The sequence below is a fragment of the Mesoplodon bidens genome (assembly GCF_964165515.1).
Source record: "Mesoplodon bidens genome assembly, chromosome: 2".
Lineage (NCBI taxonomy): Eukaryota > Metazoa > Chordata > Mammalia > Artiodactyla > Ziphiidae > Mesoplodon > Mesoplodon bidens.
In genome coordinates, this window is record NC_138177.1 from 94,624,914 (window position 1) to 94,697,002 (window position 72,089).

Here is a 72,089-nt window from a genome sequence, read left to right on the forward strand (position 1 = left end):
CTTCTTCAGGGATAGTTTCTCTCCATTTAGTTATTTCTCTTTGAACCACCCATGTTTTCCTGTTCCTTTGTATGTCTTGTAAATTTTTTTCATTGAAAACTAGACATTTGAATTTAACATTATGGTAAATGAAATCCATATTCTTCCCCTTCCACATGGTTTGCCTTTTTTATTGTTTTTGGTTTTTTGATTATTGTATGCTGTATCTGTGCTAAGGACCAGCCTGAGGTGTAAAACCCAAGGTCTTCTCAGACTTTAGAGCCTTTCCCTTGGATTAGTGGGCAATTTCTAATTTTCCCCATATGTGCAGTTGTTTTTGAATATCCTTGTCTTTAAGCATGTCTGGCTCCCCAAAGGGGAAAAGGAAAAATAAAGAGGGAGGGGAAAAGGAGGTGCCTGCCTTATTATTCCCCTGTAAGTCATTTCAATGGGGCAGCAGATAGAAGGAATAGCTTACAAAAATGGGAGGAGGTACAACAACCATGGCTGCCAACCTCTGTACCTCTGTGATCAAAAGCAGCGATTAACAATTAGAGCATAGATTCACCAGTATTTAGAGTTCAGGGTCCTTTTGCCCACCCTGACTCCTACCAGCTGCATGCAAGGTGTTCCAGGATACATACATGGCTGCCTGCCACATGGTTGGGGTTGGGGGATTGGTAGCTGCTACTATGAGCTGAAATTAACCTAAATTAACTACAATTTATTGTCCAAGGCTTCCCCTGGAAGTTGCAAGCTTTTAATAGACTCTAGAGTTCCAAAATATTGATATCAGGCAGATTCTGCTGGTGCAGCTGTCTAGGTGGGGAGATGGAATCCTGGTACTTCCTACTCCACCATCTTCCCAGAAACCTCTTAGGTATAGATTTTCATGTGAACATAGTTTTTTTTTTTTTTGTTCTTCTTGGATAAATACTTAGAAGTGTTTTGCATGTGGGATCCTCCCGGACCGGGGCACGAACCCATGTCCCCTGCATTGGCAGGTGGACTCTCAACCACTGTGCCACCAGGGAAGCCCGTTCCACATTCTTGACTGCTCTTAGTACTATCAGAATTTATCTTAAGCCTTTCTAATAGGTGCGTGGTCCCATCTTATTATGGTTGTATTTTGCATTTGTCTAATGGCTAATGATGTTTAGCATCATTTCATGTGCTTGCCATCTGCAAATCTTTGGTGAAGTGTCTTCAAAATAATTGTTCATTTTTGGTTTTGTTTTGTTCTTACTGAGCTTTTAAAGTTCTTTATATATTCTGGATACACTCCTTTGTCAAATATATGTTTCCCAAAGACTTTTCCTAGTCTGTGGCTGCCTTTTCATTCTTCATAGTGTCTTCTAAACAAACAAGATTTTTATTGGACAAAGTCCTATTTCGTTTTTTAATGGATCAAACTTTTGGTGTTGTATATAAGAGCTTGTTGTGTAAGCAAAGTCACACAGATGATTTTGCTAGTTTTATGTTTTACATTTTACATTTTGGTCTATGATTTTGAATTTTTGTGTGAAAGAAATGTATCAAGGTTCATCTTTTTTTGGGGTGGGGGTCACATACAGGTGTCCAATTATTCTAGCATCTTATATTTAAATGACTACCTTTCTCCACTGAATTGTCTTCTCATTTTTGTCTAAAATTAATTTACTATACATGTGGGTCTATTTCTGGGCTTTTCTGTTCCAGTGATCTATGTGTCTATCCTTCTGCCATATACTATGTTACTTATTCTAGGTTTATAATGTCTTAGAAGTATGTAATCTAAGTCATACAACTGTGTTTCAAAATTGTGCTGGCTATTCTAGTTGTTGCTTTTCCAAAGAAATTTGAAAGTCAGCTTAGCAATATCAACACAAATATCCTGCTAGAAATTTCAATCTGAAATTAATCTATGTATCTGAGAAGAGGTGACAAAATAATCGTGAGTCTTATGAAACATGTACACAGTGTATCTCTCCGTTTATTTAGGTCTTCTTTATTTTTTTAATCAAAATTTGGTGGAGGGTCTTCAGCATACAGGTCTAGTACACATTTTGGTAGATTTATACCTAATTATTTCATTCTGAACTATTGCAAACCGTAATTGTAGAAAAAAATTTAAATGTCTAACTGCTCATTGCTAGTGTACAGAAGTATAACTGATTTCTACATATTTACTTTTAATCTTACAATCTTGTTTAACTGGACTGTAGGAGCTTTTTGTTTCTTTGGGATTTTCTACATAAACAATCATATCGTCTCTGTATAGGAATAGTTTAATTTCCAATCTGCATAGCTCTTCTCTCATTTTAAGCACTGGCTGTCAGTGAGATTTTGAATAGGAGTAGTGAGGGTGCCCTTCCTTGCCTTGTTTCCCCTTTCCTTAGGGAAAAAAACATTTAGCCTTTAACCATAGAGTATCAGGATAGCTGGAGGCTGTGCACTTTTCAGCTTAAGGAAGCTCTTTTCCTAGTTTACTGAGTTTTTATTAAGAATGGATATTTAATTTTGTCAGATGCTTTTCTTTCACTTATTAAGATGACCATATGCTTTTTCTTCTTTAGTCTATTGATAGGATAAATTACATTTACTGATTTCCAAAGGTTCAATAGCCTGCATTTTCTAAGATAAACTTCTCTTGGTCATGATTTAAATCCTTTTTACGTATATCTTGATTCAACTTGCTCATATTTTGTTGAGGACTTGTGCATCTATATGAGAAATAGGAATATGTAGTTTTCTTGTAATTTTTTTTTTTTTTTACCACCAGGGTAATGCAGGCCTCTTAATATGAACTTGGAAGTGTTCTGTTGTATAGTATTGTTGGTTTTTTCATTCAATGTTTGGCAGAATTCACCAGTGAAGCTATTCAGCCCTCCAGGGAGATTTTTAACTACAAAGTAAATTTATTAGATACAGAATTGTTCAGGTTACCTACTTAAAAAGCTTTGGTAGTTTAACACTTTCATTGGCCCATTTCATCAAAGTTGTCAAATTTATGGAAATAAATTTGCTAAAAAATATTCCAATATCATCTTCTTACAATTTGAGGGGGAGGGGTTGTTTTCCTTGGCAGTAAGGCTAGAAATTTTTCCACTTTATTAATCTTCTCAGGAACTAGCTCTGTTTCCAATGATATTTTCAACTGTTTTCTGTCTATAAGTTCATTGATTTATGATTATTTTTATTATTTCCTTGTTCTGCATGCTATGTGCTTAATTTACATTTTTCTAGTTCCTTAGGGTAGAAGGTTAAACCTATTCTTTTCTAATATGTCTAATATAGCCAAATTCTCTTTAAACCCTCCTCTTAGCTGTATTCCCCCCAATTCTGTTGTATTTTCATTTACATTAAAATATTTCCTAATTTCTCTTATAAACAAGTCTGCTTTGATCCATATATAATTTAGAAATATTATTTAATATCTAGGAACTTGAACATTTTTTCAGATATTTATTTTACCAACATATCAGAGAATGTACATTGTATGATTTAAAGTTCTGAACTTATTAATGTTTAATGTTTTGTGATACTGAATCATTTGTCTTCTAAATTATTCACTGTTGTTTAGGTTCTTGGGGTTGGGTAGGAAGAAAAATCTTACTCTTTTTAAACAAGAGGATGGATACACACAGCTCAGAAAGACACATAACATCATATTGTGGTATGACAATTTCATAAAGGATGATTAGGGAAAAAAAAGTCTAAAAATCCTCCTGGATGGGGGGAGGGCAAAAAATGGCTAAGAAACACTAGATTAGAGGTGTTCGACTATTTTATTTTTCATTTAAGATGTGATATATTTGTCATACAGAAAAGTGTAAAAAAATATAACAGACCCCATATCCCAAGCCCCAGATTTAACAGATGTTAACATTTAGACAAAATAGTCTTCAGATCTTTTTTAAAGAAAAATCCAATATACACAGAACTACCCGAACTTCAATCTCTTTCCCTTCCACCTTTTTCTTCCATAGCAAGATAGTCAATGTCTTCATAAATAATATATAATGTTTTGTATATCTTATTAAGCTCTGAAAAGGTTTAAACAATAAAGAAATTAATCAGTTGCTCAGATTTTCTTCTGGAATTCTTAGATTTCAAAGATCCTGGTATATAAGTAGTATAGAAGTGGTATATTGATGCTACACCATAATTAAAAAAAATAAAATTTCCTGTGTAGTCAAATACCTTTTACTCATTTCTGATATGTATAAATATACACATGTATTTTTAAAAGAATATAATCCCTTTAAATCTTTGTATATTAAATCATAGATACCTCATTTGATCTCCGTTTTTCCCCATGGCATTAAAGCTTATGCTTAGTATGTAAAGGATCTCTCTTTCCTGGTACTTTTTCCATATTCGGTGAGTCTTTGTTGTTTATTTTAGATTCCCTATACTGGTCTTTGTGTGACTGCTGTATCTCTACTACAGTTTGCTTTCAGGAAATGCCAGAGTAGAATATATAGTAGTTTAAGTTCTTGGGGTGGGAATTCTATTTCTGAGAATCATCAGTTCTATCTTTTATGTGCCTAACACATGTAGTTAGCTCTCATCTCTACTGAATAGTCCTACTGAAGTCTCTATTTTTCATTTTACATGCATTAGTAAAGGAAATTAAATGTAACAAAGTATCTAACTAATTTTATTAAACTTCTCCATTACTCACAAAGGCAAGTGTTCTCTTCTTATAGGGTGGTAAAGATCAAATTACTATACCTAAGCACTCAGTACTATGCTTTTAGAATTTTAGGTACTTAATAGGTATTGATTCCTTTCCCTTACTTCCTTTCAAAGACTTAATCTCTCTTGACATTGATTTTTGAAGGAGTCTCATTTGAACAGCAAATACCTTCCAAATCATCTAAAACAGCAACTTGTATGCTACTACTTTTTATTTGGTGATTTACCTAATCAGGATTATGCTGATTCTGTTCAAGACTAGGGTGAAGTTACTCTGAGAGCATATGCCTCCTTCAATTTTACACTCTAGGAGTCTCCCTCCTTATACACTAGTCCCTGCCCTTGTAAAAGGCATAAATGGAAAACAACCACACGGCAATAAGAGTTTTATATACTGTATATTGTAGTAAAACATTTGCTTTTGCCTGCCTAATACCTAAGTTTCTCTTTTGATTTCACAGTGCTATGCTTTCCCTTTAGAGAACAAGTCCATTCCCAACTCTCTTTTCATGTGGTTTATATGAAACTTCACTTCTCACCTCAGAGGTGACATATTTGACCCACACTTGGCCAGTGTGCCAAATCCCTCTAGCAAAAAGAAAAAGGTACTTACTGTTTAAAGTAACTGAAAAATTCAATGACAGACTAGCTATTAGGGCTTTTGCTGTGGGATCAAATTATAAGTAGTTCTCCATTTCCATGATGACTTTTTAAAAAACTCATAGGTTAGGGGCAGTTTCTGTACAAGTCCTAGAAATCTTTCTAATTTTACTTACTTGAGGCACATGCTCAATTTATGAAGTAGTCATGGAGTTGGAATGTGTGTTATCCATAAAAAGGTTAATTCCTAGACATCAAAGATCCTAAACTTATCAAAATAGTCTCATGCTCCCTAAGTGTGGCAAGGAAGAATCTGGGCATCTCAGTGATAATCATGGTGGAAAGATGACTGAAGTTTTATCTAAGACCTTGGAATTTTTACATCACCTTCGGGACCAGGTGAGTTGAGAACCACCAAAACCACCACCATGACAGCTAATGTTTATTGAAAACTTGATTATATATATAAAATATAAATACCAGGTTTTATATATATATATATTATTATGTGAAATATAAATGCCAGATTATATATATATATATATATATATGTTTGTTTTAAGTATTTTATACTCATCTGATCATCTTTACAACAACTCTGAGGTAGGTATTTTTACTATCCCCATGGAAACTGAAAAAAAGGTACAGAACTTGCCCAACGCCATAAAGCAATTAAGCTATACACACAAGATTTGAATTTAGAACCAAACCTGTAAAACCACTTTAATATACTATTTCTCAGTAAACTAGTTAGGCTGAAATTCCTGTCACCACAGGAAAGATAGGGACTCCAGAGTTTTATTTAGGTTGATTTTTAAAAATATTCTTTTTTGGCATACCTGACAGATCTAAATGTTCTAAGGAATAATTTTTTTAGCTTTTGATTCACTACTCCTGTCGTAATTTTTGATAATTTCAAAATCCACTTAGATGATCCTTTCAATACCTGAGTTTCTCAATTTCTTCAATTCATCTCTTTCCATGATCCCGCTTTCATTCAACTACCATGTTCACGTTCTAGAATGTGAACTTAGTCACTAATTACTGTACTCTAATACTGTCTATTTCAGTCCCTTTCTCTTGTTTCAACCTCCCAAATTTCCTACCTCTAGAAATTAACTACAACACATCTTCAACCACACTGCAACCTCAATGGATCATACCATTTCTCCACTGTGCCTCAAACTCCATTTTATTAATTTGCTCGTTACCGGATTACTTTCCATGTCCCTCCTTTATCATCATTCTCTTGAATATATCAACACCTTTCCCTTTCTCCTTTTTTGTTGTATTCACCTGGGAAAATTCCAACTTTAATCATTTGACTCTGTGTCTGCTCAATGATAGGACCAAGGCTAAACTTGAGAAAAACACAAAACCATGTTGACTGATCTCACTTAAATTAATAACCATGGACTTCAAGTATGCATTTTAAGTAACATCTAGCAATTCTTCTAAGAGTCGTCTATTCATTCTCTCACTTTCCTAAACATCTATTTTACATCTTCTTTTCTTTCCTCAAACCAACACATTTTTCCCCAACACTTCTTCCCTCTACTTCATGACCTTGCTTCCTATTTCACTGACAAAATGTAACAAAACTTTTATATGCTCCCACTATATGTACTAAACTGCAAATATCTAGACCTATATAATCTGTCCTTCCTTCCACTGCTATTAATGAGCTGTTTACACACCTGTCTTTAAAACTAACCCTTCTATTTGTACACCGTATCTATGGCTCCAGCAATATTCCTCTCCTTCCTCCACATCATGTTCTCTACTAGCTTAGTCCTATTAACACATAAATCTGCTATATCTTCAATCTTTATAAAATAAAAACAAAAACCTTGATACCATACCCCCCTATATTAACAGTCCATTTCTCTACTTCCCTAGAGAGCAAGACTTAATAGAGTTGTCTTCAGAACTCATCTTTCTTGCATCATTAACAGACCTGACATGTTTAATCATTCCTTCCTAGTTGAGATTTTTTTCTTCATTTGGCTCTACCTATTCCTAGTCATCCTTTTTTGATGTTTTCTTACCACTTGACATCTAAACACTAACATGTTCCAGGGTTCACATTCTAATTCTTCTTCCTATCTTTAAGTTTCTCATTTACCTTATTTCACAAAGCTACGAGTAAAAGGGAAGAAGCTGTGATTCACAACATCATTCCAACAAAGACATGACTCTGAGATAAAACTGTTATTACATACTCACAGGAGAGTATCAATCAGAGCAAATTAAATAAAACATATCAAAGTTTCATACTTAACAGAGAGCTGAAATTAATTTCACTAAGGGAAGAGAATAACTTTATATGAGAAACATTTACACCACTGAGTGACATTCTGATAGATTGGGGGACACAAAACTGGAAAACTAAGTTAGGGCAAGGATACAAATTCCCTAAACTGCGAAAAATCCCCCACTACTAAAAAAACACAAAAACAAAAACAAAATCGACAACAAAAAAAATCATCAAAACTCATAGCCAATCAAAACCACTCCTAGAGTAATTACAAGAAATAAGATTACTATAAAAAAAATGTTAAGTGCATCACTATCCAGGTAAGAATGACAAAAGGGCAATATTTGTAATCATAAAAGAAAATTTATATTTAATATAAAACTACTTAATAAAAAATTTATGTAATTATCAAATTATACTTTCCTTGATGTATAAAACATAAAGAAAAATTAAGATCATTATTTTATTGGAAAGAAAATAATTTATTATATATGAGGAAGATGATTAAAATACATGTGATATATCTCTAATAAATTGATTTCAATGCATATAGTTTTAATTTTTAAATACACTTTAAAAGCTGTTACGCACAGTTCCATAGTCCAGGTGGTCAATTTCGTCTCCACAAAGTTGGAAAGCACTTGAGAGATATGAAAAATTCAAATGGAACCTAAAATACCATAGAAATTCATTAAAAGTAATCACGATTATAAAACAGTTCACTAGTTTTAAAATACCTAAAAGCTAAAACATTTATACTTAGAAAATTAGTGAATCATGTCAGTACAACAAAATTTTAATTGTCTAAATAAACAGCTTACACAGAAACTGGTTTATAACATTAAAAAATAAAACATTTTAACTGTGCCAATAGAAAAAAGTAACAGCAATTTCAGTATCTCTAACTTTTTGTACTCAGAGTGACAATGATTAACAGAATTTTTCATTGGTTTCATAGTACTATTTATAGCAGGATTTGCAAGAAAGAAATGTAAAGGCTCCAATGCTTTATTTTCCTACTTATAAAAGTTTAGATGGTTAGGTTGGTGTCTCGGATCCACCTTGCCATTTTAATATAACAAGTAGAATCCAAACTGGTCAGTCTTTAGAACTACTAAGGGACCTTTTTAAATTAGATTCTTGGTCCTGATTCCAGAGATTCTGATTTATTAGCTCTAAGGCAGAGTCCAGGAATCTTTATGTGTAAAAATCCTTCCTCAATAGTTCTCAACTTTGGTTGCACATTAGAACCAATACTTTGGGAAATCTGAAAATCCTAATATGTATGCTGCAATCCAGACCATTGAATCAAAACTCTGGGGGAGAAACCCAGGCATCAGTATATTTTTTAGTTTATTATTATTGTTTTCTTTAGTCAGTTTTTTTTTTTTTTTAAAGTTCCACAAGTCATTCCAATATGCAGCCAAAACTGAGAACCACTGTTCAGGTGGTTCTGTTTATCAACTAGTCTGGACACCACTGCTCTTACATACCTACCAGAATTTTTCTTTCCACTTACTGAGCTACCCTGAGTCAACATTATGTATTCTCCTCTCTGTTACTCTTTTCTTATTCCTTTTGTTTTACTTTGCTTAGAAAAAGAAAGAGGAAAAAAGATACTTCTACTTGCTATCTCAATAATAAAACCTCAGATGTAAGGTCTGCTACTCTTATTTGGAATTTACATTGAAATCCAGTTATTTAAATTTTCAACAAATGTACTTTTTAATAGGAAAAAAAAACCAATCAAATTTTACAACACATTATATATACAGAACACCTAAACCAGATACATCATGAAAAAGAAAACATATATGCTACTGAATTAGGATTAGAAAATACATAAATAGAAGAAACAAGAATAAAATTTGTGTTAAAGCAAATGTATACATTGTCCAAGTAAAAAGCTGACCTGATTCACTAATTTTCCCTGGAAAAATTACATAACCTAAAGGACAGCACAGAAAATTTAGCAACAAATCTAAAAATCCCATAAAAGATTTGTTCAATCAACACAGATAATTTTTAAAGTACTTCATTTCAATACATTGTAAAAAAATTATTGCTTAAACTGGATCAATGGGTTGGGGAGAGACAAAACACTTGCAGGAAAATCAAAAAAACACTGCCCCAAAAAGGATACAACAAGAAAGGATACACTTTGTATGACAGTATTACAGCAGTATTTACGCAGGAATGCTTCTAAAGAAGAACAGCAGAATGCAATTTAATTTTTTTCTTATTTGTCATACTAGATTTACAAATAAAATGATTTTTTTAAACATACACTGAAAATGGTTTATTTTTATCTGTTCTTCTAAGGTATTTGTAAGACTTCTGACTATACTAGTATAGACACTTTACAACAAAATTCAAATATTCAAGGTGCCTCCCAAAAGGAACAAACATTAGGCAAAATTTTCTTTATATAATTTTTTCAGCTTAACCATCAGTAATTCTGGCTCACTTACTTCACATTCTTCCAGTATACTAAGGCAGAAAGATTTAAAATAATAAAAAACAAAAGGAATATATTTCTACTCATCTTTCTTAAATCAATGTGACATAAAATGCTTAATTCTACAATTTTTAATCATTAAATTACTTAAGTATGAATTAAAATTACTTATTTGAAAGATGAAATACTTCATTCCAAAAAAATATGTACATATTTCTGTGAGGTGTACAATTAGTAATTAGCAATGCAAATTCTCAGCTCCCACCAAGGGTAACCAACTTGTCCTGGCGTGGCAGACACTTTCCCAGTGTTAGCATTAAAAAGTCCAGTATCCTGGAAAACCCCTTAATCACAGGAAAACTAGGGATGATTGACTACCCAAGGCCCAACCCCCTTGCAGACCGACTGAATCAGAAACTCTGGGTGGGGGTGAGGGGAAACCCAGTAATCTGTGTTTTATCAGGCCCTCTAGGTGATTATAATACATGTTAAAATTTAAGAACTACCGCTTTACTCTATGAAGAAAAAGTAAATAAAGACTAATAAAGATACACTGCCCTTATAAAATTCATTCTCCAAATTTAATTTTTACAAATAGGTTTTATTCCATAGTTTTAATTGTGAAGTTTAATGGAAATTAACTGCATAGACAGAAAGAGTCAGAGGGAGGATCCTTTAAAAATGTTAGAAGGTACACGAATTACTATTCTCTCAGGCTTTTATCCTTCCTTAATTTTATCTCAAGAAAGTCTTGTCCTTTTATTATGTTATCTCCACACTTACCTTTACTAATTTTTAACACTTTCTTTTTCCTTCTTTAGAATCTTGTTTTGGTCTGGCAGATCGAGCAAACTGCTAATATTTAAAAATTAAGGTTTTGTTCACAAACATGAAAGTAATCTTTTCTAATGAATTGTCAAGAACTTCCTAATGTAGGGTAGGAGTAGAGTTTTTAATTTATCTCTATATTTGTCTCCCTACTCAGTCATTCATCAAATATTTGTTGACTGCCTCCTAGCTGTCCATGATCTGAGGAAGAAATAAAAAATTTATCTTTTCTTTTAGTCATTTTTTACACCTAGACCTTTGCTCCTTCATTTATCCCACTGATTTCTAGTTTGAAACTGCATTAACTACTGAAAGCAGGATGGTAAATCAATGATATATACTTTGTTATTGAAATTCTCAAACATAAATATGAATTATAATACAATAAAATATAAGATAATAAAACTACAACGAATCATATCTTTCTTTAACGATTCCAAATGTACTTATGGATACTATAGTATCTTAGGCTTAGCATGAGTATGTATATTTTAAGCTGTATTAAGTAAAATGTTTACACTTGGCTGGATTTTAATAACCTCATGATGCTTATTTTCCAATAAAAATTTAAATAACATTGTCATTTGACTCAACTAAATATATTTATAACAGTATTCTCAAGCTAGAATACCAGCTGTTGAGATGAAGGATAATATAAAAATTGGTTTTAATTATACCCTTACTCCTAAAAACTATTGATCCATAAGTGTTGGAACAGACAGATTTGAAGGATACAACCACCATAGGTTTTCCAAAAAGAATGTATCCATTAGCTTCCTTTAATGCTTTTGCTGCTGCTTTTTCATTTGGAAGTCCAATGAAAGCTTGTCCTTTCATGCGACCTTCTTTCATCAAGCGTATATCAAACCTAGAAGTCACGGAAGAAAAAATGATTTTGACTCAAAGAATTGTCAAAGAATTCTGATGAAGTCAATGGGAATGCGTTGAACAATTTAAAAATTTGCTGTTTCAGAATAAAAACGACTATACTATCTGATTAGCACATTACTCAAGCTTTCTAAAATTATATTTTATATTCTGTTCTAAAATTGATTCTCTAAGTAGGTAATACTTACAGAATTATTTTGATGATGTGCTTATCTTTTTTTAGCTGTTATAAATATATGTGATTTAAAAATCATATATTACTAGCAACTATAAAAGCAAACTTCATAAGTTTTTCTTTCATATCTCTATTTTTAAACAGTTTTATTCAGCCAATTTAATACTGATATTTACTCAAGTAAAAAAAAAAAAAAAACTATACGACCAAGAATAAAAGGGCTGACAGGAACTACAGAAAAAGTAACATGGAATTTCAGAGTAGGAAGGGACTTCACTGATCATCCAGTCAAAAACCACCATTTTACAGATGATGTGTACAGAGACGGAGTGACTTCTTCAAGGTCGCACCGATCGCTAAAGTTAAAGCCAAAAACACAAAACAGAATTTGTATTCCAAGTGTAGTCTTCTATTATTCCCTAGTGTATTCATTTTTCAACATTTTGGGGGAGGAAACTATACTCAAAACTACTTAAAAAAACAGACTAATTTATAACTAAAGTACTGCCTACCATTTAGTCTATGAGACTAGCAAAAGCATATAAAAATATTTAAAGTATCAAAAAATGCAGCTAAATTGTTTTCTAACAAATTCACATGACTAGTCCCACAGGAGACAATTATTAATTTATCATTTTGATGTGTACAGCTTGCTCAATATAGAATTTTCTTTTCCCTTCAAATTCTAATGGCAGGCAATACTGGAAATAGAAAGAATGTATATACATTATATATATATATATGTGTGCGCGTATATATATATACACACAGACACACAATACATATACTTATATATACCTATGTGACACATACATATGTTTATATATATACACACACACATATTATCTATTTTTAAATTTTTTCCCCTTATAATCATGATTCAAAGGCGGCAACAAGGAAAAGGGCCAGTATTTTGCATGGCCAGCAACATAAACTTTTGTTATCCTGATAAGATATATCTGTCACTAATGAATATAAAATGGACATGGTTTTTAAGACATGGTGATCACTGTGCATGCCTATATAAAAAGGTACATAGCCCAGATAAGACTTTAAAAATATTAGTTTCACATGAAGATTAAAGCAAAATTAACTAGAGTCATTTATCTAATTTACCTCCATTCAGAAGTCTCTCTCCTTACCTTTTCTAATTTTCTTTACTTCTAATTTATATGGCCAAGATCTTACATGCTTTAGAGTTAACCAATTATAAAATTTTAAAGAATGAAATTCTAACTCCAAACATTAGCTTTGATATCATTTACAAATCATATCGTTCTCTTCTGCACTCATAAAACTGGAAGCCTTCCGAATTGAACGAACAGAAGTTACTGCCATGGTAAGAATCTAAAAAACTCTGCCTGACTGCTATATATTCCTGGATGAGTCATTAAAACTCTGTCTGACTGCTATATATTTCTGGATGAGTCATTAAAACTCTGCCTGACTGCTATATATTCCTGGATGAGTCATTAAAATGCTAGTTTTCAAAATGTAATCTTTGGAGCAGCAGCTTAGTCATCATCCATACACATTTTAGAAACACAAATTCATGAGCCCTATCTCAACCTAGAATATCAGACTGTCTAGGGATAGACCAAGGAAATGGTTTTAATAAGCTCTTACACAGGTTGAAGTTTGAGAACCACTGCTTTAGAGCTAGGGATTGAGGCCTGTTTCTATAAATAATGCTTTACTGGAACTCAGCCATTACTGTTCATTTATGTATTGTTTACAGCTGCTTTAATGCCACAAAGACAAAACTGAGTAGTTGCAACAGACACCATACTATTTTAGTATAATATTAAATTTTTACTATCTGTCAATTTAAAAAGAACTTTGCTGACTCTTGCTCTAGATGTCTAAAAGATAAGAGCAATTTCTTCATATAATTTTAATCTCTAAAGGGGAAATGATGTTTAAAAAAGGGCTAATTTCTAACAGATTAAAAACAAAACACAATTTGAGAATATACATGACACTTACATTATGCGTTGTGTTTCCGACGAAAAGTCAACGTATCTTCCAAAAATAAATTTAAGGTCCTAGAATTTCAACAAGGAAAAGACTAATAAGGAAAGCCAGGGGAAAAACATGTAAAATAATAAAACCAATTTATAAATTTCAACTTACCTTTTCTTGAACTTGTTTAGCTAAATTCTTTACATAAATTCTACAGTTTGGTTCACCAGGTTCATAACTTCTAAAAACTGAAAGTGTTTCCATTTCTTATACAAAAACAAAACAAGGATACAAAATTAAGACAGTTTCATCAATTTTTCGAAGAAAAACTATAATGGCATTCAAATATATCTGTTAAATAGACAAAATAAGCATTAAGAAAATGTTAAAACCATACAAATTAATGGCAATGTTACTAATGGGATAAAAATACCCATTAAAAATCTAAAGTGGTGATATGAAAAAAAGTTTAAAACTTTCAGGCATCTAGAATAACTAAAATTTATCCAATAAAATATTTCTGTTAAAACTCTGTAAAGCTTAACTTTAAGATGAGTTACTTTATTACAAAAACTAAAGCAAATAAAGATGCTACCAAATATTTGTGTAATTATTTTGCTTAAAGTCAATCTCCCAAACTACCAGCACCAATATATTCAAATGTAAAAATAAAGTACTCAAATGTAATAATCAAGTATTTCAGGCAAACTGTGGCTTCTGACTCTCTATATGGCTACTCCTATTTAGTGACAATAACCATCTTTACTGACAACTAGATGTTCTAGGCAAAAATATGTCAGTTGGAAGTCTGTTTCCCATTATTATGGGAAAAATTATAATGTGTTACATGTCAATCTAAAACCCCTAAGTATTTTCCTAAAATATACTAAAACAAGAAAAATCCGTTAAGAAGTAAAAAACTATCACATTACGATATAAAATTCATAAACACAGGCTTTTAATCACCAAATAGTTAAAACTATTTTTTTTTAGACAAATAATTGCTCTGCATACATCTCAGATACAGTACTGTGATGGTCTATCAACTGTATCCAGAATACAGAATTCCAGACTGTGGGCCACACTGATTTAACATGTCATATAAGTTTCAGGAATGAAAACATTCTTCCAAATAAATATAGACTGGAAACATTATACTGAGAGATGCTTTTCCTCCCTATAAAGTATGAGTACTAAATACCAAAAGTGGTGATTAAAAACATTAACTGGAGAGATGTTTTGAAGCATGTGCTTTGAATAAAGTAAACAACATGAAGAGATTTGTTTTGCTTCTGAAGGGCCAAAGAAATGTAAAATGGAATAAATGCTGGTTTATTTCATGAAAATTACCTTCTCTAGAAATTCTGCCCTTTTCCAACTCCCTTCTAGCAATACATTCTGATGGCATTTCATCAGAGTCTTCTTTAATCTCCTCTGCGATGCTCAAATTTGGTTTTGGGAAGATTTTTCCAAATCCTATATTGGATTCATCAACTTCAGAAGCAGGTAAGTCTAAGAGTTAACATTGACATCAGCCATTAAAAATCCCTCCCTTCAAAACAGTTTTTCTTCTCCATTTTTAATTTTTAAGATATATTCTAGCACTAAAACTCTTTGGTGTTTTTCTCAATACTCTGAAACAAGGATAAGCAAACTTTTTCTATAAAGGCTCAAACAGTAAATACTTTAGGCTTTGCAGGCCATATGGTTTCTATCATGACTACTCAACTCTGCCATTAGAACATGAAAATCATAAAATAAGACACTTCCATTTGAGGGTACTAAAAACACATCCATTATGCTTCTCACCAAAAAAAAAAAAGAGCCAATCCTAATCAAAGTCAGGAAAAAGAAGTATTTGCGCACTTAATTACTTATTCAAATAGGAAAATTAAAAACACATCCATTATGCTTCTCACCAAAAAAAAAAAAGAGCCAATCCTAATCAAAGTCAGGAAAAAGAAGTATTTGCGCACTTAATTACTTATTCAAATAGGAAAATTAAAAACGATTATAAATTTTAAATTTACAACATAGCAACATAATGGATTGCATTCAGAAAACATGAATCTTACCTTCAGCAAAAATTAAACTGACTTGGGGGAGAGGGTTGGGAAGGACAGGATTAAACATTCAGTAGAAAAATTCTAGTTATACTACCTAAAAAAACAAACAAAACCCTAAAAAAGCTGTGAAAATGATGCAAATAACATGTCATATTTAGGATTATAAAAGTCTCCTCATAACATAGAAAATCCGTCGTACCAACAGACCTCCTGTAGCCTGAAGGCATCAGTAAGAAAAAAACTTTTAAAACTGTTTTTACTGTTAATTCAGCATTACTCTATGTTGATGCAGAATGGGACGATTGTCCCCCCCTCACAAAGGTCTAAATCCTTGAGTAAATTAAACTTAAAAAAATAAAAACTTGTGTCAAGGGGTGACTAGCCATGAGATAAGAAAGAAAACCATACAAAAATACAAATATAAATACTGAAACAAACAAAAAAGGAGCTATCTGAAAAGGCAATGCATTCTCACTAACCATCAGAGAGACAGGAATTAAAACCAGTTACAGTTTATCACTCAGTATATTTGCAATACTTACTAGAACTCTATCCTATATTCACACAAGTGCTCAAAGATATATGTACAAAAATGTACATTCCAGAATTTTCTGTAATAATAAAGAAAATGGAAACAACCTCAACTTCTATCAATAGAGTATAATTAAATAAAGATTGTTATAACTATACTATGGAGTGCTATGCAGCCATAAAAATGTAACCCATGATGGCTATTTAAAAAAAGAAGTAAGGGGGCTTCCCTGGTGGCGCAGTGGTTGAGAGTCCGCCTGCCGATGCAGGGGACACAGGTTCGTGCCCCAGTCCGGGAAGATACCACATGTCGCGGAGCGGCTAGGCCCGTGAGCCATGGCCGCTGAGCCTGTGAGTCTGGGGTCTGTGCTGCGCAAAGGGAGAGGCCACAAGAGTGAGAGGCTCGCGTACCACAAAAAAAATAAAAAAATTAAAAAAATAAAAATAATAAAAAAAAAAAATTTAAAAAGTAAGGGAAAATAAAATGTTTATACACAAGTATAGGATAAGATCTGGAAGGATATTTTCATACCAAATTATTAACAATGGTTATCTCTAAGTATTGGGATAGGGAAGTGGGGTTTGAGGTGTTAACTTTTTAAAACTTTATATGCTCCTGTTTTGATTATATTTTCTATAAGCTGGTATTATTTCTGAAATTTAAAAATTAAAGAACAAAGAAATGCCACTGTAGTATAACATCAAATTAATGTTTAAAATAAGCAGAAAAAAATCTGTAATTCAATACATTATCTTCAAACTTAACAAATAGCATCTTGTAAACAATCTTCCATGTCTTTTGGATTAAGAAAAATTTTTTTACATGAAATCTACAACCCCAAAAATAATCACACTGCTTGTTTTCCTAACCAATAATACAACTGTACTAATAAAACCAGAGCATCACATATAACAAGCAATGAAAAAACAGATCAATACAAGAAACTGTTTTATCATATTTTTAGTGTAAACATCAGCAAAAACGAGACTAAACCTCACCCTAGAGTTCATTACTAGCAAAAGGTAACTGTGACAATCTTACCACTAAGCTCCAATTTTAGTTATATAAAAAAGTTTAAAATGGATAGTATTCTAAGACGCTAACAAAGACCTAATTGCATATTTTAAATATATTCACAAATACTAAAAAAAAACATATAAAATTTAATTCTAATACAAAAAAACTGAGAAGAATTTTTACATAGCATGTTAAAGAACTAGAATACGCTTACCACAATTTTGTTCTTCACAATTTTGTTCTTTTTCTAAATCTTTCTTAAATGCAGCTGACATGTCGGTAGATATATGGAATTCAATTTTTTTATTACCTACAGGTTGTGGTTGGTCAAATACATCCGAAGGTAACAACACTGGATGTAAACTGCTGTTTACAAACAATCACAGCATTACTTTGTAATTGCAAATAAAATTTTGAGTAAAACATTATTTCATATTTACTTTAGATTTAAAAAGCTAACACTGATAAAACACACTATAGGCATTGAACAAAGTAACTTACATTTAACTTCAATAAATCCTAACAAATGTTCTCATATAGGTATTATTAAATTCCTAGTTTAGACAGATAAGGAGTTTGCGGCTAAAGGGTGTTAAGAAATTGCATAAAGTCACTCAGTAAATGACAGAGATAGGACTTTAGGACTATTGATTCTAAACTTCAGGATATTTACCAATAAGCAAAAAAGTTCATTCTGTGTTTAATGTAAGCATTTTATGCACTGTATTCTATATACTATATATAACAAACCTATGCAGGTCAATGCAGTAGCCAGAAGCCACATGTGGCTAATAAGCATTTGAAATGTTGCTGTACTTATGCTCTAAGTATAAAATATACACCAGAGTTTAACAACATTGTGTGAAAAAAGAAATATAAAATGTTTTAATAACTTTTTATATTAATTATATGTTAAAATAACATTTCAGATATAATCCGTTGGATAAAATATATTATTAGAATTAATTTTATCTTTTAATGTGGCTATTGGTAAATTTAATTGGTTCACATTACAGCTGACCCTTGAACAACTTAGGGGTTAAGGGCCCCAACCCTGCAGCAGTTGAAAAGCTGTATATAACTTCATCAGCCTTCCATATCCATGGTTCCTCTGTATCTATGGATCCATATCTAGGGATTCAACCAACCTCAAATCATGTAGTACTGTAGTATTTATTGAGAAAAAGTCTGCATATAAGTGGACCCACACAGTTCAAACCTGTGCTGCTGAAGGGTCAACTGTATTAGTTTTTAATTGTTTGGTGCTGCTACAGATCAAAAGCATGGGACTGTGGTGTCAAAACATACATACATGGGAAATATGCATCATATTATGTATACTTAACATAAAATAATAATTTAAAAAAAACCCAAAGACCCATTCCTTTAAAAATGTAAAAAGATCATTTTAACAAACTTCTTCCTCAATTTATAGTTACTTACAAGTTCAAGAGAAATTTACCTTGTAGAAAAGCTGAATAAAATTAAAATTGCAATTAATGGCAATTTTCATCTGATTAAGATATTAAAATACATTGAATTCCATGGCAAAAAGGCAAGTACAATTTCTGTCATAATTTCAAAGAAAATTTGTTAAGCAAAATGTCAGATAATCAGTGAAAAAGGAAAAAAAGGACAATATATTTCAAACGAAATACACATAATAAGTACTATTTCATTGGCCATTTCTCTACTCTGAAAGTTTAAGACATAGTCGGAAGTTAATTTATACCTAATAAAATTCTTTCGTACCCATAGCCCTGACCATCACCCAACATCTACATAATTTTCCTGGAAAGTTTATTACAAGGTGACAAAGTCTGAAAGAAATTCTTGTTTTTAATATCAATGGCATTACAATGGCTCCCTCAATGTATTCAAACACCATAACTTAACATTTAAGGCAGTTATCTCCACATCCTTCTAGCTTTCCCTTTCATCATTTCTATTCTTACGCACCAAATTTTCCTACCTCTGGAAACTCACTCTTTCATTCACACTGAATATCTCTTCCCTGCCTAAGTTTTGCCTCTCATCCTTCAAGCCCAGCTCAAATGTCTCCTATCTCTTAAAGTCTTTCCAGATTTCTTGACTGGCTGTGACCTCTCCTTCCTCACAACCCTTCATTCTTAGTTACATCTTCTTCTTATGCCATTTATTATAATTGCTAATGTAACAGTCATCTGTGCATACGGCTTACTTACCCATAAGACTATTAACTCACTGTTTGAAAAGATAGCATTGAGCTTTGGAAGAATGTTCCAAACCACATAATATTTATCAGAGAACTTATCACATATTTGATAAATATTTAAAGGTGGGACCTGTGTGCTAAGCCATGTACATGTACAGTACTACATGTGAACTTTTACCAGGTAGGGTACTTTGAAGTAAAAAAATGTTTGATATCAGGTAGTGGAGTTAGGAGAAATTAACAAAATTTCATATAAACACACTGGTGATGGATGCCATTATCAGAACTGTGAATGCAGGAGGAGAAAGAGATAATGAAAGGAAAGTAAATGAATTTTGTTTTGGATAATATCTTAAAAGTGCCTACAAGACACTGAGTATGCAAATAGGAAGCTGGAAATGAAGACTTTAGATCTCAGGAGGTTAAATCTAGAAATGGAGATTTGGAATCTATTAGCTGCAACAAGTGAACCATTGAAAAATTAATGATATTAACAAGGAGCATAAATATATGAACAGAAAATGACAATGGACAGGAGTATATGGAATCCAGGATTTTAAAAAAAAGCAAGTGAGTGAGTAAGAGAAAGTCACAAAAGAAAAAAGTAGGAAGGAAAAGAGGAAGAGAGGAAATAAGATGAGAAATAAAAAAAGAGAATGTAAAATCAAGGGTGGACAATTTTGAAACCTGGGGTAGTCAATAGTATCAAATGCTGGTCAACTTTGAGAATTAAGGATACTTGTGAATTTGGCAAATAAGCAGTCACTGGTAAACCAGTGGACTGACGAAATAAAAGTCAGAGTGAGGTATGATTTGAGTTAAGCAATCAGACAAAGTACATACAAAACCCTTATCTTATAATCCAAAACAAAATTACCTGTGTGAAGCAGATGATGGCATATTCAACAGATCCTTTATTTTTCTCTTTTTTCTCACATGGTGCTGCTTTACTGTTTTTGGTCTTTTGGGCTGAAGATTTGCTAGTTCCATTAGTTTGCTCATTCTACATTGGAGGAAAGAAAAGTAGAAAAGATTTCTTTTTGTAGAAGCATAGCTATTTATAACTGCTTTTGTTAAACAAATTTGTATTGAGCTTATAAATTATAAAATGATTTGTATGGCATAACTATAATTTCTAAGCCATCAAATAAGATATAATCAATCTGACAAAAGCTCAAGTTACAAATCTCCTTGCTCAACTTTCATCTTAGTTTGAAGGAATTTGGAATTTACTTAATTGCAATTTTTAAAGATATGTTTTACTAAAAAAATTATTAGTTGCCCAAATGACTGAACTTTGATGCCAAAAAGTTAAACAAAATACACTAAATATAATCTCTGTAACTTTATTGCTCTTTTCTTGACTAATATTCAAAAGACCTTGCGAACATAGTAAAATTATTTTGATTCATATTTTAATTATTAAAAAGAACCTGCACTTAAGTACTTTTACTTAAAATATTTTGTGCATAATTGTTGGAAAGCATCATTATATAAACAAGATACTTGAGAACAGAGTTTTCAAATACTATACTCTGAAGTAGCTTAATCAATCAAGGGGTGACAATTGATACCTTATACATAGCTTATCTCCATTATGATTATGAATAATATCTAGAATAGATCTTGTCTAGGCTTTCTTGGATCTTCCACAGGATCAGATATAGTGCTTCCACAGAGCAAGTTCAAAAATCACTAGTCACAGCTCTACTTCTCCAGAGTTAAGTTTGTGAAATTTGAAAGCAAAACAAGCACAGTAAAATGTAGTGAAGAAGAATTTGGTTAAAATAAGTTTTAAACCTTTTTTCCTTAAGCGAGGAAAAATGAAAACATGTTATAAATTTTTAAAGCCTCTTAACAATCATGGTTTACCAAAAAATTTATGAATAAATCCAGTTATACAAAATATATGTCTATATTCATAGATTGCTCACCCAAAGTATACTAAGACTCTACACAGTGCAAGGCATATGTTAAGTAAGTAATCAATAGACATTTGCTGACAAATACATAGTGGCATATTTTATAATATTTCCAGAAGATAACAGAGAAGCATGAAACCAGAGGTTAGTTCATGCAAAGGCTTTGTTCTCATGACTCAAGATGAATTAGCAGGATTCCTCACTACATCCCTAAATGGAAACCTAAATAAACAAAAACAAAAATGGTTCTAGCTAGCCTATTAAAGCATTTATCATTACTATTATTATTTTTATAAAGAAAATAAAATTTACAGGTTAAGTAATTAGCCCATTGCAATGTTCTACATTCTTTATTTAGCAACAAGTTAGTCTATTAAGAACTGCCAGCCTTCCTTATTGTCTCTATTCAAGACAGATACTCTATTCACTCCTTCCTCAGAAAGACAAAATATATGGAGCCACTACTCAAGTGGACGTTGCCTCAGTAACAGTCAAATTGCTGCTGATTACTTATATATGTTGCTTAGATTCTCTGCTTGGATTTTGACTCCTGTCAACCACTCCTTCTGTATCTGGTTGCTTCTGTGCATATCTGCCTAAGATTTCCATCATTGGCCTACACAGGTCTTTTAGGCTAGGGGTTGACAAATTACAGCCGAAGGACCAAATCTAGTCAGTGTCTGTTATTTTTAAATAAAAAGTTTTGTTGGAAGATAGCAACATCCACTTATTTAGGTATCATCTATGGCTGCTTTCCACTTCAACAGAACTCTTTGGCCCTATACAGAAAATGTTTAGTAATTCCTGTCTTAGGCTATGCTGTGGATTATATACCTGAACATTATTAACAATTTATTGCTTTTTGCCAGAATCTTTAAACAAAATATATGTAGATCATCAAGAACAACCGATAAAAGAATAATTCATTTGCAGTAATTTTTGTGAATGTTTTTGTATAAAATCCTATAGAACTGCTCTAGAAATTATTCTGAGGTGAATAAAGTCCAGGGGAATAAGCTGACAAAAACAGAAATACAACTTAATTTTGTTCTGTAAAGTCTCCACAAACACTGAATTAGTGAATAATGGATCACTGCCCCTAGGGCAGTGATGTTCCTGCAAGCATGTGCTCACATTTCATCAGTTGATCAATACATACCTGGTTTTGTGCGTGTTTCTGTTTAAGAACACCTTATTTAATATATATTGCTGATTCATTAACATTGAACTCACCGTCAATAGTGCTATAACTCAGGCCTGAACAAAGTTTATCTAACACACAGCATTTTCTCCATAAAGCACATCACAACCTTCTTGATCTTGGAAACACTAGACAGCACTTCAACACTATGCTTGGAGACCATTTTAAACAGCAAAATCAACAAGAAACAGCACAAAAATGTGCAAAACATGGTACAAATAGTGAAAAAGACACTTGTTTATGGTATGAGAGCTGAAACAAGAAGGCAGAATGTCACCTTGTTCTACCTCATCTAGGAATATGCATGTCAAGAGACTCAAATTTTTCACCATTCTGCACATGCTGTCTTCAGAAGATCATAAAAGTACTGTAATTATTGGCGCTAAAGTCATAAATAAATTGTAACAAGTAGGCAAATTTGCAAATACAGAATCAAAAAATAATGAGGATCAACTGTATACCATAATCATCAATCCAAAAAATTATACATAATACAAAAATGTTCCCTTAAGTCTTGATATCCAGTTTCAGGTCTTAATCTATAGCACGATGGGGAGCTGGGGATAGACAAATTCTAAAGACCCTGAATTATGAAGAAGTGTATGCAAAACTTAAGAAGAGCAAGAGAATCTCTCTCCCATATTCTATGTTTCTTAGAATCTAAACAAGTATTATTTGACATTGCAAACCTTTGACGGTCTTCATCATCACTGCTTTCATATTCTGATTCTTTACTAGATAATTCCTCATCCTCATCTGGCAAAGGAGGTTCCTCTGGTGGCTGAGGAGATGCAGGTGGAAGAGGAGCATGTAGTGGCATATAGTCCTCATACTAATTAAAAGAACAAAGCAAAAATACTATGGTAATCTATGATGTTTAGAAAACCATTTCCTTTCAGATACATGATTCTCGCATCTCTCTACCTCATGATTTTCTTCTACACATTCAACATATATTGATGAAACACTTGTCTTAGCAGCCTTTAGCTGATCACAAAACTTGTTTATTCTTCCTTGGCACTTAGCTGGACTAAATTTCCAAACCTCCTTTGCAGTTAGATTTCCACTGAATTTTAGTCAATGAAATGTTAGCATAAAAAACTCCCACACATATAATTCTCTCTTTCTTCTTGATCTGCAGGCTTAGACCTCTCTGACATTAGAGGTCACTGGCACAACATTTGTAAAATTTAGCCTCAATAATTTCACCTCAAGAAGAGAAATTTTGAATCTTGAAAATTCTAAGAGCTTTCTTACCATGGGAGGCCTTGCAGTAATTGGTCCAAAAGGTGTGGGCAAATTCATTTTATTCATAAGATGAAGCACCTTAATAAAAGTGGTAAAACATTTAAAATAAAATAGAAAAATGATGATTCAACTCATATCTGATATTCTATGTACTTAAAAACTTTGCAATAACACTATTCATTACTTTAGTGCAAAGGAAGGACCACCTCTTGCCTTTATAATCCCAGGACAGGGCTAAACTAGTATATCTCAGGCACTGGTGTATCTCAGAAGATTAGCCTTCCTAAAATATTTGTCAATTCTACAAATACAATTATTCTCATTATTAAAAATGTCATGTTCTTACAATATAAAAATTTACTGAACTGTTATTTTTCCCCTTGATTATTGTGAAATTATGAAACAGAGAAGTACAACAAAGAAGTATCATCTATATTTTGTACTTAAAAGTACGTTTTATTGTCAGTACTTTCAAGCATTTGCTGAGGGGTCCTCTATGTCCTTTCCTTTAAGAAAGGAAAAGGTGTATGCTGAAGTAACAAAGAATTACCAGAAATTATATTTCCCAAATTAGCTTATGTTTATTAGTATTATTAATACTAAACATGTTAGTATTTTTAAGCTATAGTTTATAAAAGCATTTACTTGAATATAGTAATTTTTTATTACCTTTTGCAATGGACTGAATGTTTGTGTCCCCCTCCAAAATTCTTATGTTGAATCCTAACCCACAATGGGATGGTATTAGGACATAAGGCCTTTGGGAAGTAATTAGGTCATAAGGGTAGAACACCCATAAATGGGATTAGCGTCCCTTATAAAAAGCACAAGAGAGAGCTGTCTCACCCTCTTTCAGCTACATGAGGATACAAAGAGAAAACGGCCATCTGCAACCCAGAAGAGGGCCCTCACCAGAACCTAACCATGCTGGCACACTGATCTCCAACTTCCAGCCTCTAGACTGTGAAAAATAATTTTCTTATTATTTAAAAGCCATCCAGGCTATGGTACTTAGTTATAGCAGCACAAATGAAGACACCTTTAAAATACTGAAACATCATTGTCCCTATAGGAATTAGTCTAATACTATTATAAAAAAAAGTTTGAGAATTAGCATGAAAAGTAACATATAAGGTTGTACAAGTACTTACTTTGAGGAACGTTTTATTCTACTTACCTGTACGTAGAACTGAGGCACACTTGCCAAAGCATTTACTATGTTTGCTAGAATTGTGCTTGAAGGTGGTGGGTACATATACTTGAGGCATGAATTTAGAGGGAAAGTCAGCCTAAAAAAAATATTTTAAAATGCTTATTGTGTTTTAATAAGCTTCATATCAATAACTCATTTTAGGTAAACTAATAACATACAAATTGCTCAAATGATTCAGTAAGAGTACTCTGTTCCAAACAGATCCAATTGATTACATTTAAAAAGAAACTTGCCTTCTGATTGCATTATAGAAGAATACGGCATTTCTTATCAGAGAATATCTTACAACTGAACATTTTAATGGAACCAAATTCAGTGACAAACTCTTAGAGCTCAGTATGTTTAATCAGCACATTAAAAATATGCACGATACATAATAAAATGTTCTTTAAAAAATTATCTTATTTGCAATACACACACATCCCACACACACACCACCTATCCAAAACAAAACCAAAAGAATGATGTAATACAAACAAAAAATGCTAACCCATGGTTTGGTGCAATTCCATTTTCTATGGTTAAACAATCAAGTTCTTTCTTTTCTTTATCATCTTCCACAGTATCATCAGACCTAAGAAATACAGAATCAAAGTTGATCTTACCTTTAGAAATAGAATGAAAAATTGCATATAAAAATGACATACTGGGCTTCCCTGGTGGCACAGTGGTTATGAATCTGCCTGTCAATGCAGGGGACATGGGTTCAAGCCCTGGTCCGGGAAGATCCCACATGCCGTGGCGCAACTAAGCCCATGAGCCACAACTACTGAAGCCCATGCGCCTAGAGCCCGTGCTCCACGACAAGAGAAGCCACTACAATGAGAAGCCCGCACACCGCAGCGAAGAATAGCCCCCGCTCGCCGCAACGAGAGAAAGCCTGCATGCAGCTACAAAGACCCAACGCAGCCCAAAGTAAATAACTAAATAAATAAATGACATATCTTTTCAAACAAGGCATTATGAAAACAGTTCCATAAGTAAAACTTTCAACTATTTAAGTAAACACCAATGAAAAAGAGTATCTATTCCAGATATTATAGAAGGCATGGCACATTTTCATTTACTCCTCACAGCAACCCTATGAAGATGCTATGATAAATCTCACTGACACCCCCGCCCCACCAAAACTGAAGTTCACATGGTATAAATCAGTGGCACACAAATTTTCTCAATGTACATCAATGAGGGTCTGTTAAAACTCAGACTGCTGGGGCCTATCCTCCTCCCCACCCCCAATACCCCAAATTTCTGATTCAGTAGGACTAGGTTAAGGCCTCAGAATCTTTCTTTCAGTCAAGATCCTAGATGATGAAGCTGGTACAGGGATTATACTTTGAGAACCACTGGTGTAAAGCAAATTTATAAAGGTTATATAACTACAAAGAATTACAGCTGGGACCCAAATACCAGGCCACGCCTATTCATGACACCTTGCTATATCTAACACAAGGACTTTATACGAGTTACCTTCCCTCCACTTAAAGTTGAATGCTTTTCTCCCTACTCTTTTCCCACTTCACATTGATTAATTCCTAATATTAAATCAATACTCAGGTTCCTGATGCACAATTAGGAATGAACAAATATATTGCTTTAATGTACGAGATTCAGTAGAAAGATATAACCATTTACTGTTTCAAATTATTTACCTGCTAGTCTGAAAACAATCCAAGAGCAATACAACGGATTTAAAAAAACACTTTTAAAATGTACGAAAACCTAGCTACATACCTTTTCTTTTTTTCAGTGCTTGAAGAAGGACATGGTGAATGAACTTGATCTTGCTCTTTTGCAAATTCAACAACTAAAGTATGACCTAAAAGCTTCAGTTGATGAAGTCTTGTCAATGCCTTCAGTTGGAAGAGTAAAAATAAAAAATTAATAACTGTACCAAAATTATTTGTTAGCTACCATATATAAAATAATTTATACATGTTTTTTGTTAACACTCTTAACATTTCCTTGGCTATTTCTTACCCATTTCTCATCTCAGGCTGACAAGGCTTCATTACTTATTAAGCAACTGCTTCCAATCACTTAGGAAAACTAAGATCTGGTTAAATACAATGCTGCCTATACCCAGGCAGCTGAAAATGGTTAGAAAAACAAACATAATGAATTGGGCTAGTCTCACTTTAAATTCACAACCACAAATCTGAGGGTGACCCTTAAGGAAGCCACCGTCATATATTATATTAGTTCATTTTTTCTACCAATCTCTAAGACAATATTTTGTACTATTTCCTTCTTCCTCAACCTCACAATACTCCAGTCCCATTCTTTTAGCCTAGGATACTGCTTCTTACTTTGAGAAAACTGAAGCAACAAGATGAGAACTTCAGATTTCTCACCATAAGTTCCCATCTACCAGCTTCTGCCTCCACATATTCTATCCTCTATCTGTTATCATATGTTAACAATCCATGTTTTTATTTAAATCTAGTTGTTTTACTTGTATACTAATTCCCAGCCTCTCTTCTGCTCTCTGGAACTGTACAGGGTGTGTTCCTACCTACATTGCTAATTTTCTGTCCTCTATTGGATCATCGACATCAGCATACAAACATAGTCTGATTTCTCCCATCCTAAAAAATACTTTTTCTTTATCTGTTGATCCAACTTATCATTCTCCCCCACCCGCCCCCACCCCACACTCCGCCTTAAATTACTCTTGCAGTAAAACTCAAGAATTATCTATGCCCTCTATCTAAAATTCCTCTCTGCCCATCCAGTCTCAAACCCACTCCAATCAGGTTCATGCCTTAATCAGTCCACTGACACTGCTTGTCATAAACAACAAATTCTGTACTGCCACACCAATGGTCAATTCTCAATCTTCATTTTACTGCATTTAACACAATCACTCCACTTCCTCCTTCATACATGTTCTTCACTTGGTGTCTAGACACTATAATTTCCTACAGGTTTCTTCCCAGCTCATTGGTTTCTACTCCTCAATCACTGTGGCTTATGCCATCTCAAACTCTTAATGCTGTCATACTCCAGAGGTCTATTATTGGTCCTCTCTATCTAATCCAGCACTCTAATTTTAAAAACCATCTCTATGCTGATGATTTCCCAATTTATAATTTCAGCCCAAGCCTCTGTCCTTAAATCCAGGAACATATATCCAAACTACTGGAAAGCTTCTCTTAATTTTAAATATTTTAAAATTAAGACTTCAGGAATTGAATCTTCTCTCCCCATCCCCCCTCAAATGTTCTCCATCTGGAACCTTCCAATGGTAACCCCCTTCTTTCATTTACTCATGTCAAAAATCTTGGAACCATCCTTAACACCTCTTTCCCACGTTGCATATCCAAGCCACTGAGAAATCCTGTTTGCTTCTACCTACAAAATATATCCAGAATCTGATTATTTCCTACCATCTCCACTGCTAACATCATGGTCCAAGCAACCATCATCTCTGGACCGAATTAACAGTATAACCTTTTAACAGATTTCCCTGTTTTTACTCTTCCCTGCCTTCCATCTACTCTCAACACAAAGTGATACTTTTAAATATAAGGTGAATTATGTTACTGCTTTGCTAACAATACTACAGTGGCTCCCAATTTTACTCAGAGTAACATCTACGGTCCTTACAGTACCTACATGATATGGCCCTCTTACTTCTCTGATCTCAAATTCAGTATCTCCCCTCATTTTTTTTTTTTTGCTTTAGCCACAAGCTAGTGCATGCCAGCTATTCCTCTTATTGGAATGCACTTCCCCAAAATTCCCTTAGCTAACTTCCTTCACTTCCTTTAAAATGTTGCTCAAATATGACCATAACCACCTTAACTGTAGTTTAATCCTCCCAACCCAGCACTCCTGATCCTATGGTTCTTTTCTTATAGCATTTATCATTTTCTAAAATATTAAACTCATTAAGCTATTATTTATGGTCTGTCTCCCCTTTGAGAATGTGAGCTCCGATGAGGGCATAAATCTGTGTTTTATTCATTGATATATCCCAAGACCTAAAGCAGCATCTAGCAAATAGCAGGCACTCAATATTTTTTGAACAAATGGAACTTTAGGCCTTAACAGGGACTATAATTTTTTTTTTTTTTTTTTTTTGCGTTATGCGGGCCTCTCACTGCTGTGGCCTCTCCCGCTGCGGAGCACAGGCTCTGGACACGCAGGCTCAGCGGCCATGGCTCACGGGCCTAGCCGCTCCACAGCATGTGGGATCTTCCCGGACCGGGGCACGAACCCGTGTCCCCTGCATCGGCAGGCAGACTCTCAACCACTGCGCCACCAGGGAAGCCCAACAGGGACGATAATTTTATTCTACCATCTTTATGCATCCTTACTCGACTCCATTATACAAAGCAATTTTCTATATGTTTCAATAATTTTCAAGTCCTTAAATCAGCCTAGACCTCTTACTATCAGTGAGCCTTTGATTATCTGAAATACGGCTGAATTGCTGAATTGCTTTAAGTTTCTTCCTCTCAAAATGTATGTCACACATTCTTTTCAAAGTTATGGCTTTTAAGTTTTAATGCTAGACAATGACTGGTTCCATGCCCTCTCCCCCAAGTTAATCTTGACTCTAAAACAAGGTGGTTTTCATTACCATATTTTACTAAAAACTTTTTATGCTATATTTCAAAAGGTCTTTTCTGAAAAAAAATTTTTCCTATACTTTAATACATATAATGTGAAAGTCCTCTGTAATCCCATCCTTGGAGAAAGACATTTATTATTCAATTTGGTTTATAGCTCTGCTACATTTTGTTCTATAAACTAACATACACAGTATTGATACTAGTTTTCCAAAATTCCAAGGTTACATATTATATAATGTTTTGCAACTTTATTCATGTACTCTATCTGGGCTATATTCCTTATTAGTACATATTCATTTGAGCTCATTCTCTGAGGGTTGTAGTCCAGTGTATGGATATACTACAATTTAAAGTATCCTTTCCTCTTACTGATAAAAATTTGGGTCATTTCTATAGTTTCACAATAAAAATACTTTACTAATAGACTGTGTTCATTCTTCACCTTGTGTCATCACAGGATCTTATCTTCTTAAAACTCTCTTCTCCTTGCATCCATGAGAATTTATTTTCTAGTTCTACTTCCTTTTTAACTTCTCCCTCCCAGTCTTCTTTGTTGGCTCTTCTCCCTTTGGGCAACCATATCCATTTACCTTGTTGAGGAAACTCCATTTTTAACCCTGCCTCAGCTCTAGGCCCATATTTTTAATTGTTTTTAAAATATTTCCACAGAAGTAGCCCACAGGCTCCACAAAATTAATAGATAATATGTGAATTCATTACCTACCTTTGCAAACATCCTCTGAATCCTGCCCTTCATGTCAACTAATGTAATAACCCAATAACTCAGTCCAAAAATTTCCAAGTATTCCCTCTCTCTCAACCACTACATCTACAGGGATCAAAGGACCAACAAACACAATCTCTACCAAATGTGTATCTACTTCTTTCTTTGTCTTCTTACTGCCTTATTCAGATCCTTTCTCTTGCCTTAGCCATTATAACATTTCTCTTATCTTTGCTTTCCCATTTGGTCTTTCTAATCTTTTTCCATATCCAATCCGTTACATGAACTCTACCAGATGTCTTTCACAGACCTGACCATATTACTGGTCAGCTCAAATATATCAAGTGCCTTAAGAAAAACTACTAAACAAAATTCAATCCCTCCCTCCCTTCCACCCAAATTTAGACTCAACCTATCTTCCAAGTCCTATTTCAATTTCAACCCTTAGTTTTTGCTCCACTTAGAACTTTCCATGCCCCACAGCTTTATTTAGTGTTCTCTAAACCTGGAAGGTCCATCTCCCTTTGTTTTCTTCTCAAAATCTAACTAATCATTAAAGGTCTACCTCAAAGGTCACCTCCTTTGCAAATGATCCCCTAGGATTTTTTTTTAATATATATATTTTTTCCATTTAATGCTTAAAACATCTTGTCTTGCAACAGTTACAGAGATTTATCAATGTTTGCATCATTTAGAACTTGTCATTTTTAATTACATACGAGATTACAATTCAATTTTAATTCATGTTCCAGTTAATCTACTAGTCTTATGCCCAAACATTGGGCAAAATCTGCCAGATGACAAACCAAATGTAGCCTATGGGGCAGACTCTGAAAATACAAACCCTTTTGCTTTTAAAAACTATTGTTTAACATTATGCTCCATTTTTGAACTAAAACTGGATAACAGAAAATTGTTAATAATAGAAAAGAAAAAGTCATACCTTTATAGCTGCTTTTTCATTAGGGAAAGTAGCAAAAGCTGTATGTTTCTGAAAAACAAGGTACAAATTATTTCAAATATAATTTCTCATAAGGAAGTCTGATATTTTACCAGCTGACAGTGATTTGACACATTAATAAAATCACAGAAAAGGACAGGAAATCCAGATCATTTAACTGATTACTAAATTCAGTACACTGCTTTTTAATCAGTTTAGGATCAAACTCCTTTGAAAGACTTTCTCATATAAAGGGGCACGCACGCGCACACACGCACACACACACACACAGCATGTTTTACATATATTTTCAAGTAGTTCGACAGTCCATAAGTTTAAAAACCCCTACTATACACAGAGGACCACCCTTAAACCATCCAAAAATATAAAATATCTTCCATGTATAACGCATCTATGATCTAAACTTTCCTCTATATAGCCAAATGCAAAGTTTAAATTGGTCTTTCTCCTAACTCAGTAATTCTCAACCCTGGCTGCATTATTAGAAACACCTGGGGAGACTTTAACCACTGATGTTTCGCCCCATCACAGGTCATCTGGCAGAAACTTAACATCACCACTGCTATTTTAATGGAGAGAACTCATCTAAAACATCTTCAGGTATAAAGGAAAATAAAGTAATTGTGTACCTCCCAGTGTTGGACTTTGAACAGTCTTAAAATATTGCTCCCTGAAGGATTCCGTTGGAAATTTTTTATGAAGAACATCTTCGTCAAAAACTTAGTAGAAATCCTGTAACTTAGTTTACTCAAGTTACTGACTAGTGTAGCTTCTCCTCTATTTTGATGAATGTCTTGACGCTGGCTTATAAGTAAACCAAGATTTTTAAACAGTCCTTCGTTACATATTTCTGAGAGTATTCTTGAGCCTAAGAGAAATACCTCCAAATGCAGAGGAGTTTCGAGATTCCCAGGATGGGAAAATAGAACATAACTAAGCTTCTCTTTTCAGTTTTTCTTCTTTGCCTTTCTCACTTGCCCTTTTCCGCAGCGCGGAGACTAACCTAGGCTCGAGCCAATTAAAACTTGACTTGGGACGCAAGATATTTTGATATGAAGGAGGAAAGACTGGGAAGCCCCCACTACACAAGCGCATCTCCCTCACTCTTTTCTGTCCTCTTCCTTCTGTCAGAACTCCCCCTCCCCAGGTCAATGGCCAAGGGCCTTCCCCGGAGGCTCGGGACCGGCGCGCCCTTACCAGTCGCCCCTTATCGGACAGGACGCGCACGGACTGCGCCCCGAAATACTTCAGTAAGTCCTCTTTCTCCTCAGCGGTCAGCTCGGCTGGTAGGTGCCTCACTAAAAGGGTTCGGTCGCCCCGCGGCGGAGAAAGCGAAGCAGAGCTCTGGCATCCTCTCGACATCGGAAGCGGCTGTTCTGGAGCCGCCATTTCTCACGGAGAACCAACAACAGGGAAGCCACTGAAGAAACCGCAGGGATCATAAAAAGCTGAGCTAAATGAGTGTTTTCCCACTTCGCGCTAAGGATTCTGGAAACAAGGAAGTAACGCGAGAGATGTAGCCTTCTCGCGAGACCTGCACCACGGGCGGGTGCCAGCTCTTCGGAGACACGTTCCTCAGACTGAAGGTCAAAGTTCCACGGTGATGGGAAAGCAAAATGATTCAAATTCCAGGTAGTTGATGACGGCATTAAAAACAAAAATTCCCCCGAGAGAGGCGTAAGGATTTAAAAAAACTGTCAATGCGTGAGAGACTTCAGCCCCTTTCACGAAAGAGGAAGTAACCCCAAGGCCAGAAGGAGTCACTTTTGCGCATGTGCTAGCTGGTAGCGGGTCTGGGCGTGGCGCCAGGGAGGTCTGGAGTTGCGCTAGCCGGGTTTCTAATCCTGGCAGATTGCAAAGTGCGTCTGATTGGCTGGCTGGGACTTGGTGTGGGAATACCGGTTCTGTGTCTACACTAGGGATGATAATGCCTAAAGATTGCACATTCTTTCTTTGGCTCAGTAGCCTTCACGTAGCCAGGAGAACTCAGTTTTAAGGAGCAAAAAGTTGAGACAGACACTTGTTTTCTTGAATCATCGGACACGTAGCAGCAGCCTGATACGGTCTGGCCGTGGTTCCCTTTCACGGAATTAGAGGCCTCTAGGGAGAGATGCCCTAATATAAATCCCATCAACCACTCTAAGGTGTAGGTACTCCTCCCCATTTTACAATTGAGCACTCTGATGTACAATACAGGGAGGTGTAAGTCACACAGCTATTAAATGACCGAACTGGGATTTGACCCTGCTAGTGTGACTGGCCTTTACACTATTCTGCCCCATTCCTTAATGGAGCGAGGCAGAGAAGTCTTCCTTATTCCATACAAAGAGGGCATTGAGGATTCTGGATAGAGGTATTATTTTAGGTGCAGCTACTACAGTCTGGAGGCCTAAGGTGCCTCTTAACCTCTCTTTTTTATTTGCTACTTGATTAGATGGTAACTGTATAGCAGTAAACACTATATCAAAGTTTGGCTCCCATGGAAGACGGGTTGGGGAACAAGGGAGGGACAGACATTAATAAAAACTAGAAAAACTATGGAGAACCCCTCCACAAAATGTCTTGTATATAGAGCGAGACCATGAGGGCCCTGTGGTTTAGTTTGAAGTCTTGATTAACCGAAGAGCAATTGGAAACTGACAGAATTTTTAGTAGAGGTCTGTGTGTATGTGTATATGTATGTAATGATTAAATTTTAGATATGAAAATTTCTCTGGTTGCAGTGTGAAAAATGGAGTAGAAGCAGGAAGACCAGTTGGGCTATTGCAGTAGCCCAGGCAAAAGACACTGCTAGAAATAGTTAGGCAACAGTAGACATGGAGAAAAGGAACAGGAATTGAGATGTATTTTGGAAGTAGAATAGATAGACTTGCAGATGAAGAAGAGTAATTAAGGATAAATTTTGAGGTTTTGGCTTGAGCCCCAACTGTCCACCATCTAGGTGGATGATGATGCCATTTACTGAGCATAAGAAGAGTTAACTAAAGTGTAGCTAGATTAGAGACTGTAGGGGAGGAAGGAACACATTAAATTTAAAGTATCTATTCAGTATCCAGTGTTTGAAGTAAGCAGTTGGATGTGTAATTATGGCATTCTGGAGAAACATCAACACTAGATACATATATAACATCAACACATATAATACTTATATCCAAGGTATAAGAGTGTAGGTAGAGAGAAAGGGGATCAGTATTGATCCATGGGGCATGCCAGTGTTGAGAAATTGAGAGGAGGAAGAACAAGGTAATACTTTTTCTCTTGGCACTTACACTCTAGTAATAAAGACAGACTAAAACATGTAGATAAGTAAGTAAATGAGTCCCTTTTGGAGAGTAAATAAGTGCTTTGAGGGAAAAAAAAAACAAAAGTAGACCCAGGGTAGAGGGAAAAACTGATTGGAGAGGGCATGCTACTTTAAACACTCCTTTACAGGCTTTTCCCTGCATCTCTTATAGTTATTATTATATATGATTAGCATATAGTAGACATATATAAATATTTGTTCAATGAATGAATGCATGAATGGATTAACTTTAATATTACCACTGCCACCTATGGTCAAGAATTGCTACATGGGTCATCAAGATAAGTTTAGTGGTCTTTACTATAATTGAGATATCACAGCTCAGTGAAATAGAAACATGACAGAATTTTATTTTCTCTTAATTACTTTTAGTGGTACTTAATTAAATCTGCCTTATCCTTCTTTTGACAATAGCTCAGGCAGATTTCATAATGTCTTGGTCATTTTCAGTTACTAACAGTCCAATTCGATTTGAAATGTCAATTTCAAACTCTAATAAGGTCACGCTTTTTACCTTCCCCTCATATAAGACTTGACCTGAGGGATAGGAAGAAGATGTAATTTGCTTTCATCTCTGCCATGTTTAAGTGGAAGTGTGTGTGGTCTGCTTTGAGTTGCATTTTTCTCATTTCCTTTTCTTGGTATAGCCCAGAGGTTCCCAAACTTTCTCAGCTCCTGGTGCCCTTATTGTCTCAGTAATTTTTTTCACAGCATCCCTAGGTGCCACCTTGTTTCCTGTTACCCCTTGATTTTTAAGAGGCACTGCCACCTGGGCTGACTCAGTAAGGTTCGGCAGTTATTCCATATATTCCTCTACTTTTTCCAACTCCCATGTTAGGTGCAACCGTGCGATTCATTCTGGTCAGTGGGCTGTTATGAAAGCAACATGTGTCAATTCCAGACTATAGTACAGAAGAGGGGGTGTGAAAGCAGTGATCCTGGAGGCCATGTATTGAGGTCAGAGAGCTGTGAGGTAAACACTGCATAGAATACCTGGTCACCACATCAATGACAACTTCCCTACAAAAGTGCTTGACCCGCTCCAAACCTTGCAAAAGTAAGAAATAACTTTTATTAACTTTTATTATGTAAATACACAGATAGTTTAGGGTTAATTCTTTTTATTTTTTTAATTTTATTTTTTTACCATAGCAAAGCCCATTCTTTCACCAGTAAAACTACACTCTGATGGTTCATTTTATGTGTCAATTTGACTGGCCACAAGGTACCCAGATTAAACATTATTTCTGAGTGTGTCTCTGAGAGTGTTTCTGGATAAGATTAGCATTTGAACTGTTGAACTCAGTAAAGTAAATTGCCCTTTCCTATGTGGGTGGGCATCATATATCCACTGAGGGCCAGAATACTACAAAAGGTGGAGAAAGGAAGAATCACCCTTCTTTTCCTGCCTCACTGATTAGGCTGAGACATCTAATCTCATCTTCCACAATCAGACTGGGTTCTACACCATGAATTCCCCTTGGTTCTCAGGCTTTCAAACTTAGGCTGAATTACACAACCAGCTTTCCTGGATCTCCAGCTTGCAGATGGCAGATCATGGGACTTTTCAGGCTCCATAATCACATGAGCCAATTCCTCATGATAAATATCCTTTTATTTATATATATATTTATACTTTAAAATTATATAAATAAATATAATATATACATGTATAAATAAATATATGATATTTTAATATATAAGTATATATTTTATATTTTTATAAAATATAATAAATATTAAATATACTTTTATTCTTATTTATTCATGTATAAAATTATATACATAAATTAAAATGTTATTGTTATTTATTTTTATTTATAAATTTTTAGTTTCCTATACATGTGTAATACTGTATATAATATATTCTTCAATATGTTTTTATTATCAGAGCCAGAGTGATTCTGTTATGCCCTCAGAACTCTCCAGTGGCTTTTCCTCTCACTTAGACTAAAAGCTAAAATTCTTCCTTGGATTTCTAAGAGCTTATATGATCTGGCTCCACCAATGTATTACTTTTTTGGCTTCATCTATTCTTTCCCCCTCCTTCACACTTCACTGTAGACATACTAATCTAGCTGTTCTTGAACTCTTCAGACACATGACTCAGATCTTTGTAGTACTTGCTAAAACTTTGAAAAAATGCTTTTCCCACAGATATCTGCATTTTGGCTCCTTTTCTTTAGGTGCTCAAATGTTACCTTTTAATTAAATTGTTCGTTGTCAGTCAACATCATCTCTGCCTCTTCTGTTCTCTGTGTTGCAGAGGCTGAAACACAGGAAACTAGATTTTTCATTATTTTTGTTGTCCATTGCTGTGTAATAAATCACCCCCAAACTGTGTAGTTTAATACAACCACTATCAAAGACTTTTCCTTTTCTCAAGGCAGAATTTATGTCTTCATTACATTTACTTTTATACTAGAAATCATCATATATAAATTTGAGTGTGTATATAGTTTCCTTATTACTGGTAAGCTCCTTGAAGATAGGAATTGCTGTATTCATCTCTGTATCCTCCAAGCATTAACATAGTGCCTTAGAAGTAGATTAGTAGTCACTGAATGTTAAAACATGTAAATTAATATTACTCACAAAAAACTAAAATATATCCTGCTGGCAACTAGTGATTTCATACTCATTGATTTGCATGATGACTTTAAGAAACCAGGCTAAAGAGTTCACTGAAAAATTATCACACTGGTCAAAGACAAAATGTCAGTTATTATTCTGTGTTACTTATCGAGTGATGATTATGTGTGGATCTCACGGATAGTCATTTGTAGATTTACTCCCTGTGTAAAATAAACAATTTACATAGCCATGAAATCTTATGTTGGTGTGCATATGAGGGCAAATTTTTATCATCAGCTTTCAGAAAAATAATCCTTAATATTTGTTTAAATAATATGTAAACATGCCTTTTAACCCAGCAATTCTGTTTTCAGAATCTATGTGAGACAGCTGGTGCTGCCATAACAAATACCATAAACTGAGTGGGTTACACAATAGAAATTTATTTTCTCATAGTTCTAGAGGCTGAAAGTCCAAGATCAGAGCGTCAGCATTGTCAAGTTCTTGTGACAACTCTCTTCCCGGCTTGCCTTGCTGCTGTGTCCTCACATGGTAGAGAGAGAGAGAGAGAGAGTGAATGTTCTGGAGTAATTGTTATAAGGGCATTAATTCCATCATGAGGGCCCCACCCGCATGATCTCATCTAAACCTAATTACCTCCCAAAGGCCCCATCTACAAATACCATCACGTTGGGTGTTAGATCTTTAACATATGAAATTTGAGGGAGCATAATTTAGTCCATAGCAGAATCTACCTTATAGAAGTAAAAACATTTGTATGTAACCAGCTGGCTCATTGGTTTAACTTACTCAAATCTCATGGAGCTACCAAATACATATATTTTTTTCTTTTTTTTTGATTTTTAATTAATTTGATTTTTTTTCCTAAGACCCAAATCAAGCTTTCCTTTGAGACCTAACAACTTATACCTGTCACTCTACAGCTGAGTTAACTAGGTGGGCAGTAAGCTAGCTTTCTGCACATGAACCTTATGCATACATAATTCTACCAGTCCCTTTATGGATTTTTTTTTTTTAAATAAATTTATTTATTTATTTTTGGCTGTGTTGGGTCTTCGTTTCTGTGCGAGGGCTTTCTCTAGTTGCGGCGAGCTGGGGCCACTCCTCATCGCGGTGCGCGGGCCTCTCACTATCTCGGCCTCTCTTGTTGCGGAGCACAGGCTCCAGACGCACAGGCTCAGTAGCTATGGCGCACGGGCCCAGCCGCTCCGCGGCATGTGGGATCCTCCCGGACCAGGGCTCGAACCCGTGTCCCCTGCACCGGCAGGCGGACTCTCAACCACTGCACCACCAGGGAAGCCCCTCTTTATGGATTTAATATTTCTCTTTTAGGATAAATGAGTTCAAGTCTCTGGAAGTAATGTGGAATAAAACTATCACTTAAAAATATATTCATGATCTGTTTTTGCAAAACCTTTGGCTGATATAATCATCTTTCTTGGTATTATGAATATGTGGGTACTGACATCTGCTCATAACATGTAAATCTACCGTAATCCCAGTTCAGTGACATAACATGGTTCTAAATAAATTTTACCTTCAATTTCTTCAAAATATAAATCACAGAAATAAGTATATGTATATTTTACAGCTTCAAACATGTTTTATTGGATCTCCCTTCCCTGACATGTTCCTTAACTTTCCTACTCATTTTGATTTTAAAAACAAACCATTATTTATCATCATTCAGTCCAATTAAAATACTAATCTCACTTCTAAGCTTATACCCTTCTCTAAGGAAATCTGTAGTGGACTCACTACAGATTTCCTCAGAGAGAGAGGACTTTGCCACTGCTTTGGAAATAGCGTGCCTCTTCACCTACCTATCACTAATCACTTACTTGCCTTATTAATTTCTTGGCATATAACAGCCTAGAAATTATATATTAATTCTTATGTGTGTTTGTGTGTGCATGCCTGTATGTGTTTATAATATAAGCTCCATGACGTTAGAGTGTCTATCTTGTCTTTGTTTTATTTGCTTCTTTATCTACAGGCCAAACATAGTATCTGGTACATTATAGGAGTTTGGTAAATATTTGTTGAATGAATGAACGTTGTCCAGTCCTAATATTATCTTGCTTGCATATATCACAGTTTCAGTTTTACATTCAGAGCACAGATAAAAGCACAGATTTGGGAGTGAAACAGTCTGAGTTTTATAATCCTGCTCAACTCTCACACCTAGGGGAAGTTACTTAACCTCTCTTCTTCAGTTTTCTGATATGTAAAATGAAGATAATGTCTTTATCATAGAATTGTTATAAGTATTAAATGAATTCTGCACAGAGTCGGTGCTATAGAAGTGGTTATATTTGTTATTTTTATATTTAATTGGTGATTATTTGAATAATTTCTATCTTTCCCACTACAGTTTTAGGATCCACATTAATTTTTTCCAATCATCGTATCTCCACATCCCAGCTCATAATAGGAACTGTATAAATATTTGTTGGGGGGAAAAAAAAGAATGGTTGAAGTTTTGAGGCAATGCATGCATGTTTGTGTGCACTAAGTGCGTTCCCATATTCTGTAGTTACAAGGCATTGTCACTAGATGGCAAACTTGTCCTAGGCAAGGCAAATGTTTGCATTAAACCATCAAACTGAAGAATGAGGGTGCAAGGTAGGGGGAAATGTCACATATGTGTTTCTTAGGTTGGTGAGATGATAGGAAGATGAAAGTTTAAGCATAAAATAAAAATTGCCTGTTTTTATTCTGCTTCATTTCTACCCTTCTGACTAGCTCATCTTTTGCATAATAATGCATTTTAGCATTTCTGTCATTCCACTGACCTCTTATTATATTCATAATTTCTGTTAAAAGCAATGTTTAAAAAGGTCTCTTATACTATTCATTATTAACAAGAGTTCCCTAATTTTTTCAACCTCAAACCCTTTACCTGCTGTTTTCAAAATCTTATGATTTTGGCTGGGACATAAGTTTCTCTGTATCTTATATCCTCTATTCCTCATTCTTTTTTCTTTTTCTTTTTTTTTTTTTTTGCGTTACGCGGGCCTCTCACTGTTGTGGCCTCTCCCGCTGCAGAGCACAGGTTCCGGACGCGCAGGCTCAGCGGCCATGGCTCACTGGCCCAGCCGCTCCGCGGCACGTGGGATCCTCCCAGACCGGGGCACGAACCCGCGTCCCCTGCATCGGCAGGCGGACTCTCAACCACTGCGCCACCAGGGAAGCCCTATTCCTCATTCTTGAACAAGTCTTTCATTGATTTATTTTTTTTCTGATTATTGGTCATTCAACATTCATGGGAAGCACATGTCTTTTTTAAGTATATAAATTTATCTTTTTCTCCCAGTTTTATTGAGATATAATTGACATACAGTTCTGTATAAGTTTAAGGTATACAACATAATGAATTGAATTACATACTTCATGAAATCATTACCACAATAAGTTTAGTGACCATCCATCATCTCATATAGGTACAAAATAAAAGAAAAAGAAAAAAACCCTTTTTTTCTTGTGATAAAAGCTCTTAGAATTTACTCTCTTAGCAACTTTCATATATAACATACATCAATGTTAATTATATTCATCATGTTGAACGTTACATCCCTAGTACACTTATTTATCTTATAAGTGGAAGTTTGTATCTTTTGACCACCTTCATTCAATTCCCCCTTCCTCAACCCCCTGCTGTTGGTAACCAAAAATCTGATCATTTTTCTATGAGTTTGTTCTTTTGTTGAAGTATAATTGACATCCAACACCATGTTAGTTCCTGGTGCACAGCATAGTGATTCGATATTTCTGTACATTACAAATGATCACCACAATAAGTCTAGTTGCCATCTGTCACCATACAAAGATGTTATATTATTATGACTATATTCCCCACAATGTTACCTTTCATCCCTGTGACTCATTTATTTTGTAACTGGAACTTTATACCTCTTAATTTTCCTCACGTATTTCATTCATCTCACCACCCCTCTCCCCTCTGGCACCCACCTATTTGTTCTCTGTACCTATGACTCTGTTTCTGTTTTGTTATGTTTGTTCATTTGTTTTGCTTTTTAGAATCCACAATAAGTAAAATTATACAGTGTTTGTCTTTCTCTGTCTGGCTTATTTCACTTAGCATAATGCCCTCTATGTACATCCGTGTGTTGCAAATGGCAAGATTTCATTCTTTTATGGCTCAGTAATATTCCAGTGTGTGTGTGTGTGTGTGTGTGTGTGTGTGTGTGTGTATCACAGCTTCTTTATTCCTTCATCTGTTGATGGGCCTTAGGTTGCTTCCATATATTGGCTATTGTGAATAATTATGCAGTAAACATAGGGTTGCATATTATCTTTTGGCATTAGTGTTTTCTTTTTCTTTGGGTAAATACCCAGAAGTAGAACTGCTGGATCATATAATAGTTCTATTTTTAATTTTTTGAGGAAACTTCATACTGTTTTCCATAGTGCCTGCACCAATTTGCATTCCCACCATCAATTTCAAGGATTCCTTTTTCTCCACATTCTGGCCAACACTTGTTATTTATTTTATTTTTGGTAATAGCCATTTTGACACGTGCGAGGTGACATCTCATTGTGGTTTTGATTTTCATTTCCCTGATGATTAGTGATGTTGAACATTTTTTCATATGTCTTTTGGTCATCTGCATGTCTTCTCAGGTCCTCTGCCCATTTTTTAATTGGGTTGTTTGGTGTTTTTTGATGTTAAGTTTTTTTTTATGTCTTGTATATTAACCTCTTATCAGATATATTGTTTGCAAATATCTTCTCCCATTCAGTAGGTTACCTTTTCATTTTGTTGATAGTTTCCTTCGCTGTGCAAAAGCTTTTTAGTTTGATGTAGCTCCATGTTTATTTTTGCTTGTGTTGCCCTTGCCTGAGAAGACATATCCAAAAAACATTGCTAAAACATGTCAAAGAACATACTGCCTATGTTTTCTTCTAAGAGTTTTATGATTTTTGGTCTTATGTTTAAGCCTTTAATCTATTTTGAGTTTCTTTTTATACATGGTGCAAGAAAGTAGTCCAGTTTGATTCTTTTGCATGTAGCTGTCCAGTTTTCCCAATACCATTTTTGATCTCTTCCAGTTATTGTACCATCTTGGGGAAAGAATAAGTTAGGTTCAATGCTATTATGCTTGTCTAACTTTACCTTTGTTTAGCAAAATTATCAATAAGGACCTGGTAGAAAAGAAAGTGTTGAAAGCCTACAAATTAGATAGTCAACTTCTGAATGATCAATTTTGGAAATTAATTTTATAAATATCAATTAATTAAATTGATTAAATGTATGCCTATTCTTTGGTAAATTAAATTTACCAAAAGAAGAATGTGGATATGTAAAAATGAATAATAGTACTTTGAGACAGTAGAAAAAGTTTTCATTATAGTAATATTTAGATAATATAATTATTTTCTTGTTTATTTTTTGAAAAAATTAACTACTGAAAAAAGTCAACTTTTGTACAAACTTATAAATAATAATTATAAATAATTTATTTCTTTATAATCTTTTCCCTTTGTGCCTTTATGTGACATATTATCGGCCAAAAGACAGAAAATTTGTTGATTTTCTTTCAACTGCTAAAGGAAAGATTTTTTCCTTCCTTCTTTCTACTTAGTAAGAAAGGTAATTATTGCTTAATTCTCTACTTGATTAGAATGACTTAAAATGAAAGGAATATAAATTATTTAATTGTTAACATTTTTTTTCAAGTTAACCTAGATCTTGGTTAGCAACAATTAGCAATGTTGGTAGAGATTCAGATATACAGATAGTCTTTCTCAGGTTAAATGGTTCAAAGTGGAAAAAAAATTCAGTGATGGTGATTTCCTATACCTTGGGAAGACTTACAGTATAAATTCCAAGTCTTGCATTGACTTAGACCTCCTCTCTATTCCCTCTACCCCATTCCCAACTTCTCTTGCAAACCAGACTCATAAAATTGTTTTACATTCAACTTAAGAGAGGATTTATGAGTTGACCTATATTAGTGAGAAGGCATCCTCCAAGTAAATTTTCCAGATATATTACTGTCTCATAAATATCTTAGATTTAGTCAATCTAAGAACTTACATTTTTAAACACAACTATAACTTAGTTCAGATTAATATATTACTATTTTCCAAAAATAGTATATATTTATTGTTGAAACTCTATACTGATTAGCAAATGAAAGAAAGAAAAAGTGTAACCCCACCAACTATTAATAATTTATATTAGCATTTTTGTATAATTCCCTTTACTCCTTTATCTACCTATATTATACACATGTATTTGTAAAAATTGAATATTATGATTCATATGAGTTTGTAATTTTTAGTAATGTGTTACAGACTTATTTTTGTATGATTATACATTGTTCTTCAAATCATGTTTTATAGGATCCCAACGCATTGATTTTACCAATTTCTTTATTATTTGCCTTTATTGTATCTTAAAATTCAGTATTAGATACAGTATTAGATATAGTATTAGATGGATGCGAAAGAATATATGTGACATAAATATTTTACAGACTAATAATAACAAAATGAACACCCATGAACCTACTGCCTCACTCCCAAACTAAAACATTGTCTGACAATGATCATTCTACATTGTTAAGTTTCCCAGTGTGGAAGCTACAGGTGAACTACCCAGGTTGGACTCCAGAACTCTTGGTCCTGCCCCATGTGCTTGAGGTCAATTTTTTCCTTCTTGCCTTTATCTAGTGTCTTGGTTTTATCTATCCCTTATGAGTAACTGTTTGAATAAGGATAGGCAGACACTTGGATATCACATCTTCCCCAAATAGTTTTCAGAGAAACATTGTCTTAATCCAAGTTTACCAAAGATCCATTTTCATGAAGGAAACAGTAAACATTAATACAGGACCTCTTTTTAAACTTTTCATTCCAGAATAAAACCTTTGCTTTACATTTTTATAATCAAAAGTCCAGGTAATTTTTCTCTACTTATAGAAAAAAGGAAAGGCTAACTTAAAGATTTCTTCTGCTTCTATCCTATCAAGTTTTTAAAAGATTTATCTATTTTTATCAATAGATACTTTTAGATAGTTTTATCTAGATTGTTTATTACAGTTTATTAAGTCAGAGAAAATATATATATTTTAAGATCAAAACCAATATCTTATTCTCTTCTGGGTAATTTTATGGTATACCTAACTAATAGAAGTCTGGCATTTAGTCAACATTTGCTAAATGAATGATTGTGTTCAGTAGAATTATTCAATAATACCTCAATTGAAGCAAATTGACAACCTATTCTATGTAAAATAAAGCTTATCCACCCCTCAAAAAATATTTACAAAAGTCTCCTAACACTCATATGGGGAACTTGCATTTCTCAGCCATGAGGTTTAAGTTGAGTTACCCCTCTCTGTTTCAGGGCTAAACTCATTGGCTTGAAGCAATCCTGATCTAGTCACTGAGCTTATTTCAGGGGTAAGCAGAAGTACTGGTCCAATTAAAGTACACTTCAAGACTTTTGCTGTGAATGCCAGAGCAGATCCTCTCTTCAACACTGGTTATGATTATGAGTGGCTTGGAAATAGCGAAGCATTTTTGTTAATTGGAGGGGCATGGCATAAGATCAGGGCCTCCAAAGGGAGTAGAGCCTGAGAATTGATCCTGGTACAGTTTTGTTTCTGACCTGAAGATAGATCTAACACTGTATGTTTTTTCTGTATGTTAGCCAGTATCCCCTCCTTTTTTGCGGCTTCCAACTTTATTGCATTTCCTGTCACAATCAAAAGAATTCTAACTGATTGATTTAATTTATTTATAGGTGATTTATTTAGTTCTTATTTCAGATACATATCTTTAGTTTATGAGCAATTTGAAAAATCTCCGTTTTGTGGTTTCAGGCAAATAGTAGAGAAACCAAAATTTGAAGGGGAAAGATGGGCAGGCCCACTGTCATTAGTCAGCCATTCAGTCAGTGCATGTTTGTTAAACCTTTTAGACTAAAAGATTCATGAGGGTAATGGACTATATCATCCTTTTAATGTCTTTGTCCCCAATTCCTATGGTAATTTCTTGCACATTGTAACTGTTCAATTAACATCTAATGAACAAATGAATAAAATGATTAAGGGCATTATAATTTAGTAGGAAAAAAATCTGGATTATTCTTGCCAGAAATATTTGATAACTAAAGAAAAGCATATTTATGTTTAAGACATTAAGCTACAGATAGGCATAAATGGGTAAGGAAAAGCTTTTATTATTAGTTTTGTGATCATGAGGAATTACTTCACTTCTCTGAACCTCATCTGTAAAATAATTGTAATATCAAGCTCAAGAATTTCTGTGAGCATTTAATCAATTAATGTATATAAAGTGCCTGTAAGAGCTCAATGAATGCTAGCTGTTAATGGTCACTGTACTTCACTTTAATAAAGTCAATTTACAAAATTGAGTCCTATGTTACTATGTTTAACAAAATTTTAAAAAATAACACTATGAAAATTTGTCCTGAGAATTTAATAAAAGTTATTTTTGTTTTGTTTTGTTTTTTGCGGTATGTGGGCCTCTCACCATTGTGGCCTCTCCCGTTGCGGAGCACAGGCTCCGGACGCGCAGGCCCAGCGTCCATGGCTCACAGGCCCAGCCGCTCCACGGCATGTGGGATCCTCCCGGACCGCGGCACGAACCCACCTCCCCTGCATCGGCAGGCAGACTCTCAACCACTGCGCCACCAGGGAAACCCTAATAAAAGTTTTAATTGATGTATCTATATATTTATCTTACAAATTAATTCTGTGGAAATATAGAAAAATGATATAAAAATTATAACTAAATATTAAATCAGTGTTATCATTGTTATCATTATGGACCATGGAATCAATGAGCATTCCCAATGCTGTAGGAATTAGTGTGGTGCATATTAATAATAAATATTTATTAATGTCCAAACATATCATAGTGCCTATCACATCATATGGACTAAATACCTATTTTTATGTATTTATGTATTTTATATATTTTTTAATTTATTGTAAGATAGATAGCTAGATAGCTAGCTAGGTCAGTATTTATAGGAAATTGGGTTTGGGGTGATTTTTTTACTTGTCTGGTAGGTTGAATTATTTGCTTCAATTCTTTCCCCCCTCCCTCTAATCATTTGCCCTGCAACCTCTCAATTTCTACCAGCACACACAAAAAAGGAGTACACTTCCTTCCCTACCCCTCGATGTTGAGCTCACTCATGCGACTTGCTTTCGACAATGGAATTTTAGAAGGTAGAACACCATGTGTTTATGCTGTCTCTCTAGCTCTTTGCCATCACCATGAGAAGAATATATCCTGGCTAGCTACTGGCTCCAAAAGGAGCATGGAGAATACGTAAAGCAGAACCACCCCGGCAAACCCAAAAACGTGAGTAAAATTCCTCTGAGAGTTTTCTGGGAAGTTTTAATACATCAAAAGATAACTGATAGAATTTAATTCCCTTGTTTTCCACAAGGCTTTTTAAAACATCTCTTCCAGGAAATCTTCTCAATACTCTTCCCTTTTCTCTAGGCTGAAATAGATGCCTCTTCTCATGTTTGTGTATTATCCTCTCCATATCTTTATCACTGAACTTACCACATTATGCTATAATCCTGTTGATTTTGTTATAATATTTCACCAGACTGACTTTCTATAAAGCAGGAGATGTATCTTCAATTTTTTTTTGAAAAAAATCTGTGCCTCATATATAATAGCAGCCAAGTAAGGATTTAATAAATTAGTTTATAGAAATAAGTATAATACACAAAGTGAAATTACATCCACTTTGGAATGGTACAAAATAACATCTTGTGGTAGATTGAGTGGTCCCAATTTTTGCCTCCTTATAATAGTAATATATATCCACACCCTTGCCATGTCTCAAGGTGGGCAGAATGTATTTCATCAGCCCTTAATTTTGGGTGTGACCATTTGACTAGCAATGCCAATGAACTGTTAAGCACACATGACACAGTGAGGCCTAAAAAAATAATGCAGCAGTTGAGTTTGCCCTCTTGTGCTTCTGTTATTGTCACGTGAAGAACATGTCCCAGGTAGCCCACTAGTCCCATGGAGCAGACTTGGACCTAACTTATAGTTTGGAGCCAAGTTCAGTTTAAGTCAGCCAACTTACAGCCAGCACACAGATGTGTGAGCAAGAATAAATGATTGTTATTTTGTAGATCAGGGTTGTGGGATGGTTTGTTACAAGCCCAATTGTGACAATGGTTTGTACTTATTTATGAAGAGATTTTTTCATGTGAATAGTTAGTGAATAAACCTCACAGTTTATTTTATACCCACAGAGAATTTTTCTAGTGCTTACAAATTTTCAAAATCAATCAAAATGAATCTAGTATGCCTCATGACGTAAAGCAAATTCTTATTGACAGAGTTATATCACCATAATAGCAGGTGAGTATTTATAATTTTAATTAATTTCAAGCTATGAATCATACTATTTTTTCCTCTAGATACGTATATATGTATACATGCACAAATACACACATGCATATATATATATATTTTTTTACTTGTATCTTTTGACCACTGTGAAAAGGATAATTAGGCTAAAGCAAAGCTCCTAATTATATATCTATATATATATTATATAATTATATATAAATAATATAAATAACATATATATAATTATATACATGTATATAATTAAGCTAATGTTTAGATATGTGGTCAACACTGCTGGTTATTTATGCCCTATTATCCATTTTCCTTCTTCTTATATACCGATAAGATCATCTAGACTAAAGATTCCCAGTCTCCCTTCAAGCAAGGTATGTTTGTGTACTGGACAATGGCATGTAAACAGACATAATCTCTGCCTCCTGTAAGTAATACCCTTAAAGAAAAGGGAAATATCTTTCCTTCCCTCTTTCCTCTTTATTTGTGTATAGGTGGTAGTGAGTCATCTAGGAACCCATATGTGGACAAACCACAAGATAGAAGGAAGCTGACCCTGTGGTTAATTTGTATAGCACAACTGCCATACCAGCATGGGCCTTTAACTTGTGTGAGAATAAATTTCTGTCTTGTTTGTGCCATTGGTAATACTGTATTTGACATGTGTATCATAAATATGCATATCCTGTTCATCTGAGTTATTCCAATTAGATGGCCTACATTTTTACATATTTTTAAAAATTACAAAATATATGTGTGTTAATGTACTTGTGCATTGAGTAAGAAATCAGAAATTTTACCCTCTGCACTCTCCTGTCTAGGAATGATCATCTTAAGAGTTTGGTGCTGTTATTGCCTTTGCCTGACTGGGCCAGTTGTCATGTCTGCATTCCTTCCTGTTTAAGGTATTAGATGTCAAACACATCTCTCCAGAGCCAGTGATCCCAAGTCCCTGGGCTTAGAGGCTGCCAAAGAGAAGAGGGGAGAGGAGGGAAGCAGAGGAGAGGAGAGGGGGAGTGAGAGGAGGGGAGAAATAGGACAGGCTACTTACTGCCTCCTTGCGTTTTGAATAAGCCTGATGTAAGACTAACATTGGTGGCTCTTCCAGTAGGTGTAGGGGTTGGGAAGCGGGGGTGGAGATCAAAGACAGTCAATTTATTGCAGACAATTTATTTATCTGTAATGGCAGAAGTGATTGAGGTGAGTATGGGCATCTGACAGCTTTCTCCCTGGTAGTTATTTATTACACTCAACTCTATTTCTGACAGGTATGTATCCTTCTAGCTCAATTTTAAAAGTTGCATTAAACTTGACTACAATTAAGAATGGGCGAGTTGACTAAATTTATGTGTCAATTTGGCTGGGCTATGGTGCCCAAATATGTGGTCAAATATTATTTTAGATGTTTCTGTGAGGGTGTTTTTAGATGAGATTAATATTTAAATTGGTGAACTTTGAGTAAAACAGATTACCCTTCATAATGTGGATGGGCCTCATCCAGTCAGCTGAAGGCTTGAATAAACAAAAGACAGACCTCCCCCAAGTAAGAGGGAATTCTGCCTTCGACTTGAACTGCAGCATTGACTCTTCCCTGAGTCTCCAGCCTCCTGGCCCACCCTGCATATTTTGGACTTGTTAACCTCCATAATTAGATAAGCCGATTTCTTAAAACAAATCACTTCATATATTCAGGGAAAACCCTGGCCAATACAAAGGCATAACCAAAATAGTTACTAAATATGGATTATTTTCATATGCATTGTCTAGGAGAAACTTCACCTCCACATGAAAGTAAGATGATGGTGATGGTAATTGCAATATAGCTATACAAATTATATTATCATTCACTTTATTTAAAACCTCACAGTGTTATATTGTCCTTAACATATTACCAGCCATCTATCTTGGCCCCTATATTTTATTTATTAATTTATCAAACAAAACTATTGTGTATAACAAACTAGTTCAACTATAAATCAAATAATTTACCATGACAAACAGGAATGTTTACCCAGTAAGCTTTACCTTAGGTTTGGTCTGTAACTAGTGGAAAATGCTCCCTTGTACTAATGAATAGATTCAGTGAAGCTAGCCAAAGCACCTGCCAAAAATACCTTAAAAACATTCCTTTTACAGAACCCCCAAAATTAAGTGTTCAAGATGTTAATTCAGGGTACTAAGGGAACAAGCACATACCTTGTGTTAACCGGTGTGTATATGAAGTGGGAATTCAAATTACTGAGGCTTAATTGTATAAAGATATCTGGGACCTAGCAATAATTTTTGGGTAAGGTGTTTATATAAGGCACTACTCAAGTAAGTAAATATATTTCTCTCAAGTTTTTTATTCAATAAAATACCTTTCTAAATTTCCCTTTTTTGTGGGGGAAGGGATGCTTTTATAATACACCAAGGAAAACAAGGAAATTATTATTTTTGTTATTGTTTTCAAACTTGTGGGGTCAAAAATGAATATTCTCCAAGCTTCAGGTGGAAGCCCACTCAAGCTGGGACACACCAAAAAAAGATTTTCCTAGATCTGGGTTCTCCATATTGATACATATCCTTACCTTTTGTGTCACAGGAAAGATCACTGAAATAAATGCCTTTCCCATGCTTTAGAGCCCATCCAGTCCTATTTCTTCAAAAATATTGTTTTACAAATTAATCATCAGTTCTTTTTTCATAGCTTCATCTTACCACTCTTCACTATTTCCTTCTCTTCTGAAAATAAATGTATATACTTAATTTCTCCTATCCTGAAACACTCTCCATTAGCTCTGTGTACCTTGATCACAATTACTCCTTTATTTCACAGCCAGACTTCTGCAAGGGTTGTTACAGGCTTGCTCTCTCCACCTCTTTATTCAGTAATTCAGAAATATTTCTAAGCCAAAGCTTAGGGCTTGAGCTTTGCACATGTTATCAAATTCTTAACTGTCTGAGGAAATATATGTAGATATCCCTATTCTCAATTTATAGATGAGGAAACTGAGATTAAAAGAGGCCAAAGGATTTACTGAAGGTAACCTATATCCAAAACATGTCCACCATGATATAGGTATTGTCATCCTTCCTTAAAATTGTTAACTGGTGTTCACTGATGGAGTGCTTACTCTGTTAATATGTTTAAGGCACTGGTCAAGCTCTTTACCCTTTTTCTTGTTTATTGCTTATGACATCTGTGGGAAGTGGATGCTCCCATTCATTCCTCAACCTCCATTCATCTTCCAAGTTCAAATGAAATGTTTTTTTTTGCTTAAAATTTTCTTTTTACTTCCTATTTTTATTTTTTAATTTTTATTGAAGTATAGTTGATTTACAATGTTGTATTAGTTTCAGGTGTACAGCAAAGTGAATCAGTTATACATATACGTATACAACCAATCTTTTTTAGATTCTTTTCCCATATAGGCCATTACAAAATATTGAGTAGAGTTCCCTGTGCTATACAGGAGGTCCTTATTAGTTATCTATTTTATATATAGTAATGTGTATATGTCAATCCCAATCTTGCAATTTGTCCTTCCTCTCCCTTACCGCCTGGTAACCATAAGATTGTTTTCTACATCTGTAGCTCTATTTCTCTTTTGTAGATAAGTTCATTTGTTTTTTAGATTCCACATATAAGCAATATCATATGATATTTATCATTCTCTGACTTACTTCACTCAGTGTGACAATCTCTAGGTCCATCCATGTTGCTGCAAATGGCATTATTTCATTCTTTTTATGGCTAATGTTCCATTGTATATATGTACCACATCTTCTTTATCCATTCCTCTGTTGATAAATGAAATGGTTTTTAGATTGTGAAAAATCTATTGAAAGCCAGATCAAGTGAAAACTTCTTTTTCCTTTTTATTTATTCCTCTGTAGCACTTCAGTATTTCTGAGCACTTTTTGTAGAGGAAGATACCTTCATTAATGTTAAAGTGAAAAAAAAAAGAAAACCCTTGGCTTACACATATTTTAATAGGAAAATTAGAAAATGTTAATAAAAAGGAGAAAAAAATCAATAGTAATTCTGTTATGCAAAGATGATTACCATTACCATTTCACTGTATATACTTATAGTTTTTTTTTCTGATATACACACACACACATTAACATACACAAACAATTTTCTGGCCCCTCCATCATTCTCAGTTTGCTTGAGTCACTCTTTCCTGGTCCTCTGCCTATTTCCTCAAACACTACTTGTCAATCTCCTTTACTGATAGGCTCTTTCTCTCTGAATCCCTTAAGTGTTTCTGTTTCCCAGGGGTCTAACTATGCTCTTCTCACTATCCATACTCTTACTGTAATATATTATCAGGCACTTGATTTCTACTTCTAGTTTCCTGTTGCAGTTTCATCACATTTTCAGCCTTTACTAACAATTTACTCTCTACTTTTCAAGGCTCCACCCTTCACCCAGTCTCCAAATCAATGCCATTTGCTTTGACTTTTAATACATCAGTACTTATTTCTATATCAATTATTTACTATCTAACAAATCATCCGAAAATTTGGTGGGTTAAAACATCAAACACTTGTGTGTATCAGCAATTGAGCTAGGCTCAGCTGTGATTCTTATGTGTCTGTAGTCATCTGAATGCTCAACTGGGTACAGATGATCTAAGATAGTATATTAGTTTTCTATTGCTACCATAATAAATTACTACAGACTTAGAGGCTTAAAACACACAAATTTATTATCACACAATTCCATAGGTCAGAAGTCTAAATTTACTCAGCTGGTTTCTCTGCTCTGGATTTCATAAGGAACAAAATCAATGTGTTGGGTAGCTGAGTTCTTATGAGAAGGCTCTAGGGAGAATCCACTTCCAAGCTCATTCAGGCTGTTGGCAGAGTCTAATTCCTTATGGTTGCAGGGCAGAGGTCCTCATTTCCTGTCAGCTGGGGGTTGACATTAGCTATTAGGTAGAGGAATTTTTTCTTCTACATATCAGAACCAGCATCAGTGTTTTGAATACTTCTCATGCTTGGAATCTCTTGGACTTCCCCTTCTGTCAGTCTCTCTGACTAATTTTTCTGCTTTTAAATGAAACTTCAACTAGTCATATAAAAGGAAACATGTTAACTCTGGAACTCAAAATACAATTGAATTCTGTATTCACAGGGACACAATTGAAACTTGTAGTTTTCCAGTTGATATTCCCATTCCATTTTTTCATAAGAAGGGAGGTATATTAAGATGTTCTGCTGCATTTTCTTTCATTTATTCTGTCAAATTCTTTTGGTTTCAAGGTACAGAAACCAACTTAAACTAGGTCAAGTAAAAAGTTGTTTATTATAAAGCCACAGATGTCTCAGGATTCCAAAGAATGAAAATAATTAATGTTGGGCTTCATGGAATTTGGATTTGGGATGTCAGGAACTGAGACCACTCTTATTTTCGGAAGCCCTATGAACTCTAAAATCTGCTTTCTACCTTTCTATCTGCTGCTGTGCTATTCGGTTTCTCTTTATCTCTTACCACCTTCTTACTTTTATTGTTCAATGCCCATTAGAACCACCAGCGACAACTCTAAATTATGACTGTTCAGCATCTATTCTTATTAGTAATTGATTATGATCTCTCTGTCTCAGTTCATTTCTTGAAATATTTAGCATTGGGCTGCCAGTGTGCCTTGACTGGCTTTGGGATAGATGATTATCCATGGTTGGATGTGAGGAGGTGAGTGAAAAGGTCATAAGGTCTGCCTTTCAAGGGTCTGTGGTTACAATAGATTCTAGAAAATGAGTGTCTAGGAAAGTAAGTGACAGACATGTCTACTATACTTGTCAAAAATTTGGAAAGTTAAGAAGAGTTTTAAGGAATATTTAAACAATATATCATTACTATTCTTAAATATTCATGAAGAAGATTACACTATATTTCTCTCCAGTCTCTGTATATGCATGTATATAGTTGTGATCTTATGTATGTGTGTAGACTTTTTATTTTGTTTTTTTTGTTTTGTTTTTCTGGATATAGCATAAAGATTTCCTTACATCATTAAAAACATTAAAAAATAAATTATAAATGGCTGCATTTTATTAAATTATTTGGGTATGTGATTCACTTAGCTATTCCTCTGATATTGCAAAAGTAGTATGTTTCCAACATTATAAATATTTTGATGAAATTCTTTCTTCATAATTTTTTTTCTGCATTTTAGATTTTAATCTTTTTTTTTTCTTTTCCTTTTTTTGGTAGGTTTTTGGTATGTAGTAAGGAAGCTGGGTATGAAAACTTCTAAATGAAAAAGAAACTTTTAAAAACTTTTAAAAGAAAGGATTATATTATTTTACAACACTGCTTCTCTTAATCCTTTGTACTCATGATCTAGTGATGCACTAAAGAAATATAATAGTCCTGAGAATATGAGTCTTGTTAAAATTTAATTCCAACTGCAAGGAGAGAGATCTAGGTTTGTACTTTATCCAATTAAAAAACATACGTTCTATGAAACAGTGGCAGAGTCATGAAAAGTACTAGCCATCTTTTTTTGTGTGAAATATCTGTTATAATTACATTTGTTTGCATCAGTTATCTCCACATCATTGCCTCAACATAGCCTGAGCATAATGTGATGAATTGTTGCAAGTTGGTCACTCTATAGATAATGTTCTTGTGCTTTTTATAGCAGAAAACTATTTATGACCTTTCTCAATCTTTATACTAATATTAAATTGTATTATCTAGCCTAAAATAATGACCTCATCAGTGATTGGCATCATATTCTCTGTGTCCCCATACTGGATGGCCACTCTGATGTCTCATAATCTTAAACCCTATGATTGATTATCTTTCTAGAGGAAACTCCTCAGAAAATAAAGTGACAGCATAAAGATTGAGGGCTGGCTTTGAAGTCAGACAGACATGGTTTCATACCACATATCTGTTTTTGTTACATATTAGCCTGGATGACCTAAGGTAAATTATGCAACTTATCTAATTCTTTTTCCTCATCTGTAAAATAGGAATAATGCTAGAACTCATCTCATGTCATTGTGGCAAGGAGTAAATGAATTAATGCATGTCTGTTACTTGGCCCATAGTAAGCACTCAAAATGTTAGTTAATATTATCAATTTCATAAGCTAATAAATGTTAGCCATTAACTATTTCTATCTTATTTGCTCTTTATTATTTTCACTTTATGTAAACCTTGATTCACTGAAGTAAACAAAAACAATCCAGTTCCTACTTCAGATTTATTTTCTTCATATTTACTTTCAAATCTTTTTGGATTATTAGTTTTAATGATAAAATTTCCCCTATGTAAGTCCATAATGTAAATTGGAAGTCCATCCAATATTATTAAAATGGATTTTCTTTTCTTTTCTTTCTTTTTTTTTTTTTTTTTTTTTTTGCGGTACGGGGGCCTCTCACTGTTGTGGCCTCTCCCGTTGCGGAGCACAGGCTCTGGACGCGTAGGCTCAGCAGCCATGGCTCACAGACCCAGCCGCTCCTCAGCATGTGGGATTTTCCCAGACCGGGGCACGAACCCGTGTCCCCTGCATCGGCAGGCGGACTCTCAACCACTGCGCCACCAGGGAAGCCCTAAAATGGATTTTTTAAAAGATCACATCATTAGTTATAATAAAAACTTAAACTTAGTAAAATTAATATTGAGTCACTCCACCCATATTGCTTATTCATCAGCACATTTGTGTCCACACATGATGAAAAGTGGCCAAAAGTTGCAATCTTCTAGTTATAAGATAAATAAATACTAGGGATGTAATGTACAATATGATTAATATAATTAACACAGCTGTATATTATATATAAAACTTGTTAAGAGAGTAAATCCTGAATTCTTATCACAAGTAAAAAATTTTTTCTTTTATTTTATATCTATATGAGATGATGGATATTCACTAAACATGGGAATCATTTCATGATGTATGGAAGTCAAATCATCATGCTGTACACCTTAAACTTACACAGTGCTGAATGTCAATTATATCTCAGTAAAACTGGAAGAAAATCATTTTAAAAAATACACATGATGGTATAGTACAGAATTGAGTAAAAACAAAGCCACCATGTACATTTTTACTGAGTTAAAATCAACTAATTGTTGAAGAAGAGGAAAAAAAATCAACTAATTGTCTTTATGAATGAATGATGACAAAGAGAAAAGCCTCCCCTGACATTTGGGAGTTGGCCTGATACTATCAACCAGGCTTTAGTGTTCCTATTAACTGCTCTGACATTCCTAGCTAAATGATGGTGTTCTCTTTTTGCACATAGAGTAATTTCATAGAATGCCAACATCAGAGAAGGCCACTCTGTGACCATGAGAGAGCAAGACAAAAACAAGCCCAGTTAATAATCATGTCTGAATACAAACAGCAATAATTGTGGAAGCCACAGATAGCAAACACTTCCCTCTTCTAGCTAATATGGGTGACTGTTTCTTCTTTACCAATTATAGCTTTAGCCTCACTCTAGTGTACCTTTCTTATAAATAAGATTTATTGAGATACCCAATTGTAAAATTGTCCCATTTTCTGACAGAACCAAATTCAGGGCATCACCCCTTGTATCCTCCCCCAACTCATCCAACTATAGCCCAGCTCTTATAAGTGTTTTCTAACATCCCCTTACTGAAAACTTCCACAGTTCTCCATAGTATACATTCTCTCTCATAGTACCAAGCAGTAAACCTAACTTGTTCAACTATAGGTATGTTCCTTGTGGTCTTTGTCTAGAGGGTATGACAGAACATATAAGTTGACAACGTACCCAGATTTTCTTTACTTTTACCCAACATTAATTGTTATCCATTTTGTTGAATAGTAAGGCCACTTTTAAAGTGTCATAGTTGGTTCTTTAACATCAAATTTTGAAAAATTTTGTACAGTTTTTATAGCTTCAAAAAATTCAGTTCTGCTAATTGGTGGTTGCCAGAGTCATGGGGTGAGGGTGGGAGAAATGGGTGAAGGTGGTCAAAAGGTACAAACTTCCAGCTATAAAAAAAACGTAAGTCTTGGAGATATAATGTAGAGCGTGGTCACTACAGATAAAAATACTATATTGTATATTTGAAAGTTGCTAAGAGAGTAGCTCTTTAAAGTTCTCAGCACACACACACAAAAAACTTTGTAAGGTGATAGATGTTAAATTAGTCTTATCGTGGTGACCATTTTGCAACATATACATACATCGCATCATTATCTTGTACACCACGTCTCAATACAAAGTTTTTTAAAAATTCCATTCTGTTTCTTCATTTAGTGATTGTCATGCATGTTCTCTTATATTTAATGATATCCCTCAAATGCTGTGCTTACCAAACAAATACTCTTGGATAGCATTCAGTTTCTTTAAAGTAAGTTCATTTAAGAGCTAATTAGAGCCACATTCTGAATTAGAATACACCATGTAGTAGCATGCTGAGACAATGGTTGTGATTGCAGAGTACAATGTGAAAACTTTATAATGCTTTATTTTTAGTAGAATAAAATAAGATATAGTTAGTTACATTAATTTTTATATTGAACTACTGCCTAGAAGAATTGTTTAATCACTAGTTCCAAGGACAATACTATTTAACAAGATAAACATTTAAGTAAATGGAGATTTTTAATACTCTGATATCAATTGCAAATTCAATTTAATAGGGAAAACTTTCTCATGAATTCTTTTTTCACTATCCCATCTAACCCACTTAAACTAGTTTGGGCATTTTTTCCCCCTAATTCTTATAAAATGTCAGGGAGTGGAAAAAGAAATAATATTTCTATTTGTACTCCTTACAAATGCAATGTTTTATCTATCAAAGATTATGTTTAACTCCTACTTTGTCATAAAATGTGTATGTTATAGCAATATAAGATAATGTTTTTTTATATTTATAGTAATTACCCATCTAGATGGACAATAATATGTTCAATGGAATTGCAGAAATTTCAAACAAAGCTGAATTTGTATTTAGGTCTACTAGATCTTTTAAATTAACCACTATAGATCAGCAGTACTAGACCCTATTCAGGGGAGGCATAAGCAAATAGGATAAATACTCTTTTCTTTAAGAGTCTTTTAGTATGACTTAGTTATTCTGAGTTAAAGGACAAGAATTTGTATGTGGGAAAAGAATTGAAAATAATAATAATAGACATTTATTGAGGACTTACCATGAATCTCTGATATGTAAAATACTCAGAAGAGTATTATTCCGGAGATAAAATCACTAAAAAAAATTGTACTTAAAAATGTAATTAGAGACCATATTCCTGGAGAATATTTTCCCCTTTAGTTTATTAAGAACAGAGATGACTTAGTTTGTTAAGGAAGATTGTTAAAGATTTCAATTTGAGATTCAAGTATTAATCAGAATGTTCTTTTTGTTCTTTAATCTCTAGCCTCTATTATCTGTAAGTTGTTTAGCAACTTTAAAAAATTGTATTGACTTTTGGTTCTTTCTCTGTGGTTTATTCAGAGAACAAATAGTATTAAAGTAGAACTTTAAAAAATTGGAGCAAAAAAATTAAAGGTACAGATTTTAAAAGGATAAATGTCAAGATCTTAATGGTCTGTCCCCCCAAAAGTATAGTTAATTACTTTTACACTGGAGATACAAGGGTCCAGTTGAGATCTAATTCTAAACTTTGCCCAAGTCTTTTCAGCAGCTTTTACAGAAAAGAGCAAAGGGTTGATGATGAAATGATCACAGCTTTTGAAATTTGTAAAATATTCCTGAACCTCTGCTTTGAGTCTAACTTGCCATACAGTTATGGACAGAACTGGGCGCATTCTTGTAGTACATTATAGTTCTTCAAAATGTAGGATAATTAACTTTGGCGCGGGACATAGGTTGGTTTTTGCAGACTAGTTATTAGACTCTATTTCTGTTGGTAAGCCTGTGCCTGGAGGATTGCTATCTCAATTCTAAACTATGAAGTTTAGGGGAAGTTAAAAATGTTCCTTTTGGGTAAGCAAAGAACGGAAGGATGAGAAAGCTATGGATAGTGAAGTTAGTGACAGTAAGAGTGTGACAGATGTTTACATGATCAGATGAGAAATGTAGTAAATTAAGTTATCACATTTCATCCAACTGAAGATGCATTTTTTTTTCAAGTACTAGCATGTCTAAAATTAGAATGCATCTTACAATGGCTGTCAACTAAGTGTCAGTTGTGGTATACTAGTTAATGCCTGCACATGTGCAAACTAGGCATAGCTATTTATATTTAATTCACCTAACTGAGTTATGTGTGTTTTTGGAAATACATCTATTGTTACTGCACTTTAAACTATGCAACCGAAGCAGGAGAGATTACCAAGTCTGTTGAAATAGACAAAACAAATTGTAAAGACAGACTAGAATGACCAAATTCATGCATCACACAAGATATAAAGTATTGAAACATCAATTTGTTTAAAAATTTCCTGTTGTTTTTTAACAGAAGCTGCTTAATTTCCAGCAAAATGTAATTCAACTGAGAAAAAAATAAAACTATGAGCTTTCAAATAGGAAAGCACCAGCATCACAACTTTCAGAATGAATATCAGAAACTTGAAAGACAAATCTTGGAGACAACAAAACAGGAGTCTTTTTTTTTTTTTTTTTTTTTTGCGGTAGGCGGGCCTCTCACTGTTGTGGCCTCTCCCCTTGCAGAGCACAGGCTCCGGATGCGCAGGCTCAGCAGCCATGGCTCACGGGCCCAGCCACTCTGCGGCATGTGGGATCTTCCCAGACCGGGGCACGAACCCGTGTCCCCTGCATCGGCAGGCGGACTCTCAACCACTGCGCCACCAGGGAAGCCCAAAACAGGAGTCTTTTAAGAAATGCTGCATCACCAACAAAATTTGATGAAACAGAATAATATTGTCTTGAAAGTCATGGAAAACAATGACACCAAATTAAAAACAAAATATAGTAGAGTTAGATTTTATGAAGAAGTTTTTAGGAATAAACAAGCCAATTTCCTTAACTAACATTTTCCTCGTGATATATGTTAAAAATCTATACCTAAATTGATATGTTTTCAATAAAAATTAGAAATGAAAGAGCATTTATCTACATATAATTAGTATTAGTGCAAGTTCACGTGCCCGAAGCACAGTGAGGCCAAACAAATTGGAACGTCAGGAGTTTGGAGTAGAGAAAGGTTTATTGCAGGGCCATGCAAGGAGACGGGTGGCTCATATCCTAAAAAGCCCTGAGCTCCCCAAAGGGTTTTGGCAAAGCATTTTCAAAAGCCAGGTTGCGGGCGTGGGGTGGGAGTGGGGGTGTCGCAGTGTACGTGATCTGCAGGGTACGTGCATGTTCTGTCTGGCTGATGGTGAGGGAACAGGGTGGTGTCACAAGGTTAACATTATCAGTCTTTAGGCTCCAGGAGGCTCATGGTCATCAAGTAGTTAACATCTTCCATTCGGTCAGGGGTTTTCACATCTGTAAAACAATTCAGGAAATGTGCATCAAATACTGTTAATCTAGATACTTCAGAGAGGAGCTAAAGCAGAGGATATGGGGGAAGGCCTCATAGGGTCCTGCTTGGTTACATTAGGAGCATTTGCTAATATTGTATCATAAAAGATAGTGGGACATCTTCTAATATCATAATTTATTATAACTTCCATGATCTAATAGTATAGTATTTTAAAGCACTTTTTAAAAATGTCTTAAGCCCACATTTAAGGATATATAATATTTAAATGTTAAAATGCCCATGTATTGGTTGATCCCTTTTGCCCATCTGGTATTACAGAAGTATTAGGCTATCCCTTGTTGAATCTTCCTCACCTGTTTGTCTAATAACAGAGGAAAAGGAAGAGTGACTACATTATCATAATCATGGCTTACAATGATTGAATACCTCCAGTTATTGAGCTGAGTGTTCTTTGTGGGCTACCTCATATAATCCTGACAAAGATCTGAATAAGACATAATTCTATACACCATTCTAGTATGCAGATGAGGAAACTGAAGCTGAGAGAAATTACACTCAATGTCACATACTTAGTACGCAGTGGAGTCTGTATTTAAATTCAGGCAATCTGGCTCCAGAGTCTGTGCTCTTCACCTCTGTTCTATGCAGGGGGATTATATTGTATAGTGATTAAAGCATAGATACAGAAGACTGATTGGTTGGGTTAAAATTCCACTCTGTCACTAACCAGTTGTGTGACTTTAGAAAAGTGACTTGACTGCTCTGTCTCAATTGTCTCTTCTGCAAAATGGTTATAAAAATAGTAATAATAGTATCTTCCTCATTAGGATGTCTTAAGGATAAATAAGTTAATATATATAAAGCATTTAGAACAATGTCTGGTATATGACTTGCATTATCTAAATGTTAATATTATACAATCTCCTTTATATTATGATTAGCCAGAAGGGGGATTATCTGCCCTGAAAGAAACAACCTGATAATCTCAGAAAAATCTATCAGGCATTTTTTTATATTTATCTGCTGTCCACATTCATTGTCAGCAGAATACCAAATGAAGATGGCTGTTTTCCAATTGTTCTATTTAATTGAAAAATTAGGATTAAAGGTCAGCATTTTCTTTAATGAGTCTTCCTATAGCCACATTAACCCTACTCTTTAAATTGGTGCTCAGTGGACCTTTGTATTTTCTCATTGATGTTAGCAAATACAAATTTAAAGTCATTGTTATATTCCCCTCTTTTGGAACTAGATATGAGTACTCTAAAGTTTGCTTCATATTGTTAAATGCTTTTTTTTCCCAAATGTGAGAATGCCAAGAAAGTTTAAAAGGACACCTGAAAAATCACAAGAACAGGTCATATAAGTATAGAGATTATTATTGAAATGTACTTAATATTGTGTTCTTTTTCCAAGAATTGTGTTGTCATAAATCCTTCTTGATAGAACCAAGTATTTGTTTTGGCCCTGAAAGTTACCCATGCTTTAAGAGTACTAGGGAATCATATTATAACATAGAGGGTAGATTACACAGTGACACAGATCTGGATTTTAATCCTTGTTCTGTTAATTACTAGTTGTATGACTTTGAGGAAATTGTTTAACTTTTATGAGTTTCTGTTTCTTAGTAAGCATTGAATAACTATCTATTTTATAGGCCAGTTGTGAGGATTAAAAGAGTAAATTAATATAAAATATCTAATACAGAGACTCGAAAACAATTGTTTACTGTTCTCCCGTTCCCTTACACCCATCCTCTGCTGCAGGCTTTTTCAAAAAGTAGGGCCACTGCTAGGATGTATGGGACACCAAGAAAATATTTCTGATGTGTCTCACTGTAGAAATAAGTAAATTGACTTTAAAAACTACAAAATTCATGGGCCCTTAGGACGCATAGTGATATAGTAATGAAGATTTAGAATAGCGGCTAGAGAAGAGGCACATACATATTTATTTATTGCCAATCAGTGCAAATAAAGATTCTTCATAGTATTCAGGCACTATCCCCTCCTGTTTAAGTTTAGGAACCATTTCTTTTTGTTCTTTATTGTCAAAGGTGTGATTCGTGTCTAACTTCATAGCTCCCACCACAAGAATAAGAGAGCAATGCTTATTTTTCACAAGGCCATGGCTCTTTAAAACATATTTTTGTTGGAACAATACTGGTCTTTTTTGCCTCTGCATTTCCAATACTATTTATTTAATGCTGGTGTTAAAAAAAAAAAACCCAAAATTCAACTGAGTAAAGATCTAATTGGCTTTATTCAACAATTCAAGTATCAGGCAGCATGCCATCTAGAAAATAGAGAGGAACTCTGAAGAGCTGTACAAAATGAAAGTCTTTATAGGCATAAGGGCGGGAAAAGGAAGCTCTAGCAAGGAGTGGATGGTTTCAGGCAAGGTCACCAGCAGTATGTGCAGTTAGGTCCCCATTTCATTTCTAATCCTTTTTATTTAGGCCTTCCCTCTTTTCACTTGATCAACTTTACACATTTTATTGACTACTATTTTTTTTGAAAAATTATTTTTTCTGTATTTGTCCTCTATTTTGTTGTTCCATAGTTTTTGTTTTTATCTTTATTGCTTCTTTCCTTCTGCTTTTGTATCTAATTTGCTGTTTTATTTTTCTAAATTATTATGATTATTGATTTCTCATTTTTACTATATGCATTTAAGGCTGTAACTATTCTTCTATATATGACTTTGACCATAGCATCCAAGTTTTTATATAGCAATTTTAATCAGTTCAAAAATATTTTCTGATTATAATTAGTATTTCTACCTTGGCCCATGAAGCAATGTGAAGTTTTTCTTGATTTGCAAACGTATAATGATTTTTTAGTTATTTGTGGGTTATTTATTTATTCAGCTTAATTTCACTGTGATCAGATAGTGTGGTATGTATGTTATTAATATTTCAGAACTTTTAAGACTAGCTTTAAGGCTCAGTATATGGTTGTATTTCATCAATGTGTGATAAAATCTCTCACTATGATGATAAATTTGATATTTTATGTAGTTCTATTAAAAGTACTTTTATATATATTTGGACCTATAAAAGTTTAGAAGTGTTGTGTAATCTTGATAAATTAAAACATCATTTATGGACCTTCTTTAGCTCTAGGGAGATATCTATATCTGTATCTATATTCTTAAATGCAATTTTTGGTTTATAATTTACTATAGTTATGTGAGCATTACTTTGTTTAGCATTTGCCTGATTTTTTTCCAAATTGGTTTTCAACCTTTCAGCATCTCCTGCTGATTTTCATCATATGTAGTATAATTAACAAACTAAATATTTTGACTCTGTGCTTTACCATTTTTCCTTTAATGGGCAAAAGAAAATGAAAGGTATCTCTAAAGGGAAAAATAAAATTTCTGTGATAATTAAATGTATTTTAATTATTTTGATTTTAGTATTTTAAAATTATTTTAATTTTATTTTGTTTAATTTTTAGTATTTAATTTTAGTATTTTCAAAACTATTATATAATAGTTATATATGAAGTATGTCTGTGAAGATATATGAAATAGATGTATGTGAGGATGTATTATTAGTAAATTAGTCATTCATAATTCAAAGTATGCAAATTTAACTTAGATAAAAAATAAAATGTTATGCTCATTGAAGGACCTGTCGTACCTACCCCACCAGAGACTATCCTATGAAATTATTGTATCTGATGAAATTATTGAAGGAATTTCTGTAGTATTAAACACATAACAGTTTGTGAGAACAATTCAATATCAAAAAATTTTAACTGCCCTAGATGTTGTAAGATTTTTAGTAATCTACCATCTTAGAAATGACTTATAAAAACACTACACACAGCATATGCAATTTTTTTTTTTTGGCCCTGGATAAAGAGTTTGAGAATTTGCATCCTGTGATTCATAATCCACATCACATGAAATAGAAGAAAAACTGAGGTTTGAGGCCATTATCACAGTGTTAGGAAAGATATGCTTAATTTGTCTATAGTCCATATAACTGCTTTCCCACATTCATTCCTGACCTCCACGCCACACATCTATGTCCTTAACTTTGTTCCACAGAGAAAGAAAACCAGTGTCAACTCTGGGATATTTTAAAGGTTATCATTATACATCTTCCCCCAATATCTGGAAGTGTACATATGGATACAAGAAGGAAACGTTGTATTTCCAGGAGCACAATAACTGACACTGAATGCAGCCAATCTCAACAAGTAGGGGATGGATAAAGATTTACAGATTTTTTTTTATGATGGCATTCTTCTAGCCTTTTTTGAAATTGTATTGTTCAGTTGATAGTTTGATCCTGCAATATTCCTAAGCAGATTGTATGGTTGTTAATACTATAAAATAGCGTATTTAAATAAATATCCTGGGACTTCCCTGGTGGTCCAGTGGTAAAGAATCCACATTCCAATGAAGGGGATGCAGATTCGATCCCTTGTCAGGGAACTAAGATACCACATGCCGCGGGGCAACTAAGCCTGCATGCCACAACTACTGAGCTCTCATGCCACAACAAGAGAACCCGCCTGCCGCAAACTACAGAGCCCACGTGCTCTGGAACCTGCGTGCCACAACTAGAGAGAAGCCAGTGGGCCACAACAAAGAACCGCGCTGCAATGAAAGATCCCGCATGCCTCAACGAAGATGCCGCATGCCTCAACTAAGACCCAATGCAGCCAAAAAAATAAAATAAAGAAATATTAAATAAATAAGTAAATAAATAAATATCCTGAGAATTTTAGAAGGCCCCTTAAAATGAGGGGGACCCTTTACAGACGTGATTTTAAGACTTAATTTTCCTGACCCTTAGTTTTGAATAGTATTATTTTTTTTTTAATGGGAAAACCATTTATTTTATAAATCAGGTGCTGGAGTTTAACCTTCGATTTCAGTACCCTGGTAACCTTGAATACATTACTTAAATTTGATGAACGTCATTTCTCTTTCCGACATAATGCGGCTAATAATACATACATGTATTCTCTATACCTATTTGCTTTTGAAGTACTATCTTCAAGTCTTTACTTTTTTTTTTATTTGCCTTTGTTCACAGAAGGTGAAGATAAGGCTAGTGAATCATGTTGGGTTTTTTTTTAATATTATTTAACAGTATTAAGTAGCATTGTTCTGCATTCTAAAATCTGTCTAGGAAATCCCTGAAGATCAAATGACAATAGAGTCTTTTAAGGTAGAAAGGAAGATAAGTGTTATTGGATGAAAGATATATATTTAAAAAATCATGTCCAAAGTCACTTCTTTATGCAATTAGGTAAGAGTCCTTTAAGTGCTATTTATAGGTACTAACAGATATTTTGTTTATGTGAAATCTCTAGGATATAGAAAAGCTTTTTGAACTTTATCAGTTAGCTTTTACTTCTTGGTAAACTACCCTAAAGTTAGCAGCTTAAGACAGCACCTATTTGCTTATGAATCTGGGCTGGCCTCAACTGGGCAGTTCTGTTCTGGACCAGGCCTGACTAATCTTGGCAAGATTCATTCATGTGCCTATGATCAGTTGGTGGGTTGGCTGGGGCTGGTTTGTTTATGAAGGTATTGACTAGGAAAACTGGGATAACTGGAGTCCCTTTGATATAGTCTCTCAATCCTTTACCAACCTAGGTCAGGCTTATCACATGTTGGTGTCAGAATTTCAAGAGCAAGAGACGGAGCTACAAAGCTTCTTGAGGCCAATGCTTAGAACTCAGCTCAACAGCACTTCTGGCATGTTGTTTTAGTCAAAGTAAGTCATAAGACATGCCCAGATTCGAGAGGTGGAAAAGTACACTCCAATTTTTGATGGAAAGGATTTAAGAACTGTCCATCTTTTAAATCTACTACACCAAGTAAAGTGTCCAAAGAATTTAATTCAGCTGTTTATCTCTGATGTCCAAACATTGTGAGAAACAATTGAAAAATTCACTCAACATTTAAATATTTTGTTCACTAATTTTGATAATAGCTGGAAATAAATTATACCGCCTTAAATAAATTTTCCTGAATGTTGGACATTATAATTCTTCCAGTCTTTGTTAGAAGACATAAAACTTTAAAAAGTTATTAATATAGGAAATTTTAATATTCCTTATTAGTACTCATAAGTAGTGTGATGGAGAATAGAGCATTGGCTGAAACAAGGTTTTGAATTATTTATGGATTCTATTTTCCATTTGTATCTACCTTTATTGTTGCAAAAATTTACATTCTCTATTGGAATTGATAAGAACATTTGAAAACTTGATTTAAGAAATGTTTCATTAAAAATGAAGATTTTTACAGAAACTCCTGAGTATGTAACCTCAGTAGAATTTTACATAAACCAAGAAATAAATGGAAATCCCGATGAACTTGAACTAAAGGTGAATTAATCCTTCAGGCTTTTTTGGCAAAACTGCAAACTTAATTCAGGTAATTAAAGGTTTTTCACAGCTGTAGCTTCGTCATCCTCTATTTATAATCCTTAACCTAGCACAAGCACTATATTAGAGGCTTAAAAAAATGAAGTTCTAAAGAATGACAACCTTCAGAAAAATGTGTTTACTGCTAGAGCATAATGAATATATTTTTTAGAATTTTGCATTTTGTTAAAAATGTGCATTATTTAACTTATTTATAATTTTATCAGCATTGCAATATCCAAGTATATATAATTTATATACCTATTCAAACACAGTTTATAGATGACAAAACTTTAAAAAAATTTTAGGAACATTAATATTGTACAAAAATAAATTATAATGCATTATTTTTTTACTAGTTATTGAGCTGTTGAAAAACGAAGGAGTAGAGTGAGGGATTATATTCAAAGATGGCTAGTTCCAATTCATCCAGGAAAATATGGGGTGAGATTACAAAAATGTGGGTGGACAAAACTTTCTAGTTCACGAAACAGAGAAAGGAAAGAGATTAAAATCATATAGTTTTTGCAGAGATTGGTGAGACTATTCTTCAGAGTATACATATGAAAACTGAGTCTTGGACTTAGAGTTGTAAAACCAGCAACTGTCATTTATTGATTGAAACTCAAATTTTATAACTTTAAGCCCAGTGTTCTTTGTTCAGTACCAAAGTATAGAAGGAGGAAGATGAATAAGCTTTGGTGTCTTTGTATCACATTTTAAAATGTTTACCCTACTTAACGACTTTATTGTTATTCTGAAGATTATCAATAAAAAGGGTTTTGATGATTTTTATTTCTAATAATAAATGTCAAAAATCGGGACACTTACAAACCACCTTTTCCCCTGAATATCTACATACCTGTTGGCTCATAATACAAAACATGGGTCAACCTCATTTCTGTCTCCCTCATATACATAAAAACAAATGCACACACCCACACACAAGCATACCACCTGAAAATGTTAAAGATAATTTTTCCTTCCTCATCGTTATTGGGGCAAATGGTTTCTCAAGACATACACTTTGAGTTCATTTTAGAACTTCTTTTTTTCATTTAATTTCTACATCACAAAATCCTTCCCTAATAACTCAAAATAAATCTTTCTAAATAGCTATTTTCCATTTTCAGAACTCCTAATGATCTCCCAATCTGCTTTTGCCCTCTCCCTTGTGCCATCTCCCTAAATCATCTTTACAATCTGGGCCCTATATTCTCCCACAATATCCCAAATTTCAGCTATACTATACCATTTGATCTTTCTCCAACAAACTCTGCTTTCTCATGGCTCCATGCCTTTGCTTATTCCATTCCTATGCCTCCAACACCCTTCTCCACTTCCACTGCTTCATAAAAACTCAGTCATCCTTTAAGATCTGACTCAGATATGCATTCTTATGTTCCACAAATGGCTCCTCCAGCAGCAGTAAAACTATCTTCTGGTATACCAGGTGACCTTATAGGACAGTTAGGTTAAATCAAACTTTATGATAAGCCCTGAAAGCCCCCATGGGCTAAAATAAACAAACAAATGTACCCTGTAGTGGTATGGATTGAGAATAAAATACTGGTTAGGGAAGGTAGGTTGTGTTTCATTACACTGTGAACAAAGTCTATTTTAAACTCTTTCTATCCCTGTTCCATTCCACTCATATGTGTTGAATTGTATAGATGACAGAAAAATCTCAATATTGTCAAATCACCCAATACTCAACAATACCTTTTCTTTTTGGAAACTTCTATCACTATAAAAAACTAAATGTGTTTACCCCAAGGACTACTACTACAAAATAATTTTGAAAAATTATATATAATTGTATATATTTTTAAGATGACTTTGAAATATTTTATAAGCTTAAAGATTAGTGAATTGCAAATAATATTGTTGTTGTATTATAAACATTTCATTAAAAAAAAATGAAATGTGTCTATAAAATAGACCTGAAATGCCTTAGCAATTTAATACTTACTGTCCTGGTTGAATAGTTCCCCCCCCGCCCCCAAATCATGTCAGGAATTATTTATAATACTTTGTTATGACAACCCTAGGGGACTAATGCAGATTTTGGTACTGAGAGTAGGGTGCTATTTTAACAAATATCTAAAAATTTGTGGGTGGTTTTGGAATTGGATAATGGGTAGAAGCTAGAAGAGTTTTGAAATGCATGATCAAAAAAATCTAGATTGTCTTGAAGAGAGTGTTGGTAGAAATATGGACATTAAAGGCCATTTTGGTGAGGACTCAGAAATAATGAACATGTTATTGAACACTAGAGGAAAGGAAATCTTTGTTATAAAGTGGAGAAAACTTGGCTAAATTGTGTTCTGCTGTTGAAGGGAAAGTAGAACTGTTAGTGATGAATTTGGATATTTGGTTGTGGAGTGTTGATGAATATAGATGCAAAAATTCTCAACAGAATGTTAGCACCACATATTGAAGAGACTGTCTTTTCTCCAATGTATATTCTTGCCTCCTTTGTCATAGATTAATTGAACATAGGTGTGTGGTTTATTTCTGGGCTCTCTATTCTGTTCCATTGATCTATGTGTCTGTTTTTGTGCACCATGCTGTTATGACTACTGTGATTTTGTAGTATAGTCTGACATACCTCCAGCTTTGTTCTTTTTTTCTCAAGATTGCTTTGGCAAGTTGGTGTCTTTTGTGGTTCCATATGAATTTCAGGATTATTTGTTCTAATTCTATGAAAAATGTCATGGGCATTTTGATAAGGATTAAACTGAATATGTATATTTCTTTGGGTAGTATGGCCATTTTAACAATATTAATTCTTCCAGTCCAAGAACATGGGATATCTTTCCACTTCTTTGTATCATCTTCAATTTCCTTCATCAGTGTTTTATAGTTTTCAGAGTATAGGTTTTTTACCTCCTTGGTTAAGTTTATTCCTGGGTGTTTTATTATTTTTAATGCAATTTTAAACAGGATATTTTTTAACTTTCTCTTTCTTATAGTTCATTATTAGTGTGTAGAAAAGCAACAGATTTCTGTATATTAATCTTTTATCCTGCAACTTTGCTGAATTCATTTACTGGTTCTAAAAGTTTTTGGGTGGAGACTTTAGGGTTTTCTATATAAAGTATCACATCATCTGCCAATAGTGACAGTTTTACTTCTTCACTTCCAATTTGAATACCTTTAATTTCTTTTTCTTGTAGGATTGCTGTAGCTAGGACTTCCAATACTAGGTTAAATAGAAGTGGGAGGAGTGGGCATTCTTGTCTTGTTCCTGAAGTTAGAGGAAAGGCTTACAACTTTTCACCAATGAGTATGTTAGCTGTGGGTTTGTCATACATGGCCTTTATTGTGTGGAGATATGCTCCCTCTGTACCCACTTTCATGAGAGTTTTTATCATGAGTGGGTGTTGAATTTTGTCAAATGTTTATTCAGTGTCAATTGAGATGATTATGTGATTTGTATTCTTCCTTTTTAAATTTAATTTTTATTTTATATTGCAATGTAGTTGATGTACAGTGTTATGTTAGTTTTAGGTGTACAGCAAATATATACATATATCCATTATTTTTCAGATTCTTTTCCCATATAGGTTATTATAGAATATTGAGTTCCCTGTGCTATACAGTAGGTCCTTGCTGCTCATCTATTTTATATATAGTAGTATGTAAATGTTAATCCCAATCTTCTAATTTATCCCTCCATATACCTCCCCCACAGTTTTCCCCTTTGGTAACCATAAGTTTGTTTTCAAGGTCTATGAATCTGTTTCTGTTTTGTAAATAAGTTCATTTGCATCATTTTTTTTTAGATTCCACATATAAGTGATATCATATGATATTTGTCTTTGTCTGACTTACTTCATTTCATATGATAAACTCTAAGTCATATGATATTTGTCTTTCTCTGTCTGACTTACCTCACTTCATATGATAAACTCTAAGTCCATCCATGTTGTTGTGAATGGCATTATTTGATTATTTTTTAAGGCTAAGTAATATTCCATTGTATATATGTACCACATCTTTTTTATCCATTCCTCTGTTGATGGACATTTAGGTTGCTTCCATGTCGTGGTTATTGTAAATGAAATGAACATTGGGGGTGCATGTATTTTTTCAAATTATGGTTTTCTCCAGATATATGCCCAGGAGTGGACTTCTGGCTCATATGGTAGTTCCATTTTTAGTTTTTTAAGGAACTTCCATACTGTTCTCCATAGTGGTTGTACCAATTTACATTCCCACCAGTAGTGTAGGAAGGTTCTCTTTTCTCCACCCCTTCTCCAATATTTATTGTTTGTAGACTTTTTGATGATGGCCATTCTGACCAGTGTGAGGTGATACCTCATTGTGGTTTTGATTTGCATTTCTCTAATAATTAGTGATGTTGAGCATCTTTTCCTGTGCTTTTGGCCATCTGTATGTCTTCTTTAGAGAAATGTCTATTTAAATCTTCTGTCCATTTTTTGATTGGGTTGTTTTTCTGATATAGAGTTGCATGAGCTATTTATCCTTTCCTTTGTTAATGTGGTGTAACACATTGATTTGCAAATATTGAGCCATCCTTGCATCCCTGGAATAAATCCAAATTGATGATGGTGTATGATCCTTTTTATATATTGTTGGATTTGGTTTGCTAATATTCATAAAAACATTGGCCTGTAATTTTCTTTTTGTGTTGTGTCTTTATCTGTTTTTAGTATCGGGGCAATGGTGGTCTCACAGGATGTATTTGGGAGTATTTCATCTTCTTAAATTTTTTGGAATAGTTTGAGAAGGATAGGTGTTAAACCTTTTTGAATGTCTTATTTATTTTTGCTTTTGTTGCATTTATTTTTGCAGGGGGGGTTCAGATCCAAAAAAATCATTGCCAAGACCCATGTCAAGGAACTTATCTCTTATGTTTTATTCTGGTAGTTTTATGGTTTCAGGTCTTTGTTCTATTTCTGTGAATAATACCACTGGAATTTTGATAGGGATTGCACTATTGTATATAAATGCAGCTGATTTTTGTATATTGATTTTGTATTCTGCAGCTTTACTGAACTTGTTTATTAGTTCTAATAGTTTTATTTTGGTGGAGTCTTTAGGATTTTCTGAATATGATATCATGTCATCTGTAAATAGTGACAGTTTTACTTCTTCCTTTCCAATTTGGAAACCTTGCTTTTATTTTATTGCCTAATATCTCCAGCTAGGACAAAAAGTCTACTGTTTTATAATTCTTTTTTATCCTAGATTTCAGAAGCTTATTTTTAAAAGGAATAGTTCTTTGTCAACAAACCATATCTTATTATTTTCAAGAGATTCTGCCTAGTTTTATTGGGGACTGTTTATAGATCATAAACATATTCTTAAATTGCTAAGCTGCTTGAGAGAAGGCCTACAGAAGGCAGTCATGTAGGTGTCATTCATACACAGGGTTAGTGTATGTTAGCCTTGAAATGGCATAGAGCCAATGAGTGTAGGATGTTGGTAAGAGAATGTTTGAAGTGTTGGGATGTAGATAAGGAAAATAAACAGATGTCTTTAAAG

General features: G+C 34.1%; 1 protein-coding gene across 5 annotated transcripts; it reads right to left on the minus strand.

Moving 5' to 3' along the window:
* Positions 1-8,073: 8,073 nt before the first annotated feature.
* Positions 8,074-33,221, minus strand: RNPC3 (RNA binding region (RNP1, RRM) containing 3). 5 transcript variants are annotated; one of them, XM_081225575.1, is made up of 15 exons: positions 32,683-33,220; positions 31,468-31,515; positions 26,955-27,073; positions 25,711-25,794; positions 25,185-25,296; positions 24,017-24,085; positions 23,449-23,591; positions 20,514-20,639; positions 17,657-17,808; positions 15,178-15,339; positions 13,999-14,093; positions 13,852-13,910; positions 11,538-11,670; positions 10,758-10,829; positions 8,074-8,186 (listed from the first exon to the last, which is right to left on the minus strand). In XM_081225575.1, the coding sequence occupies exons 1-14, from the start codon at positions 32,872-32,874 to the stop codon at positions 10,770-10,772; spliced, it is 1,554 nt and encodes a 517-aa protein (XP_081081701.1). In that variant the 5' UTR covers positions 32,875-33,220; the 3' UTR covers positions 8,074-8,186; positions 10,758-10,769. The 5 variants fall into 5 exon arrangements, with proteins under 5 accessions (XP_081081701.1, XP_081081704.1, XP_081081703.1 ...); XM_081225578.1 differs by lacking the exons at positions 8,074-8,186; positions 32,683-33,220 and adding exons at positions 9,574-9,718; positions 32,115-32,675; XM_081225577.1 differs by lacking the exon at positions 8,074-8,186 and adding an exon at positions 9,576-9,718 and having other exon boundaries at positions 23,449-23,540; positions 32,683-33,221.
* Between the last annotated feature and the right edge of the window lie 38,868 nt (positions 33,222-72,089).

Excerpts from the sequence above, each read along its gene's own strand:
- RNPC3 (XM_081225575.1), bottom strand. The coding sequence starts at position 32,874 with ATGGCGGCTCCAGAACAGCCGCTTCCGATGTCGAGAGGATGCCAGAGC. Across the intron at positions 20,640-23,448 it reads GATGATGAAGACCGTCAAAG|AATGAGCAAACTAATGGAAC; the intron begins GTTTGCAATGTC and ends CCTCCAATGTAG. Across the intron at positions 10,830-11,537 it reads TTGGAAAACCTATGGTGGTT|CAGTTTGCTCGATCTGCCAG; the intron begins GTATCCTTCAAA and ends TTTAAATATTAG.